We start from the raw sequence: 72,089 nt of genomic DNA on the forward strand, positions 1-72,089 counted from the left end.
AAATTATACTAAACGCACATCCGTTTGGATGAGTTCCGTCAAGTTTGCATGAATTATGTCTAAATTTGTTTGAATTTGTGGATGGACGTTTGGGGAAAGTGTTTGATGGCCGGCTCTTGTATCACTATGGCCGCAAACAAATATTGTGTCCATTTTGGTGGCCGGCGTTGGCTATGGCCTTAAAACTTAAACTTTAGAAAATATTGCTTTAGCCTTCATATCGATGAGAACTAGCTAGTGATTTGGACGGACAACTAGTGATCTTGATTTGTATAAACCTAGAAGAAGCACGTTCTGTTTGACACAAAAAGGAATATGTGAAGTGCCTGTCACGGGCAAGATGAGTATATAATAACAAAATTTATAATTGGTTCGCTACAAATATTTCGACTCTCTCGTATTTTTATTTTGGTCCATTTTCACTTTCCCTCCATTATCTCCCTCCAATAGCGACTAATCTGGTAAAAAAATTACATACGTGCGCTTCATTGCCATGGCCCCACCTGTCATACGAAGCCCGGAAGGAGACTAACATCAAATTAAGTGTTCTCGAAGAGCCTGAGAAATATGACAGGGACGTAGCCCTTGCTACAATTGTAAGTTGCAATCCTCAATTTCAATTTGCTAGTGCTGAAATTAAAAATGAATTTTTGGCAGTGCATGTCGATGTGGCACTTATGATAACTGAAGATTTGGTACATAATTGCAAAAAAGTGCAATACTCTCGGTAATGCAGAAAAAACAAAGATTGCATGGCCTTCAACCTTGGTACGTGACTAATATCCTGCCTCTGTCACTACTTCCATCATCTAAATGCATTGTGTGCTAACAGTTCATTTTGTTTTTTGTCTGCAGATTCAAAAGATGAATGGATGATTATATGAGTGTGTGGCAAGTATACTGCAATGATGATGCTCCATTTCATGATGATGACGATGATGCTCCATTTCATGATGATGACGATGGATGCTTTTAGTTTTAGTATGTAGGGATGATGTCCGGTTGGATGATGTTCCTTAGTTAAGTTTTGGTTAAGTTGTAGGGATGTAGATGAATATTTTCAGTTTATGATGTCAAGAAAATATTTAGATTATGCCTCACATTTGGATGATATTGCTCCTGTAATATCCACTATTGTAATTTAATAGTTTTATATAATATATATGACTTCTTCCTCATGAGTATATTCTCTTGTTTCTCTTCACTTGAAATACATAATTATCACCAATTCGTGGAGCATTAATTTAATTGTTGGACTTTTGAAGCGTTGCAACTTCTCCGTTGCTAAGCAATGGGATTTTGATTCCTATACATTACGCACCAACATATACATTTGAAGGAAATATGCCCTAGAGGCAATAATAAAGTTATTATTTATTTTCTTATATCATGATAAATGTTTATTATTCATGCTAGAATTGTATTTACCGGAAACATAATACTTGTGTGAATACATAGACAAACTAAACATCACTAGTATGCCTCTACTTGACTAGCTCGTTAATTGAGGATGGTTATGTTTCCTAACCATAGACATGTGTTGTCATTTGATTAACGGGATCACATCATTAGGAGAATAATGTGATTGACTTGACCCATTCAGTTAGCTTAGCAATCGATCGTTTAGCATGTTGCTATTGCTTTCTTCATGACTTATACATGTTCCTATGACTATGAGATTATGCAACTCCCGTTTTCCGGAGGAACACTTTGTGTGCTACCAAACGTCACAACGTAACTGGGTGATTATAAAGGAGCTCTACAGGTGTCTCCAAAGGTACATGTTGGGTTGGCATATTTCGAGATTAGGATTTGTCACTCCGATTGTCGGAGAGGTACCTCTGGGCCCTCTCGGTAATGCACATCACATAAGCCTTGCAAGCATTGCAACTAATGAGTTAGTTGCGAGATGATGTATTACGGAACGAGTAAAGAGACTTGCCGGTAACAAGATTGAACTAGGTATTGAGATACCGACGATGGAATCTCGGGCAAGTAACATACCAATGACAAAGGGAACAACGTATGTTGTTATGCGGTCTGACCGATAAAGATCTTCGTAGAATATGTGGGAGCCAATATGAGCATCCAGGTTCCGCTATTGGTTATTGACCGGAGACGTGTCTCGGTCATGTCTACATTGTTCTCGAACCCGTAGGGTCCGCACGCTTAAGGTTTCGATGACAGTTATATTATGAGTTTATGAGTTTTGATGTACCGAAGGAGTTCGGAGTCCCGGATGAGATCGGGGACATGACGAGGAGTCTCGAAATGGTCGAGACGTAATGATCGATATATTGGACAACTATATTCGGACATCGGAAAGGTTCCGAGTGGTTCGGGTATTTTCGGAGGTATCGGGGAGTTACGGGAATACGAGGAAGAAGCAATGGGCCTTAATGGGCCTTAGTGGGAAGGACCAGGAGGTGGCGCGCGCCCCTCCCAAGCCCAGTCCGAATTGGACAAGGGGTTTGGGGCGCGGCCCCTCTCTCCCTTCCTTCCCCTCTTCCCCCCTTTCCCCCCTTCTCCTAGTTGGACTAGGAAAGGAGGAAACCTACTCCAACTAGGAGTAGGAATCCTACTCCCTGGCGCGCCCCTCCTAGGGCCGGCCTCCTCCCCCCTTGCTCCTTTATATACGGGGGCAGGGGGGCACCCCATGGACACACAAGTTGATCTTCGTGATCGTTCTCTTAGCCGTGTGCGGTGCCCCCCTCCACCATAATCCTCGATAATATTGTAGCGGTGCTTAGGCGAAGCCCTGCGACGGTAGAACATCAAGATCGTCACCACGCTGTCGTGCTGACGGAACTCTTCCCCGACACTTTGCTGGATCGGAGTCCGGGGATCGTCATTGAGCTAAACGTGTGCTAGAACTCGGAGGTGTCGTAGTTTCGGTGCTTGATCAGTCAGGTCGTGAAGACGTATGACTACATCAACCGCGTTGTGCTAACGCTTCCGCTTCCGGTCTACGAGGGTACGTGGACAACACTCTCCCCTCTCGTTGCTATGCATCACCATGATCTTGCATGTGCGTAGGAATTTTTTTGAAATTACTACGTTCCCCAACAGTGGCATCAGAGCCTAGGTTTTATGTGTTGATGTTATATGCACGAGTAGAACACAAGTGAGTTGTGGGCGATATAAGTCATACTGCTTACCAGCATGTCATACTTTGGTTCGGCGGTATTATTGGATGAAGCGGCCCGGACCGACATTACGCGTACGCTTACGCGAGACTGGTTCTACCGACGTGCTTTGCACACAGGTGGCTGGCGGGTGTCAGTTTCTCCAACTTTAGTTGAACCAAGTGTGGCTACGCCCGGTCCTTGCGAAGGTTAAAACAGCACCAACTTGACAAACTATCATTGTGGTTTTGATGCGTAGGTAAGATTGGTTCTTGCTTAAGCCCGTAGCAGCCACGTAAAACTTGCAACAACAAAGTAGAGGACGTCTAACTTGTTTTTGCAGGGCATGTTGTGATGTGATATGGTCAAGACGTGATGAGATATAAGTTGTTGTATGAGATGATCATGTTTTGTTGAAGTTATCGGCAACTGGCAAAATCCTTATGGTTGTCTCTCTATTGCATAAGATGCAAGCGCCAAATAATTGCTTTACTTTATCGCTATGCGATAGCAATAGTTGCAAGAGCAATTGTTGGCGAGACGACCATGTAATGACACATTGATATAGATCAAGATGATGGAGATCATGGTGTCATGCCGGTGATGATAGAGATCAAGACAGTACTTTGGAGATGGAGATCAAAGGCGCAAGATGATCATGGCCTATATCATGTCACATATTTTGATTGCATATGATGTTTATTTTTATACATCTTATTTTGCTTAGTTTGACGATAGCATTTTAAGATGATCTCTCACTAATTATCAAGAAGTGTTCTCCCTGAGTATGCACCATTGTGAAAGTTCTTCATGCTGAGACACCACGTGATGATCGGGTGTGATAGGCTCTACGTTCAAATACAACGGGTGCAAAACAGTTGCACACGCGGAATACTCAGGTTATACTTGACAAGCCAAGCATATAGAGATATGGTCTCGGAACACGGAGACCGAAAGGTCGAGCGTGAATCATATAGTAGATATGATCAACATAGTGATGTTCACCAATGAAACTACTCCATCTCACGTGATGATCGGACATGGTTTAGTTGATTTGGATCACGTGATCACTTAGAGGATTAGAGGGATGTCTATCTAAGTGGAAGTTCTTAAGTAATATGATTAATTGAACTTTAATTTATCATGAACTTAGTCCTGGTAGTATTTTGCAAATCATGTTATAGATCAATAGCTCGCGTTGTTGCTTCCCTGTGTTTATTTTGATATGTTCCTAGAGAAAATTGTGTTGAAAGATGTTAGTAGCAATGATGCGGATTGGATCTGTGATCTGAGGTTTATCCTCATTGCTGCATAGGGGAATTATGTCCTTGATGCACCGCTAGGTGACAGACCTGTTGCAGGAGCAGATGCAGACGTTATGAACGTTTGGCTAGGTAAATATGATGACTACTTGATAGTTTAGTGCACCATGCTTAACAGCTTAGAATCGGGACTTCAAAGACATTTTGAACGTCATGGACCATATGAGATGTTCCAGGAGTTGAAGTTAATATTTCAAGCAAATACCCGAGTTGAGAGATATGAAGTCTCCAACAAGTTCTATAGCTAAAAGATGGAGGGGAATCGCTCAACTAGTGAGCATGTGCTCAGATTGTCTGGGTACTACAATCGCTTGAATCAAGTGGGAGTTAATCTTCCAGATAAAATAGTGATGGACAGAATTCTCTAGTCACCATCACCAAGTTAGTAGAACTTCATGATGAACTATAATATGCAAGGGATAACGGAAACGATTCCCAAGCTCTTCGTGATGCTAAAATCGACGAAGGTAGAAATCAAGAAAAACATCAAGTGTTAATGGTAGACAAGATCACTAGTTTCAAGAAAAGGGCAAAAGGAAGAAGGGGAACTTCAAGAAGAACGGCAAGCAAGTTGCTGCTCAAGTGAAGAAGCCCAAGTCTGGTCTTAAGCCTGACACTAAGTGCTTCTACTGCAAAGGGACTGGTCACTGGAAGCGAAACTACCCCAAGTGATCGGCGGATAAGAAGGATGGCAAAGTGAACATAAGTATATTTGATATACATGTTATTGATGTGTGCTTTACTAGTGTTTATAGAAACCCCTCAGTATTTGATACTAGTTCAGTTGCTAAGATTAGTGACTCGAAACGGGAGTTGCAGAATAAACAGAGACTAGTTAAGGGTGAAGTGACGATGTGTGTTGGAAGTGGTTCCAAGATTGATATGATCATCATCGCACACTCTCTATACTTTCGGGATTAGTGTTGAACCTAAATAAGTGTTATTTGGTGTTTGTGTTGAGCATTAATATGATTTGATCATGTTTATTGTAATATGGTTATTCATTTAAGTAAGAGAATAAATTGTGGTTCTGTTTACATGAATAAAACATTATATGGTTACACACCCAATGAAAATGGTTTGTTGGATCTCGATCGTAGTGATACACATATTCATAATATTGAAACCAAAAGATGCAAAGTTAATAATGATAGTGCAACTTATTTGTGGCACTGCCGTTTAGGTCATATTGGTGTAAAGCGCATGAAGAAACTCCATGCTGATGGATTTTTGGAATAACTTGATTATGAATCAGTTGATGCTTGCGAACCATGCCTCATAGGCAAGATGACTAAGATTCCGTTCTCCGGAACAATGGAGCGAGCAACAGATTTGTTGAAAAACCATACATACTGATGTATGTGGTCCGATGAATATTAAGGCTCGCGACAAGTATCATTATTTTCTGACCTTCACAGATGATTTGAGCAGATATGGGTATATCTACTTCATGAAACATAAGTCTGAAACATTTGAACAGTTCAAAGAATTTCAGAGTGAAGTGGAGAATCATCGTAACAAAAATAAAAGTTTCTACGATATGATCGCAGAAGTAAAATATTTAAGTTATGAGTTTGGCCTTCAGTTAAAACAATGTGAAATAGTTTCACTACTCACGCCACCTGGAACACCACAGTGTAATGGTGTGTCTGAACGTCATAACCGTACTTTATTAGATATGGTGCGATCTATGATGTCTCTTACCGATCTAACGCATCATTTTGGGGTTATGCATTAGAGACAGCTGCATTCACATTAAAAAGGGCACCATACAAATCCGTTGAGATGACAGCTTATGAACTGTGGTTTAGCAAGAAACCTAAGCTGTTGTTTCTTAAAGTTTGGGGCGTCGATGCTTATGTGAAAAAAGTTTCAAACTGATAAGCTCAAACCCAAATCGGAGAAGTGCATCTTCATAGGATACCCAAACGAAATTTTTTGGTACACCTTCTATCACAAATCCGAAGGCAAATTCGTTGCTGAGAATGGATCCTTTCTAGAGAAGGAGTTTCTCTCGAAAGAAGTGAGTGGGAGGAAAGTAGAACTTGATGAGGTAACTGTACCTGCTCCCTTATTGGAAAGTAGTTCATCACAGAAATCTGTTCCTGTGACTACTAGACCGATTAGTGAGGAAGCTAATGATGATGATCATGTAACTTTAGATCAAGTTACTACCGAACCTCGTAGGTCAACCAGAGTAAGGTCCGCACCAGAGTAGTACGGTAATCCTGTTCTGGAGGTCATGTTACTTGGCCATGACAAACCTACGAACTATAAGGAAGCAATGATGAGCCCAGATTCCGCAAAATGGCTTGAGGCCATGAAATCTGAGATGGGATCCATGTATGAGAACAAAGTGTGGACTTTGGTGGACTTGCTCGATGATCGGCAAGCCATTAAGAATAAATGGATCTTCAAGAGGGAGACGGACGCTGATAGTATTGTTACTATCTACAAAGCTAGAATTGTCGCAAAAGGTTTTCGACAAGTTCAAGATGTTGACTACGATGAGAGTTTATCACTCGTATCTATGCTTGAGTCTGTCTGAATCATGTTAGTAATTGCCAAATTTTATAAAATTTGGCAAATGGATAAACAAAACTGCATTCCTTAATGGATTTATTAAAGAAGAGTTGTATATGATGCAACCAGAAGGTTTTGTCAATCCTAAAGGTGCTAACAAAATATGCAAGCTCCAGCGATCCATCTATGGACTGGTGCAAGCATCTCGGAGTTGGAATATACGCTTTGATAAGTTGATCAAAGCATATAGTTTTATACAGACTTGCGGTGAAGCCTATATTTACAAGAAAGTGAGTGGGAGCACTACAGTATTTCTGATAAGTATATGTGAACGACATATTGTTGATCGGAAATAATGTATAATTTTCTGGAAAGCATAAAGCAATATTTGAAAGGAGTTTTTCAAAGAAAGACCTCGGTGAAGCTGCTTACATATTAAGCATCAAGATCTATAGAGATAGATCAAGATGCTTGATAAGTTTTTTCAATGAGTACATACCTTGACAAGTTTTTGAAGTAGTTCAAATGAAACAATCAAAGAAAGAAGTTCTTGGCTTTGTTACAAGGTGTAAAATTGAGTAAGATTCAAAGCCCGACCACGGCAGAAGATAGAAAGAGAATGAAAGCCATTCCCTATGCCTCAGCCATAGGTTCTATAAAGTATGCCATGTTATGTACCAGATCTATTGTATACCCTACACTGTGTTAAGCAAGGGAGTACAATAGTGATCTAAGAGTAGATCACTGGACAGCGGTCAAAATTATCCTTAGTGGAATAAGGAAATATTTCTCGATTATGGAGGTGACAAAACTTACGTCGTAAAAAGTTACGTCGATGCAAGTTTTGACACACATCTGGATGACTCTAAGTCTCGATCTAGATACATATTGAAAGTGGGAGTAATTAGCTAGAGTAGCTCCGTGCAGAGCATTGTAGACATACAATTCGCAAAATACTTACGGATCTGTATGTGACAGACCCGTTGACTAAAATTATCTCACAAGCAAAACATGATCACACCTTAGTACTCATTGGGTGTTAACCACATAAGCGATGTGAACTAGATTACTAACTCTAGTAAACCCTTTGGGTGTAGGTCACATGACGATGTGAACTATGGGTGTTAATCACATGGTGATGTGAACTATTAGTGTTGAATCACATGGCAATGTGAACTAGATTATTGACTCTAGTGCAAGTGGGAGACTGAAGAAATATGCCCTAGAGGCAATAATAAAGTTATTATTTATTTCCTTATATCACCCCATGGACACACAAGTTGATCTTCGTGATCGTTCTCTTAGCCGTGTGCGGTGCCCCCCTCCACCATAATCCTCGATAATATTGTAGCGGTGCTTAGGCGAAGCCCTGCGACGGTAGAACATCAAGATCGTCACCACGCTGTCGTGCTGACGGAACTCTTCCCCGACACTTTGCTAGATCGGAGTCCGGGGATCGTCATCGAGCTGAACGTGTGCTAGAACTCGGAGGTGCCGTAGTTTCGGTGCTTGATCGGTCGGGCCGTGAAGACGTACGACTATATCAACCGTGTTGTGCTAACGCTTCCGCTTCTGGTCTACGAGGGTACGTGGACAACACTCTCCCCTCTCGTTGCTATGCATCACCATGATCTTGCATGTGCATAATAATTTTTTTGAAATTACTACGTTCCCCAACAACATTTGCTATAAAAGTCTGTTTAATGTGTTGTAGTCTTGCAACAGTCCCTTTTACCAACGGTAGTCTAATCGTTGCATTATGTGCTAGCAACACTGGATAAGGCTACGCATCCCAAACCGTTAGTAAAGTCTCTTACAACGCATATATGGACTTTTAGATACGGAAGAAACCGTTGCTATAAGGGGGTCCTGTTGTAGTGTTCTTAAGAGCAGCGTCCTTGACTTTCTGCACATCTGCATCAGTGAAATAATCTGGTAGGGTGAAATGTTCCATCAGAGATTCCCAAAGATTGGCTTTTGCTCTGTCGTCGACCCAAGTAACATCTGGACGTTTAGTTTTTGGCTCTTTCCATTCTTGAATGGAGATCAGGAGTTGGTCCTTCACAAGAACTCCGCACTGACGAACAAACTTGTTTGCAATGTTCTTAGGCGTGTGGGGTTCGCCACCCGCTTTGATGGAATCGATGTTGTACTTTACACCCTCCTTCAACTTTTTGCCCGGGCCTCGCTTTGTCCTGCTGTCTGTAGAAGCAGATTTGCTCGATCCGAAGGGCTGAAAGAAGAAAGATCGATTCGCTAATATATCTTCAAATCAAAAAAAATGTGATGATCACTAGATGCCTGCTTATATAAATATACCTCGCCGGTAGTCTTTGTTATTTCAAGATCAACATTGTCTATGTCATCATAATCATAATCATAGTTCATGACTTCATCAGCTCGGTCGTCCTGATCGAATATCTTATCATCACCCTCCTCGGTATTGTTCAGATATTGGGAGCCGTCATCTGCTTCATTCAGATCATCTGGCCTGGTAGGGCTGCGTATGATCTTGAACATGACCTCTCCTCCCTCTCTGCCGGTATTGTCCGCCATAGCTTTTATTTAACACTAATCCAGAAGAAATATAAAACAAATTAGTATTCAAATTACAATGCATGGACGCAATCAATAAGGAAAAACTGAATCATATAGTACATAATATGCATCGTATCGAATAATATATAATCTCGATTACATCGTCTCGAATAATATATAATCTCGAATACATCGTCTCGAATAATATATAATCTCGAATACATCGTCTCGAATAATCACTGGCTAGGTATCTAATAAATATCGAATACTACAGAAGAATCACGTGGACACCCAAAGAGAAGGAACCATCACAGGATCATATCTCTGGTCATCTACCCAAAGAACCTGCCAGGTATTGGAGAACCTGACGTCCATAGCAGCCATGTATCGATGGACGTGCTCGTCCTCCTCCCTGACACGGCGACGCACCACCTCCGTCGGGGCCGGCTCCCTCTGCACCGAATGTGGCCCACGTGAACGCCACCAAAGGAGATCAGGGTCGATGATGGGACCCGGGTTCCTCACCAAGCGGCGATCCCCTGAAGGTAGCACCTCCCAGTGCCAGCCCGGCGGAGCCCAGTCCCAGACATGGGTCCTCTGAAGCAGGACATCGTCGCGAACGGGTCGACGGCGAGGATGCGGGTCGGGCATCGTCGAGAAAAAATACTATATGCCGCAAAAGTAACATTTTTTAAATTATTGGATTGTGATTTCTTATATACAAATTTAAAAAATGCTATCACTGCATATGTCAAAATTCTATATGCAATTTCATACTAATTAAGCATCTAACACTAAAAATAGAAAAAACAACTTCTATACATCCATTAAAAAACAGAAAAACAACATTATATAAAAAAATCCATACTAATTAAACACTAATTATATCCATCTAACATGCATTCATATATATATATATATACTAGTGAAAAAATAATAATCAAAAACATGTAAACTAATTAAACATACAAAAATACGTATATACTAATTAACTTAAGGAAATGTGTGTGTGTGTGTGTGTTCATCATGCTTGTGTGTGTGTATGGGCTCGGGGAGGGGTGGCACCCATGGTGGCCGCCGGGGGCGAGGGAGAGGGACAGAGGGGGGAGAGCTCACAGCGGGGCTACGACGACGGCGAGGCAACGGCGGCCGCGAGGCGACGGCCGGGAGCGGCGACGGGGGGCAGCGACGTGACGGGGGCGGCGACGCGGGGTCGGGCCGGGGGCAGCGACGGAGACGAGGGCGGCGATGGCAACGACGCGCGACGGGGGCGGCGACGGGGACGGCCCAGGACGGGAGCGGCGACGGCGTCGATCGATCGGGGCAGGCGGTGCTTCGATGGGGAAACAGAGGGAGAATGAATTTTTTTTTGAGTGCTACTTATATAGAAGGCACCTTTAGTACCGGTTGGAGCCACCAACCAGTACTAAAGGTCTGTTTTGGCCAGGCGAAGCGGCGGGAACCGCACCCCCTTTAGTATCAGGTCGTGGCGCCAACCGGTACTAAAGGCCCCCTCCCCCTTTAGTACCGGTTGGAGCCACGACCCGGTACTAAAGGGTGTGTGCTGCGAGGCGAGGGGCGTAGAAGTTTAGTCCCACCTCGCTAGCCGAGGGGCACTCGCACCTGCTTATAAGCCCCGCCGCCGCTGCTGTCTCGAGCTCCTCTCTAAAGCAAGCGTTCTGAGCCTACCTCTGTTGCGATGCCCTGTTGGGCCTACTGGGCTAGCGGGCCTGCATCCTGGCCCAACTAGAATTTGGGTTTCTAGTCGTATGCAGGCCGCTGTGGCCCAGTAGGTGGGCTTTTTTCATTTAGTTGTTTCTTTTTTCTTTTCTGCTTTATTTATTTTGTTTTATTTATTTTTAGTTGTTTTTTGCTGTATTTTGAGTTTCTTTGTGAATATTTTTGCTTTAGGTACAAAAAATTACAAACTTTCTGTTAGTGCCGGTAGTTTTCAAATTTGAATAGTAAATTTTGAATTATTTGAATTTTGTGTGAATCAGTAGTTTGTGAAAAACTTAACTTTGAAAATAGATTTTTCAGTGATTCTTTTTTCTTATGTTTAATATTAGTGTGTTTTATCATTATATTCAATTTGGTAATGCTAAGGTCATTTAAAAAATGAAATTTCTTTGTAACGGATGAGTTTTCGTCCGAAACCCTGATACTTCGAAAGAGATTGTCCATTTTGTACACGAAGTGCATCCAGTTTTTGCGGTAACTCTCTCTACTTTTTGCACATGCTATGTGGGTGAAATTATGATACCATGCCAACTTTCAACTTTTTCTGAGTTCATTTGAAATGCTTTTCAATTTCAGGGTCATTTAGTTGAAAAAATCAGTAAATGCATGAAAGAATTTGTTTGCACATAAAATTTCTTCGCGTTTCAAATGCCAAAACACATAACTACCCTAACTATTACAGAGATTCCCTCCTGGGTGTGAAACACAGAAGAAAGTGATGATAGTGAAGCCGATCACATCCCAGATCTTTGGATGTGAAACTTTTTCTTCGCGTGTGTCCCTTTGCGCCGTAGCCATGGAAAATTTTCATCATTTAACTAGATGCTCGGGTCAATATTCACTGTGAATGGAGCAATTTCATCAAACTTTTCATAATCTTCTGACATGTCTGTCTTGTCATCCACTCCCACGATGTTTCTCTTTCCAGAAAGAACTATGTGGCGCTTTGGCTCATCGTATGATGCATTCGCTTCCTTATCTTTTCTTTTTCTCGGCTTGGTAGACATATCCTTCACATAGAAAACATGTGCCACATCATTAGCTAGGATGAATGGTTCGTCTGCATACGCAAGATTGTTGAGATCCACTGTTGTCATTCCATACTGCGGGTCTTCCGTTACCCCGCCTCGTGTCATATTGATCCATTTGCACCGAAACAAAGGGACCTTCAAACCACGTCCATAGTCAAGTTCCCATATCTCCTCTATGTAACCATAATATGTTTCCTTTCCCGTCTTGGTTGTTGCATCAAAGAGGACACCACTGTTTTGGTTGGTGCTCTTCTTATCTTGGGCGATCGTGTAAAATGTATTACCATTTATCTCGTACCCTTTGAAAGTCATTATATTCGAAGATGGTAACTGGGACAGTGAGTACAGGTCATCTTCAATAGGGGCGTCATGCATGGTACGTGTCTGCAACTAGCCGGCGAAACTCCTGGTTTGTTCACGTGTAATCCAGTCATCAGACCGCTCCGAGTGTTTGGAGCGTAGAAAATTCTTGTGTTCGTCCATATACAGAGCCACCAAGGCGGAATTCTGTAGAACTGTGTGGTGTGCTTCAGTGAGAGAATGTTCGTCCATACATATTTTTTGATTCCCTCCTAGCGTGCCTTTTCCATCTAGTCTGCCCTTATGCCGCGATTCAGGAACACCAATCGGCTTAAGGTCAAGAATAAAGTCAATACAAAACTCAATGACCTCCTCATTTTCATGGCCCTTGGAGATGCTTCCTTCTGGCCTAGCACGGTTATGAACATATTTCTTCAAGACTCCCATGAACCTCTCAAAGGGAAACATATTGTGTAGAAATACAGGACCCAAAACGTTAATCTCTTTGCATAAGTGAACTAGGACGTGCGTCATGATGTTGAAGAAGGATGGTGGGAACACCAACTCAAAACTGACAAGATATTGCACCAAATCATTTTCTAACCGTGGTATGATTTCTGGATCGATTACCTTCTAATAGATTGCATTGAGGAACGCACATAGCTTCACAATGGCTAATTGAACGTTATCCGGTAGAAGCCCCCTCAATGCAACCGGAAGTAGTTGTGTCATAATCACGTGGCAGTCATGAGACTTTAGGTTCTGGAACTTTTTCTCTGCTATGTTTATTATTCCCTTTATATTCGACGAGAAGCCAGACGGTACCTTAATACTGAGCAGGCATTCAAAAAAGATTTCCTTCTCTTCTTTGGTAAGAGCGTAGCTGGCATGACCCTGATGTATGCTGTCTTTTCCATGCATACGTTGCTGGTCCTCCCGTGCCTCAGGTGTATCTTTTTTCTTCCCATACACGCCCAAGAAGCCAAGCAGGGTCACGCAAAGATTCTTTGTCACGTGCATCATGTCGATTGCAGAGCGGACCTCTAGGTCTTTCCAATAGGGCAGGTCCTAAAATATAGATTTCTTCTTCCACATGGGTGCGCGTCCGTCAGCGTCATTTGGAACAGGTTGTCCGCCAGGACCCTTTTCAAAGACTACCTTCAAATCCTTGACCATATCATGTACATCAGCACCAGTACGGTGGCGAGGCTTCGTCCGGTGATCCGCCTCACCTTTAAAATGCTTGCCTTTCTTTCTTACGGGATGCCTGCTCGGAAGAAATTGACGATGTCCTAGGTACACATTCTTCCTACAATTGTCCAAATATATACTGTCGGTATCATCCAAACAGTGCGTGCATGCGCGGTATCCCTTGTTTGTCTGTCCTGAAAGGTTACTGAGAGCAGGCCAATCATTGATGGTCACGAACAGCAAGGCCTTTAGGTCAAATTCTTCCCCATGTGCTCATCCCACGCACGTACACATGTTCCATTCCACAGCTGTAAGAGTTCTTCAACTAATGGCCTTAGGTACACATCAATGTCGTTGTCGGGTTGCTTAGGGCCTTGGATGAGCACTGGCATCATAATGAACTTCCGCTTCATGCACAACCAAGGAGGAAGGTTATACAAACATAGAGTCACAGGCCAGGTGCTATGGTTGCTGCTCTGCTCCCCAAAAGGATTAATGCCATCTGCGCTTAGACCAAACCATACGTTCCTTGCGTCATCTGCAAACTCCTTCCCGTACTTTCTCTCGATTTTTCTCCACTGCGACCCATCAGCGGGTACTCTCAACTTTCTGTCTTTCTTACGGTCTTCTCTGTGCCATCGCATCGCCTTGGCATGCTCTTTGTTTTGGAACAAACGTTTCAACCATAGTATTATAGGAGCATACCACATCACCTTGGCAGGAATCTTCTTCCTGGGCCGCTCGCCCTCGACATCACCAGGGTCATCGCGCCTGATCTTATAGCGCAATGCACCGCATACTGGGCAAGTGTTCAAATCCTCGTACTCACCGCGGTAGAGGATGCAGTCATTAGGGCATGCATGTATCTTCTGCACCTCTAACCCTAGAGGGCAGTGTAATGCCCTCGATGCGGCTATATCTCCCACGTGTCGAAGCACGACTTAGAGGCATAACCGCATTGAAAGCAATGTCGCAAGTGAGGTAATCTTCACACAACCCATGTAATACATAAGGGAAATAGATACATAGTTGGCTTACAATCGCCACTTCACACAATTACATGAATAAAGCATTACAACATCCAAATACAATCAAGGTCCGACTACGGAACCAAAATAAAATAAGAACCCCAAATGCGACAAGGGACTGGGGAGTAAAAAGAATTCGTAACTCTTCGATATATATAATCCTAAATGACTCGAAACATTTTTTTTCTAGACTCAACAACGCCAGCTATTCGATCAAGCAGGGGGCTCCTAAGGTCGGGAAAGGCTCTGATACCAACTTGTAACGCCCTCGATGCGGCTATATCTCCTATGTGTCGAAGCACGACTTAGAGGCATAACCGCATTGAAAGCAATGTCGCAAGTGTGGTAATCTAGGGTTTCATCTGCGGAAAAATTGGGGAAGACACAAATATATAGGTAGAGGGAGCTAGGAGAGTCCAAATGAGGTGCGGTTTTCGGCCACGCGATCGTGATCGAACGCTCTAGATGATGGAGGGGGTTTAGCTGGGCTTTTGGCCACTTTGGAAGCGTGTTGGGCTGCAACACACACGAGGCCTTCTCGGTCCCTCGGTTAACCGTTGGAGCATCAAACGAAGTCCAAATGGTACGAAACTTGACAGGCGGTCTACCGGTAGTAAACCAAGGCTGCTTGGCAAGTCTCGGTCCAATCCAGAAATGTTTAATCCCCACACACGAGAAGAAGGTAGAAATGACCACCGGAGTAGAACGGAGCGCCGGAATGCAAAACGGACAACGGGGAAAATGCTCGGATGCATGAGACGAACATGTATGCAAATGAAATGCACGTGATGACATGATATGCAATGCATGACACGCAAGCAATGAGAAGGCAACAACAGCGAATAACTGGATGACACCTGGCACATCGGTCTCGGTGCGTTACAGGCAGACAACCTTGTTTTCTTCGTACGTACTCTCGGGCAATTCGTTGTCCTTTGGAAGCATATTCTTTATCAGTACTGATAACCCACAAGTATAGGGGATCGCAACAGCTTTCCAGGGTAGAGTATTCAACCTAAATTTATTGATTCGACACAAGGGGAACCAAACAATATTCTCAAGTATTAGCAGCTGAGTTGTCAATTTAACCACACCTGGAAACTTAGTATCTGCAGCAAAGTGTTTAGTAGCAAAGTAATATGATAGTGATGGTAACGGTAACAAAAGAGTAACGAAAGAAAAGTAATGTTTTTGGTATTTTGTAGTGATTGTAACAATAGCAACGGGAAAGTAAATAAGCGTAAACCAGTATATGGAAAGCTCGTAGGCATCGGATCAATGATGGATAATTATTGCGGATGCGGTTCATCATGTAACAGTCATAACATAGGGTGACACAGAACTAGCTCTAATTCGTCAATGTAATGTAGGCATGTATTCCGAATATAGTCATACGTGCTTATGGAAAAGAACTTGCATGACATCTTTTGTCCTACCCTCCCGTGGCAGCGGGGTCCTAATGGAAACTAAGGGATATTAAGGCCTTCTTTTAATAGAGAACCGGAACAAAGCATTAACACATAGTGAATACATGAACTCCTCAAACTACGGTCATCACCGGTAAGTATCCCGATTATTGTCACTTTGGGGTTAACGGATCATAACACATAATAGGTGACTATAGACTTGCAAGATTGGATCAAGAACTCTCATATATTAATGAAAACATAATAGGTTCAGATCTGAAAACATGGCACTCGGGCCCTAGTGACAAGCATTAAGCATAGCAAAGTCATAGCAACATCAATCTCAGAACATAGTGGATACTAGGGATCAAACCCTAACAAAACTAACTCAATTACATGATAAATCTCATCCAACCCATCACTGTCCAGCAAGCCTACGATGGAATTACTCACGCACGGTGGTGAGCATCATGAAATTGGTGATGGAGGATGGTTGATGATGACTACGGCAACGAATCCCCCTCTTCGGAGCCCCGAACGGACTCCAGATCAGCCCTCCCGAGAGGTTTTAGGGCTTGGCGGCGGCTCCGTATCGTAAAACGTGATGATTTCTTCTCTCTTATTTTTTTCTCCCCGAAAGCAGTTATATAGAGTTGGAGTTGGAGTCGGGAGGTCTCCCGGGGGCCCACGAGGTAGGGGGCGCGCCCTAGGGGGGGCGCCCCCACCCTCGTGGCAAGGGTGTGGGCCCCCTGGTCTTCATATTTGGCGAGGATTTTTTATTATTTATTGTAAGATATTCCGTGGAGTTTCAGGTCATTCCGAGAACTTTTGTTTTCTGCACATAAAACAACATCATGGCAATTCTGCTGAATACAGCGTCAGTCCGGGTCAGTTCCATTCAAATCATACAAGTTAGAGTCCAAAACAAGGGCAAAAGTGTTTGGAAAAGTAGATACGACGGAGACGTATCAACTCCCCCAAGCTTAAACCCTTGCTTGTCCTCAAGCAATTCAGTTGACAAACTGAAAGAAATAAAGAAAACTTTTACAAACTATGTTTGCTCTTGTTGTTGTAAATATGTCAAGCTAGCATTCAAGTTTTCAGCAAAGATTATAACTAACCACATTCGCAATAACGCATAGGTCTCAAGTTTACTCATATCAATAGCATAATCAACTAGCGAGCCATAATAATAAAACTCGTATGACAACACTTTCTCAAAACAATCATAATATGATATAACAAGATGGTATCTCGCTAGCCCTTCCTGAGACCGCAAAACATAAATGCAGATCACCTTTAAAGATTAAGGACTGACTAGACATTGTAATTCCTGGTAAAAGAGATCCAATCATAGTCACACCCAATGTAAACTAACAATAATGAATGCAAATGACAGCGGTGCTCTCCAACTGGTGCTTTTTAATAAGAGGGTGATGACTCAACATAAAAGTAAATAGATAGGCCCTTCGCAGAGGGAAGCAGGGATTTGTAGAGGTGCCAGAGCTCGGTTTTGAAATGGAGGTGAATAATATTTTGAGCGGTATACTTTCATTGTCAACATAACAACCAAGAGATGGCGATATCTTCCATGCTACACACATTATAGGCGGTTCCCAAACAGAATGGTAAAGTTTATACTCCCCCTCCATCAACAAACATCAATCCATGGCTTGCTCGAAACAATGAGTGCCTCCAACATACATCAGGTCCCAGGGGGAGTTTTGTTTTGCAATTATTTTTGATTTAGTTTGCATAAAGCATGGGACTAGGCATCCCGGTGACCATCCATTTTCTCGTGAGTGAGGAGCGGAGTCCACTCCTCTTGAGAATAACCCGCCTAACATGGAAGATACAGACAACCCTAGTTGATACATGAGCTATTCGAGCATACAAAACAGGATGATTATTTGAATGTTTAGAGTTTGGCACATACAAATTTACTTGGAATGGCAGGTAGATACCGCATATAGGAAGGTATACTGGACTCATCTGGAATAACTTTGGGGTTTAAGGGGTTTGGATGCACAAGCAGTATTCCCACTTAGTACAGGTGAAGGCTAGCAAAAGACTGGGAAGCGGCCAACTAGAGAGTGACAACAGCCATGTACATGCATTAAAATTAATAAACATTGGATGCAAGCATGAGTAGGATATAATCCACCATGAACATAAATATCGTGAAGGCTATTTTGATTTGTTTCAACAACATGCGTGAACATGTGCCAAGTCAAGTCACTTAAATCATTCAGAGGAGGATACCACCCTATCATACCACATCATAACCATTTTAATAGCATGTTGGCACGCAAGGTAAACCATTATAGCTCATTGCTAATCAAGCATGGCACAAGCAACTATGATCTTTAATTGGCATTGCAAACATGTTTATTCATAACAAGATGAATCAAGAACGATGAACTCATCATATTTACAAAAACAAAAGAGGTCGAGTTCGTACCAGCTTTTCTCATCTCAGTCAGTCCATCATATATCATCATAATTGCCTTTCACTTGCACGACGAACGATGTGAATAATAATAAGAGTGCACGTGCAATGGACTAAGCTGGAATCTGCGAGCATTCAATAAACAGGAGAAGACAAAGCAATATGGGCTCTTGGTTAAATCAACAATAAAGCATATAAGAGCCACTTCAACAATTTAATCATGGTCTTCTCCTGACCCCCAAAGAAAAGAAAAGAATTAAAACTATTTACATGGGAAAGCTCCCAACAAGCAAAAGAAGAACGGGAAATATTTTTGGGTTTTCTTTTTAATTACTACTACAAGCATGGAAAGTAAATTAATTAAAAGCTACAACTAATTTTTTTGTTTTTTCTTAAGGTTTATTAAACACACAAGAAGAAAGCATAAAAGGAAATAAACTAGCATGGATGATACAATGAAAAAGTATGAGCACCGACATCTAGCAATGAGTGTGTGTGAACATAAATGTAATGGCGGTGAGAAATACGTACTCCCCCAAGTTTAGGCTTTTGGCCTAAGTTGATCTATGGCCACGACTGGCCTGGCTGATATCCATAATAATAGTTGTTGGGATCATACTGTGATGCAGCGGCTATCGCCTCCTGAGCTGCAGCGTGGCAACGAGCGGCCTCCTCTATCCTCTCGTACTCATCTGCCTCCTCCCTGGTAATAGTATATCCTCCTCTTGCCTGATAATCAAAGAAAGCAGGAGCAGGGAGAGTAATACAGACAGCACCGCGTCTGTCAAACATTAGTCGGTACTGGAGAGGTGATTCGTTCCTCTCGACAAAATGGTGAGAAACCATAGAATCAAAAACTAAATAAGCAGGAGGCAACTCCATGTCTCCTTCACGAACGTCTATCTCAAGAAATTTAGCTAAGCGGGTTGCATAAATTCCTCCAAAGAAATCTCTATTATATCTATTATGGTGCAACCTACGAGCTACAATGGCTCCCATATGATAAGATTGGTCTCCTGACACAGCACTCCTGAGAATGCTAAGGTCAGGGACACACATGTGACATGCTTCATCCTTAGCATTTATGCACCTACCTATGAAGAGAGCAAAATAATGTATAGCAGGAAAGTGAATGCTCCCTATGGTAGCTTGCGTTATATCTCTAGATTCCCCTACAGTTATACTAGTAAGAAAGTTTCTAAATTCAGATTTAGGGGGATCTCTAACACTACCCCCATTGTGGAAGTTTGCAAGCAAAAGTGAAATCCTCTAAGTCCATGGTATAAGATTTGTCATAAAGATCAAACATGACTGAAGGAGAATTGCGCGAAGATGAATACTCAAACCTCCTCACAAAAGAGCTTGTGAGATCATGATATTGGGGGCATTTGTCTGCCTCAAAGTCCTCAAGAACGGCATTACACAAATATGCGTTAAATTCTTCTTTAATTCCCGCTCGATCCATAAAATTTTCAGAAGGTCACTCACAAGGACGCACTGGAGCGTCTCTTGGTGGCTCTTCGTCAGCATCACGCATTGCAAGCCTGGGTCCTTGCTTCCTTGAAGAACCACCTTGGAACATTTTTCTAAGCATATTTCTTCCTTTGAAAAATTCTGAAAATTTTTAGTAACTTCAAAATAAAAGTAAACCAAACTCAATAATATTGATAGCAACCACTCCTACAAGTGCCTAGGGCCTATATCATGCATCAAAACTACTTTTGACCATATAAATTTGACATGCAAGCTCAAGAACAGGGTCACCTAAGCAGCAAAAATTTGCAATGAATAAAGCACTAGAACAAAAACTAATTAGACCAATGGAGGAGTCACATACCAAGGGACAATCTTGCCAAGCAGTTTTGTGAGAGGTGCTTTGAGCAAGGAGATCGAAAATGGCAGCAAAGTGGGCTGGAACTCGTGCTTGAGTTGGTTTTTCGTGTTTGTGGGAGGAAGAAGAAGAGGATGGGTGCAGGAATAAGTGGAGGAGGGCCACCGTGGGCCCACGAGGCAGGGGGTGTGCCCTAGGGGGGTGGGCGCGTCCTCCACCCTCGTGGCAAGGTGGTTGGCCCCCCTGATGTGTTCTTTGTTCCATAAATTCTCAAATATTCTAGAAAAAATCATATTTAATTTTCAAGGCATTTGGAGAACTTTTATTTTTGAGGTATTTTTATATTGCACGGATAATCAGATAACAGACAGAAAATTATTTATTTTTACTTTATTTCAACTAAATAACAGAAAGTATAGAGAGGGTACAGAAGGTTGTGATTCTAGTTTCATCCATCTCATGCTCGTCAAAAGGAATCCACTAACAAGGTTGATCAAGTCTTGTTAACAAACTCATTCCGATTAACATGAAACCAGAGAAATTTCGAATAACACTAGGTTACCTCAACGGGGATATGCACATCCCCAATAATAAGTATATCATATTTCTTCTTGACAGTAGGAAGAGGAAATTCAAAACCTCCAAATATAATCGATGGAATTTTTTCGATAGAATTGATACTATGAACTTGAGGTTGTTTCCTCGGAAAGTGTACCTTATGCTCATTACCATTAACATAAAAAGTGGCATTGCCTTTGTTGCAATCAATAACAGCCCCTGCAGTATTAAGAAAAGGTCTTCCAAGAATAATAGACATACTATCGTCCTCGGGAATATCAAGAATAACAAATTCCGTTAAAATAGTAACGTTTGCAACCACAACAGGCACATCCTCACGAATACCGACAGGTATAGCAGTTGATTTATCAGCCATTTGCAAAGATATTTCAGTAGGTGTCAACTTATTCAAGTTAAGTCTACGATATAAAGAGAGAGGCATAACACTAACACCGGCTCCAAGATCACATAAAGCAGTTTTAACATAGTTTCTTTTAATGGAGCATGGTATAGTGGGTACTCCTGGATCTCCAAGTTTCTTTGGTATTCCACCCTTAAAATTATAATTAGCAAGCATGGTGGAAATTTCATTTTCTGGTATCTTTCTTTTATTTGTAACAATATCTTTCATGTACTTAGCATAAGGATTCATTTTGAGCATATTAGTCAATTGCATACGCAAAAAGGTAGGTCTAATCATTTTAGCAAAGCGCTCAAAATCCTCATCATCCTTTTCTTGGATGGTTTGGGAGGAAAAGGCATGGGTTTCTGAACCCAAGGCTCTCTTTCTTTACCATGTTTCCTAGCAACAAAGTCTTTCTTATCATAACGTTGATTCTTTGATTGTGGGTTATCAAGATCAACAGCAGGTTCAATTTCTACATCATTATCATTACTAGGTTGAGCATCATTATGAACATCATCATTAACATTTTCATTAGGTTCATGTTCATTGCCAAATTGTGTTTCAGCATCAGACATAGAGATATCATTTGGATTATCAGGTGGTTCAGCAATAGGTTCACTAGAAGTTTGCACAATTCTATCCTTTTTCTTTTTCTTCTTTTTAGAAGAACTAGGTGCATCAATTTTATTTCTCTGAGAATCTTGCTCAATTCTCTTAGGGTGGCCTTCAGGATACAAAGGTTCCTGAGTCATTCTACCAGTTCTAGTAGCCACTTTAACAGCATAATCATTTTTCTTACTGTTCATCTCATTGAGCAATTCCTTTTGAGCTTTAAGTACTTGTTCTACTTGAGTGGTAACCATAGAAGCATGTTTGCTAACAAGATTAAGTTCACCTCTATTATTAGCCATATAATCACCCAAGTATTTAATCATATCAGCATCTTGTTTTAATTGTATCCCAAAATAAGCATTGAAGTCTTCTTGTTTAAACATAAAATTATCAAACTCATCCAAGCATTGACTAGCAGTTTTAGTAGGAGGGATTTCAGCTTTATCATATCTATAGAGAGAATTTATCTTTACTACCTGTGTCGGGTTATCGGGGTCTGGAGGTTCTTCAATAAATAAAGGATCAAGATCATATGTTTCTTCGGCAGGCGGTAAATTAAGACCATGTATTTCTTCAATAGGAGGTAAATTCTTAACATCTTCAGCTTTAATACCTTTTTCTTTCATAGATTTCTTTGCCTCTTGCATATATTCGGGACTGAGAAATAGAATACCTCTCTTCTTCGGAGTTGGTTTAGGAATAGGATCATTAATTGGTGCAGGAGCTGGCTCAGGAGGTGCCCAATTATTTTCATTTGTCAACATATTATTCAATAAGATTTCAGCTTCATTCGGTGTTCTTTCCCTAAAAAGAGAACCAGCACAACTATCCAGGTAATCTCTGGAAGCATCGGTTAGTCCATTATAAAAGATATCAAGTATTTCATTTTTCTTAAGAGGATGATCAGGCAAAGCATTAAGTAACTTGAGAAGCCTCGCCCTAGCTTGTGGGAGACTCTCTTCTTTAATTTGCATAAAGTTGTATATTTCCTTTAAAGCAGCTTGTTTCTTATGAGCAGGGAAATATTTAGCAGAGAAGTAGTAAATCATATCCTGGGGACTACGCACACAACCAGGATCAAGAGAATTAAACCATATCTTAGCATCACCCTTTAATGAGAACGGAAATATTTTAAGGATATAAAAGTAGCGAGATCTCTCGTCATTAGTGAACAGGGTGGCTATATCATTTAATTTAGTAAGATGTGCCACAACAGTTTCAGATTCATAGCCATGAAAAGGATCAGATTCAACCAAAGTAATTATATCAGGATCAACAGAGAATTCATAATCCTTATCAGCAACACAGATAGGTGAAGTAGCAAAAGTAGGGTCAGGTCTCATCCTAGCATTTAGAGATTGCTTATTCCATTTAGCTAATAACCTTTTGAGTTCATATCTATCTTTGCAAGCTAAAATAGCTAAAGAAGCTTCTTGATCAAATAAATAACCCTCAGGAATAGCAAGCGATTCTTCATCATCACTTTCATCTTCATAATCAGATTCAATATTTTCAATCTCTCTAGCCCTAGCAAGTTGTTCCTCGAGAAAATCACCAAGTGGCACAGTAGTATCAAGCATAGAAGTAGTTTCATCATAAGTATCATGTATAGCAAAGGTAGCATCATCAATAACATGCGACATATCAGAACGAATAGCAGAAGCAGGTTTAGGTGTCGCAAGCTTACTCATAACAGAAGGTGAATCAAGTGCAGAGCTAGATGGCAGTTCCTTACCTCCACTCGTAGTTGAGGGATAAATTGTTGTCTTAGAGTCTTTCAAATTCTTCATAGTGTCCAGCAGATATAAATCCCAAATGACTCAAAGAATAGAGTTATGCTCCCCAGCAACGGCGCCAGAAATTAGTCTTGGTAACCCACAAGTATAAGGGATCGCAACAGCTTTCGAGGGTAGAGTATTCAAGCCAAATTTATTGATTCGACACAAGGGGAGCCAAAGAATATTCTCAAGTATTAGCAGCTGAGTTGTCAATTCAACCACACCTGAAAACTTAGTATCTGCAGCAAAGTGTTTAGTAGCAAAGTAATATGATAGTGATGGTAACGGTAACAAAAGAGTAACGAAAGAAAAGTAATGTTTTTGGTATTTTGTAGTGATTGTAACAATAGCAACGGGAAAGTAAATAAGCGTAAACCAGTATATGGAAAGCTCGTAGGCATCGGACCAATCATGGATAATTATGCCGGATGCGGTTCATCATGTAACAGTCATAACATAGGGTGACACAGAACTAGCTCCAATTCGTCAATGTAATGTAGGCATGTATTCCGAATATAGTCATACGCGCTTATGGAAAAGAACTTGCATGACATCTTTTGTCCTACCCTCCCGTGGCAGCGGGGTCCTAATGGAAACTAAGGGATATTAAGGCCTCCTTTCAATAGAGAACCGGAACAAAGCATTAACACATAGTGAATACATGAACTCCTCAAACTACGGTCATCACCGGTAAGTATCCCGATTATTGTCACTTTGGGGTTAACGGATCATAACACATAATAGGTGACTATAGACTTGCAAGATAGGATCAAGAACTCTCATATATTAATGAAAACATAATAGGTTCAGATCTAAAATCATGGCACTCGGGCCCTAGTGACAAGCATTAAGCATAGCAAAGTCATAGCAACATCAATCTTAGAACATAGTGGATACTAGGGATCAAACCCTAACAAAACTAACTCAATTACATGATAAATCTCATCCAACCCATCACTGTCCAGCAAGCCTACGATGGAATTACTCACGCACGGCGGTGAGCATCATGAAATTGGTGATGGAGGATGGTTGATGATGACTACGGCGATGAATCCCCCTCTCCGGAGCCCCGAACGGACTCTAGATCAGCCCTCCCAAGAGGTTTTAGGGCTTGGCGGCGGCTCCATATCGTAAAACGCGATGATTTCTTCTCTCGTATTTTTTTCTCCCCGAAAGCAGTTATATAGAGTTGGAGTTGGAGTCGGGAGGTCTCCCGGGGGCCCTCGAGGTAGGGGGCGCGCCCTAGGGGGGCGTCCCCCACCCTTGTGGCAAGGGTGTGGGCCCCCTGGTCTTCATTTTTGGCGAGGATTTTTTATTATTTATTGTAAGATATTCCGTGGAGTTTCAGGTCATTCCGAGAACTTTTGTTTTCTGCACATAAAACAACATCATGGCAATTCTGCTGAAAACAGCGTCAGTCCGGGTTAGTTCCATTCAAATCATACAAGTTAGAGTCCAAAATAAGGGCAAAAGTGTTTGGAAAAGTAGATACGACGGAGACGTATCAATTACCAGCAACTTTCCAAATCCCTTGTCAGATACACCATTCTCTGCTTTCCATTGCAGCAATTCCAGTGTGGTGCCCAAATTTTTCTTGTCAGGTTCGCAATTTGGGTACAACAATTTCTTGTGATCCTCTAACATGCGCTGCAACTTCTTCTTCTCCAAATCACTTGCGCAGGTTCTCTTTGCATCGGCAATGGCCCGACCTAGATCATCAGCGGGCTCATCTGATGCCTCTTCTTCAGCTTCTTCCCGCATTGCCGGCTCAGCTTCTTCCCCCATTGTTGTATCATCGTATTCAGGGAACCCATCATGGCCAGGATAGCTGTCGTCCTCTTCTTCTTCATTGTCTTCCATCATAACCCCTCTTTCTCCGTGCTTGGTCTAAACATTATAGTGGGCCATGAAACCGGACTCAAACAGATGGACGTGAATGGTTCTTGACTTAGAGTAATTGTTATCATTCTTACAGCCAACACATGGACAAGGCATAAAACCATCCGCTCGCTTGTTTGCCTCAGCTGCAAGCAGAAAAGTTTGCACGCCATTAATGAACTTGGAAGAACATCGGTTATTGTACATCCATTGTCGGCTCATCTTTATTACACAACACCGAAAAGACCAAATTAATACAAGTTTATGCATAAAGTTCATACAACACTTAAATGCAACAAACAAATAACTCTCTAGCTAAAGAATTTAAATGCAACAACAAATGCGATCAAGATCGCAACTAAGGTAACAATTGATCCAACAGCATAATGATACCAAGCCTCACTATGAATGGCATATTTTCTAATCTTTCTAATCTTCAAGCGCATTTTCTCCATCTTAATCTTGTGATCATCGACGACATCGGCAACATGCAACTCCAATTCCATCTTCTCTCCCTCAATTCTTTTCAATTTTTCTTTCAAATCCTCGTTTTCTCTTTTAACTAAATTTAACCTCTCGACAATAGGGTCGGTTGGAATTTCCGGTTCACATACCTCCTACATACAAATATCTATGTCAGCTTGATGGGCATAATTTGTCAAAAACACGAAATGCAACAAATAGTTTTAAAAGAGAATATACCACATCCGAATCATAACCCGGACGAGGGCCGACGGGGACGGATATCAAAACCATGGCACTATGTATAACAAACAACGTACGGGTAAGATAATTATACGAGTAACTATATATCCAAATCACACAAACATCAATTTTTTTATATAAAACATTCATGAACAAGAGGCACACCACAAGGTGGTGTCGGCGACGGGACGGTGTGGGCGATCGACGGTGGTTACGACGGAGATTTAGAAGGCACTAAGTAAACCACAAATCAATCACTATAGCTAATCTAGCAATGAGAGATGAAAGGACAAAGTTGCTAACCTTTGTGATCATTTGAATGGACGGGGGCCTTCAAATCTTGACAAATTTTGGGCAAAATGTGTGATGAGCTTGAGAGGAAGAGGGGAAGAACAGAGAGGAGAGGGGAAAGGGGAAGAACAGAGCGAGCTCGGATGGACGAATGGTGTATGTAGGACGACCTTTAGTACCGGTTCGTGATACGACCCGGTACTAAAGGTGCTGGAGGGGCCCCGGACTGACAACATCTTGCCACCACTCACTTTAGTACCGGTTCGTGGTGCTAAAGGTTCGCCACGAACCGGTACTAATGAGAGCGGCCGGCTAGCCGTTGGAACCGATACTAATGCACACATTAGTGCCGGCTCACAACCAAACCGACACTAATGTGCTTCACATTTGACCCCTTTTTTACTAGTGCGAGTTCAGTTGACATAGCCACTGCCAGAAACCCTAATCAGTTCGGTCTCACCGATAAGATCTCGATCTCACCCAGATGGGCTTGAAAACTCTCTGTTACCTATTGCAATATTTTCGGTCCCACCGAGATATACAATCGGCCCCACAGAGTTTACTTGACCAACTCTCTGTTTCGCTTATTACCCAAATCGGTCCCACCAAGTTTGAGTAATCGGTCAAACCGAGTTTTGGATTTACCCTAACCCTTGACAGTGTCATTTTAAATCCACTCGTGCTGATCATTATGGTCTCTTTTTTGTTTGTGTTTTGCAAAGTTCAGTTGGTAAATAAACATTGCCCACATTTCTATAGAGAAAGAAAAGTACCAGTACAGCATTACATGAAATCTGCTTGTCAAAAATTGCAGCTGCCATTATAAAAATCAGACTTGAACAATTAAGGCCTGATAGATTCAGAAACAACTTTCACTTACTATAGATAGCTTGTTCACTTGGGTTTAAGTCAGATAGGAAGATTCCAAGATTCATAGTAACCTGAATTGTCATGGTTCCAGAATTCTGCAATTAAGCCTACTAGTTTAATGCCCGTGCGTTGCCACGGAACAATAAATTTTCATGTCATTCATCATTATTGTTGGTGTTCCCACCTTGCCAGTTTTATCGCCGTCATCAGCAAACACAGTCAACTCATTGCTCTCCGTCAACGTTGGTTGAGGAGAAGGTCCAGAACCGTCCTCTCATTGCCCTAACAAGCCCTCTGCTAAAAGCACTCGGCCATAAAATAGTTGACATACATACTTATCATCACGAGTAAGACAAAATGTATCTCCATGTTCTCAATCAAACCTCGTATAGCTTAAGGGATATTGGTCACAATGGCACCAAACAATAAATTTAGGCATAGAGATCATGAGTTGTAGACATGGTTATAAAAATATCTTGTACTTCAAGAGGATGTGTTCGGCAAAATAGAAGAATTTGTGTCGTATGTGGCTTATTACCACACTGACAAATATTGAATCACCAAACAAGCGTACATAGTGAACCATCGAAAGCTTGACATATTAGCCCATAGAATTCACACCACATCCAAAAGTCAAACAAGGTCCACGAGAAACAAAAAATTATCAACAATCAAAGAGCATACAGCGTCTCTGACACATGTATGTCGATGCATTTGCTCAGTGGCTACAGAATAACACATGACTATAGAAACATTTGTCAAAGTGTGATTTCCCGTTTCCCCTGCATAGCCATGTTTCTCTATGTCACATCTACTTCTCCACTCCGGCCTCCTTAAAAAATTGAATCCTTATAGAACCAAAATATATGAAACTCACAGTATATATCTTTCAACAAGCATCTGACTTATTTTTCACGGTTGTGCCATTCCTTCTCCATCTGATTTCTCGATTTTTTTCTATCTATGTAACAAAGCATCAATCATCATGAGAGAAATCAACACAGAACTGACCCACTATAAATTATCAACCAGGGGTTCCGAGCATTAAAGTGCCGGTAATAGTTAGCATTTGATGAATTATAAGAGTAGAAGAGTATAATAAAAAAGTAAGAGAAGAAAACATACTATATTTAGATTCTTTCATGATGGTGAAATTTGAAGGGTTGATTGTCTATAATAATTTTCTACAATTAGGACCATCCAAAGGGTGTAGCTAACAAGTCAAAATTATCCCAGTTAGTAATGCAATGGATGTCTTTGCCTTGCTGCTTCTAGATAGTCTTATTCGAAGACAAGTTTGTCTCTAAAATCGACCAACATAGCTTGATTGACAAGCAAGCAGCAAGCAAGCCTGGTCAATCAAAATCATACAAAAGCTTGGTAATTCAAAATTTGACCCTACCCACAACAAAGAAAATAAATGATTCATCGTCTCTTGTTATGATCTAATTTTCCTAGAAAATGATGTTGTAATAGGTAGTTCCTCAAATATTCTCATTGCTAAAAGCACAAAGATACTACTTCTTACTTGAGAAACATAACTTCAAATCTGAAAGTGCTACGACAACAGAGCAAAATCCGAGGAATGAGATTCACCTTCAAAGCAATACAACACAAAAGAACTCCTCAAGATCCTGCGAAGTATTAACTGAGGCATATAACTGAAATAACTTGAGCAGAAAAACCCACATGAAGTTAGTGCTAAGCCATACATTCAACCTTTGTGTTTGACACAGAAAGATATAGCTGAAATTACATGGTTGTCTAGTATCCCACCCTTCAGAACTTCTTTCCGGAAGGTATTTGGGTCCAACACAGTGGGGTATATAATTGTTGCTTTGCACATCTGTACCATCAATGATCAATCAACCAATGGCTACATTTCATTATTGATCAACACTGACTAATTTAACCTGAGATTGAACTGACCCATGGTATAAACCAGTAAACAAAATATTTTGTGTCTAGAAACACCAACTCTCCGTAACAGACAATAAGTGGCAAAAAATACCCCGGCTAAATATTTCTGGCTGGAGTTCACACAAAAAGAACAGGGAACACTGAATCGTCAGATGAATCAATTATGTCGCAGTATGTGTTTTCATCTGTACATATCACAAATTTGCAGCCTTAATAAAGTAATAGTGAAGAACAAAAGACCATATACACTCAAGTTTTTGTAGAGTGGGTGAGGCAATTGTAGTACCAAAGAGCATCCAATAGCACTGATATATTCTGTATCGAGCCGAAAGAAGATGCCTCTTTTTATTAGATGTCTATCCAGTAACTCACGCCCTACAAAAGATTATCTAGATCTGCTGCTTGCGCAAACTATAACATTTTACCCGCAAATGAGGCTAGGGGTGAAACTGTAATTTAGAAAATTGAAAAAAGCAAAGTATATGATCTGCTACCATACACATGGATTAAGCTAGATCCTCTTAATCCTTATTCACGTTGCACTGGTTAAGCTAGGCGATGAATTCTCTGCTTAACAGTTCTTCAACTTCTTCTACATGTTAATTTCCTTTCTTTTTAGCCACTTCACATTTAGTGGACAATTGACCAAGCGGATGAATTATCAAAGACATATGCAGCAGTATAGCTAATGTCTTCCGGAATGGCGAGCATGTTACATACCTCACATTCATCACCTGGTAAGGAGCAACGCTGACCGCCAGCATTGTTGACTGCGGAAGCTCTAGGTCACCTTAAACAGACAAGACACATGTGCATAAGTAACATATATCTGTTTCAGGTATTATCAAATATTGTACTTAATTTTAAGCAGGACGTATGGATCTTCGTTGTCACTCTACCTGGAAAGGGTAAGAACAAACGCACTGCAAGCGCAAGAAAAGCAGTCCACATCCCATATTCACTCCTAAAATTAGGAATAGACACCATAGGATAAGTACGCCAAAAGTAAGTGTTCTTGTCTCAAAAAGAATAAACATCCAGTAGCTATAGCAAGAAAAGAGGAAAAGGTAATGATTCTTTTGGGCCAAATGGCAGAACCTTACTTGATCCATGAGATTACAGTGCTAGGTGCTTGCAGAACAAACAATGGCACGATGAAAGATTTGTGTATGCCTGTGCCTTTAGCAAGCAAGAGCACTCTGCAGGAGGGAAAAGAGTAATAAATAAATGCTCAAAAAATAGTCCAATCATTTGATGACAAAACCAAATACCCCCGCCGTTCCTAAATATAAGTCATTTAAGAGATTCCAATAAGTGACTACATATGGAACAAAATGAGTAAATCTACACTCTAAAATATGTCTATATACATCCGTATGTTGTAGTCCATTTGAAATCTCTCAAAAGACTTATATTTAGGAACGGAGGGAGTATGTCGCAGAATGAAATAAACTACATGGAGAATAGCAAGAGCCGAGTTTTTGAAGAATTATCACTTTCAGTTACACAAGATTGCCCGTCCTCAAGATAGCAATTACAATTTGGAGTCATGGCCTGAACAGCCCCAGTAACTCATCCAAGATCTGAAGCAAGATTAACACCTTGGTGTTGACAAGTTAGTGTCGTAACATGAATGCGCTAATAACTTATGATGGATCAGAAGCATAAAGTAGATACACTACAGTTCCGCGGCAAGCTAAGCAAGTCACCAAGTGGACGGAACCTGAGCATCATGATACGAAAAGAGTACCATTCTGTAAGTTATGTTTAACAGACTGATGATGTAACATGACTTGAATTTATACCTTGAGTAAATTTCTGCATTCGAATTATACGACATTCAAATTTTTAATACAAAAACCATGCATTGCAGTTTCCTGTGATAAAGAGTGACGCCACTGAACACAAGGTGTCATGTTAATGTGTAAACAGACTGAATATCTGGCAGTATTCGTTATCGCAGCATATGGTACTACAAGTACACTGTCTATCTAGTTCTTGTGAAGTGTGTTAATGTTGCTCCTACCTCCTAAAGATATGAACATGATGCGTTAATTCTTTTACTTGCTGTGAAAATATCAGCTCGTGGTTACTGATCAAGAAACCAACTCCATCTAACAGTTGTTGCATGATGCCCTCTGAGTAACCATCGACAGGTTACAGAATGTATGACAGGATCGTGCATCTTACAATTTGACACCAGCAGTTGCGCAATTAACAGCCCTCGCAGGCAAAAGCACGAACATATTCGGAGCCCGAAAGGATTATGCGTTTCTGTATCATGAGCAAATCACATCGGAAAAGGTACCTTTGGGTATCGACGATGAGATGGGGGAGGCACTCACGCCGCGGCCGCGACGGAGACACACTGCTTCATGAGCGGGATGATGTACACCGACGCGTTGCACACGACGGCGCTCCACCGGCTCCGGCACGGCGGGACCAGCGGCAGAGTGGCGCATCCCCTGCTGGCCCTGCATAAACGGCGCACACAGAGATCACCCGACGACACGGTGGGTAGACGAAAGGCGGGCGCCGGGGTAACCCGGCGAGCAGCTTCACCTGAGCGCGCCGGTCCGCGCGGCGGGGGGAAAGCCCGCCTTCCCGGCGGGCTGAGCCGCCCGCGCCCGCGGGCGTCAGCACGGGGCAGGGCGCCGCAGTGGGGGGATCGCGAGGCGCAGCGAGATAACATGCTCTCGGTCCGGTCACGGGCGGGTCCATCGACGCAGGCGAGGGCAAGGGATTCCATGGTCGTTGTAAGGCCTCAAGGGACTCCCAACCTCGTGGGACTCCCAATCAAGAGCTTGGTAGAGGATGGACCACGACCATGGGAGGGCGGGCGCTTGGTGGAGGAGGACCGAGGGGAGCCCATCGACGCAGGCGCCGCAGCGGGGATCGTGAGCGGCGTGGATGGCGTGGCGATTTTTTCAGCAGGTAGATGGGATGGGGAGGAGCGAGGAGGTTGCTAGCAGATAGGGGCGTGAGACGTGTGTGCCTGGTCGTTGCTTTTCGCATGCCATGTTGTGCGGGTTACCGGATCGTGGGGTAGAGGTTCATTGAACCGGTTCGTTTGTTCTCTGGGTTTTTTCCGCGTGTATCGCACGAGATGGAGGAGTAGCTAGCGAACAAGGCGTGCGGGTGGATTGTTTTCCTAGCGATTTCCTCGGTGCGGGATCAAGGTCGAACCATCGAGAGGAGGTTGAACCATCACGACGTTCGATCCTCCTTTAATAGTATAGATTCTGCAATTCTGGAGGCAAACTTGTTCATTCTGTACATCCGTAGCAGAAAATGATGAATGTTCTTTCAGCATTGCTAAACCCGTCATAAGAGTGTTCTGTACATCAGTAGCAGAAAATGATGAATGTTCTTTCAGCATTGCTAGATGTGGTAGAGACACGGCATGCAAGAGATAGAAAATAAAAGAGCAATACCAATACAAAACAGCCACCCAGAAAAGAGAAGACTCCTGCCTCCATGGATGGCTGTGTGCATCGCTTGACGCAGAGGTCGGGGGTTATCCTCCTTATCAAAAAAAATGGATCACCTCAGACGCCATGAGCTTTGCGCCCTGTTGTGGCACCTCCGTTTTTTCCTCCGTTACCTCTGCATGCCATATGAGAGACCAGTGAGCTGGGATCGCAGCTCGAAACATGCCATATTTTCTGGCCTTCTGGATCCCCCAAAGTGTCCAACAGTCGCCATCTTCCTTTCCCAAGTAGGGAGAGATTTCTGAAACAACAATCAGCCGACATCAATTGGCAACAGAAGCCAATTGCACAACTTATATTGAGCTGGCAAACTGTCTACATGCCCTACAGTAAATGTCCACCTTTTCAGCTCAAACTTTGCTGGCCCTCCTTCAGAGTGAAGAGCCCCCAGCCGGTGCCATCCCAAGTTGCCTCTAATTATCTACTAGACAGGAAACGATTGTCTATTGATTTCTTGATATTGATGAGGAAAGCTACACCACTTTTCTCATTTGCTGGGGAACGAAAGAGGAACGAAAGAGCACTTTGATGTGGTTGTAGTTTGGGCTATCTTGTGCTGAATCCCCATACGTGGCACCATACCTGTCCATGTTCAAACCCAGCCACTGTTTATTTGGACTCATCAATTTATAGTCCTGTTCAATCCCCTAAATCTCTCATCATTAGGCTCTCCTCTTCGTGTAAAAGTTCAGTTGGTATACAACCTTGCTGAGTTTGATCTGGAAACAGAAGCAATACTACATCATCCTCCAGTTGGTGCTGCTCTCCTGGTCGTCCTCATGGCCGCGGTGGTCTTTCCGTCTCTGCTCCATAGAGATAATTGTAATGATCTTAGGGATTAATTCAGGAGCTGTATTTCATTATCAACTTTCAGCACATTGCCTTCATGCAGTAAGTTCACTAGTGAAGTTTATTTATCTACTCTAAATGGATATGCATAAATGTTGCAGAAATGAATTGCAGAAATAAGAATGATGCTAATCAACTAGCATCTCCACTTGGATTTCATCGCCGTGCCTTCAATACATTAGATACTAAATGTACGCTTTACACTTCAATGTAAAACAGTTTTATCCGCTGACACTGTAAAATGACATTTCCCTTTTGGTGAACCTGTATGAAAACATGCCTATTTTAATAGACTAAATTGGACATTGAAAACGACAGGAGAACCAAAATCCTCTAATCACTGATGTATAAGATAGAAAGTGATTTCTCATCATAATTAGTTAAGCCCAGTCCCAACGTTCTGAAAACATAAGACCTCTTGTCACACATATGCTGCTATGATAATGGAAAATGTTGATACTCTTCTCAGTATAATAGTTGTGGCTCTGAAGAGACTGGAGTGAAATTGTAAATAAAAGTTTAGCCTATTAGCTGCTGGCAACTTACTGCTCAGATTTGAGTTAACCTGGCTCCTGAAAGAATTCTAAATGCTTACTATAGCTTCACACTTGAATTGGGTATAATAAGTTTCAGAGTTCACACATGAAGTTTGAAAGATTCATGGCTAACGTTCAGCTCTGATTCGAATTCAGACTTCAGAGTACAAAATTTACATACCGCCTACTTTTTACATGCATGCGTGACTCGTTCAGATTGTTTACATCCAAGTGAAGATGCACCAAAATGTAGAAAATTGATTAAAGCACCAGATGCTACTAGTTTATTCAAAGCTATAGTACAATACTAGAAGGATTACTTAGCTTGCAAGATGCAAAAAAGAGAAAAGTAGGAGCTTCCCTGAATAAAACTCATGCATTGTCAGGCCATACTTGTTGCTGAAGCTTCAGGGTGTCATCAACTAACAGAACCTTCAGAATAATGTATAGTACAGCCAAGCCATTGCCGCCATGTTTCCTCTCGTTTCCTGGAAGAAGAAAAAAAAGCACCATCTACATCCAGTTTCAGCACATCTTCACCTGGAAGAAAGAAAGCACCATCCACATTCAGTAAATCAGCATGCTTCTATTGCCCAGCCCTTTTCAACATCTTCTCACCTGGTGGTAAGTCACTTCATCATCCGACCCGTTCCCCCCGCCTAGATTTCATTAATCTTGTTTCTACAATTTCAACAAGTACCAGAGAAGGGACACACAGTTGATCTTTAAATCACATCTCTTCACCGGTATTAGCATCGACCATCTCCTTTGCCCTCTGCTTTTCAGCACCATACCATACAAGCATCGATTTGCTTCTCTGGTACGATTACCAGGGCACTTGAAATATCTGTTACGTAGTGTATACAAATTGGCAATCAACAGAAACGCTACTATCCTACTACTCAACTAGCCAGTTTCGAGATCAGATGGCCCAAGAAAAGAATCGGCCATACACGAGACAAATAAATAAATAAATAAACTAATACAAACTACTCGTAAATAATGGCCGTCTTCAACAATAGTTAATATCTCATAAACAAAATTACTGCACGAAGGAAGAAGGTATTTAGCTTAGATGAACTAGAGCAAGCAACCAACAAACTAGATCAAAACTGCATCATTGGCAGTGATCAGCAAACTGTAGCCAACTGACCACCAACAGACCCAAAATTGTTTCCCACGGAAAAAGGGGTCCAAAAATTTCATGCAAAGGAAAGGTTGAGACTTCATATCATCTTCATGGCCAAAATGAGAACATTCTTTCATGGAAAGATAGATAGAGGGTTGCATTCAAAACTGAAATGGCCATTTCAGAACATACAAACAGAGAATGTGCAGAAATACTACTCATTGATACTTCAAAGCATTTGCAGAATGCCCTGATCTCATACTCTCCTAGTTCCAAGATGTGTGCAATACGACAACACGAGGAAGGACAAGTTCATAGAAGTGCAATGCTTTCTTCTCTACCGAATGACATAATGAACATACCAATTTTCTTATTAGTCTTGGTTCATCTAGCTGGAACCTCCCCTCTGCAAGCTGTTGCATAATCTTCAGCGAGATGCAGTGCAGCATCCTTATGAGGGCATATGAACTTCTCGACGAATACCTTCTCGCTGATCATGACTGCAGCATAGTAGTCCCGGTCGTGATCTAGCAATCCATTTTCCTTGAGAAATCTGACGACGTAGTACCGGGGCCTGAGCCGGCCCTCTAGACTGTAAGTGAGCATTATCGGTCGGTGAGCAATGTATGCTGGTTCCAGTCCCACCTCGGAGATAAGGAAATCCGATTTGCTCTGCAGCAAGTCCTCGGACCTCGTCAGCACCGTTGGAGCCTTAGAAACGGCAATGCCCACCTCGGCATCCGACCACCTGAACGCTTTCTTCAAGTGCTCCACTTTGGCGGTGATTTTCTCCTCGCTGAGGAATGCAACAGCTTGTAGTGCATGTCTGAACATCGGAGATCCACGGTGTACACCAAGACTATCGACGCATGCCACTGCTGTCCGGATGCGTTCCGTGCTGATGCTGAGCGGTGACGGAGTATATGCGTAGAGCTTGGCAATATCGCAAGCACCTAGCCCGCACTCGAGCAGGAAGGAGACATTGGGCTTGACCACCCGCTCCAGGTCGGACCCGAGAACGGAGCCACCCGCTAGAGGTAGGGCTCGAAGGAGGTTCTCGGAGGAGCCGAAGAGGGGCAAGCAGTACTGCAGCCCGGCGATGATGGATCTACAGCGGAAAGTGACACCGATGAGTGAGACGAGGCGCGCGATCTGAGAACGCGAGAGGCCGAGGCCGGTGAGCCCAGCGACGACGGGGGCCAGGGTTTTCTCCACGCTGGCACAGAGGAACTTGGGGTCCTTGGCGACGACGGCGGCGACGTCGGCGGGGGAGAGGCCGAGGCCGGCGAGGAAGGCAAGGACGGCGTCGGGCTTGGTGGGGGATTTGAGGTGGGAGAGCTTGGGGGAGGCCTTGAGGGCCTGGGGTCGGGTGAGGCCGCAGGTGGAGACGAGGTATTCCTCCACGGCGAATCTAGGGTTCCGGGAGACGGCGGGCGCGGCGGCGGAGATGAAGCGGCTGAGGTGGCAGATGGGAGAGGCAAAGGGAGAAGAGAGGATCTGGGAGAGGAGGCTGCGACGGAGCCGGAGCATGGCGCCGCGGTGGAGGGTGGAGATGGCAAGCGCGGCGGCGGCGATGGAATGGGGAAAGCTCGATGGGCGGTGGTGGACTGGAGTGAAAAGATGAAGTGCGCTGCGTGGGTGTTGAGGTCTGGTTCAACCCAACCCAAGTGGCCCCCACTCGCCAGTCTAAAAATGAACTACTCTTGGCGTGAAGAAAAAACCTTTTTGCAAGTTCCATGCAATTCCCAGGATGAAGAACTTTTATTAAAACATGTATTGTCCTCGACCGTGCAAAAATGCATGAAGATTAACATTTAGAATGAAAGGCAATCGCTCTTGCTTCATTTTTCTTTTCGACGGCATGCAAGAGAATTGTAACCAACCACTGATGCCCTACTTTTACAATATAGCTAGATGAATATTCGAATACCCCACGCATTCCTGCAGAAATCGTTAATAAATATTTAATGTTAAAAAACATGATCACAATATGTGAACTTCTCTTTTAATTCCTTACCTTAACAATTTATCATCAAGATGATTAGGGAAAAAAAGATCACTTAGTCATCCCTTTGCAAAACCTAAAACAACGATAGCAACTATTGTTGTGCAATCTATAAAAAAAAACATAGCTTGCACTGAAACTATAACATGTGAGTTCCCTCATAATCAAAATTTCTATTAAAAAAAGGTTACCTATAAATCATGAGACTCTCTCTTGAGTCTTCTCACCAAAATAATTTTGTGTGTTGTACGAATATTTCTATTAGGCCGTCATTCATGACAGTATACCTAGGCACCTCTGATTTATTTGTATTTAATTTTTGCCTTCTCTCATTTGCAACTATGCATGCTTCTGCATTATGTGAAGGTTAGTTCCATTCTGAAAAAATAAGACCCTGATCATGAGCTTACTGTCTGTGCAGTGGAATTTAATTATGATTAGAAGGCTAAAAATTGACAACAAGAGGGAGAAGCACAAGACTGAAGGAAATATGCCCTAGAGGCAATAATAAAGTTATTATTTATTTCCTTATTTCATGATAAATGTTTATTATTCATGCTAGAATTGTATTAACCGGAAACATAATACATGTGTGAATACATAGACAAACAGAGTGTCACTAGTATGCCTCTACTTGACTAGCTCGTTGATCAAAGATGGTTATGTTTCCTAACCATAGACATGAGTTGTCATTTGATTAACGGGATAAAATCATTAGGAGAATGATGTGATTGACTTGACCCATTCCGTTAGCTTAGCACTTGATCGTTTAGTATGTTGCTATTGCTTTCTTCATGACTTATACATGTTCCTATGACTGAGATTATGCAACTCCCGTTTACCGGAGGAACACTTTGTGTGCTACCAAACGTCATAACGTAACTAGGTGATTATAAAGGTGCTCTACAGGTGTCTCTGAAGGTACTTGTTGGGTTGGCGTATTTCGAGATTAGGATTTGTCACTCCGATTGTCGGAGAGGTATCTCTGGGCCCACTCGGTAATGCACATCACTATAAGCCTTGCAAGCATTGCAACTAATGAGTTAGTTGCGGGATGATGTATTACGGAATGAGTAAAGAGACTTGCCGGTAACGAGATTGAACTAGCTATTGAGATACCAACGATTGAATCTCGGGCAAGTAACATACCGATGACAAAGGGAACAACGTATGTTGTTATGCGTCTGACCGATAAAGATCTTCGTAGAATATGTGGGAGCCAATATGAGCATCCAGGTTCCGCTATTGGTTATTGACCGGAGACGTGTCTCCGTCATGTCTACATAGTTCTCGAACCCGTAGGGTCCGCACGCTCAACGTTTCGATGACAGTTATATTATGAGTTTATATGTTTTGATGTACCGAAGGTTGTTCGGAGTCCCGGATGTGATCACGGACATGACGAGGAGTCTCAAAATGGTCGAGACATGAAGATTGATATATTGGAAGCCTATGTTTGGATATCGGAAGTGTTCCGGGTGAAATCAGGATTTTACCGGAGTACCGGGAGGTTACCGGAACCCCCCGGGAGCTTAATGGGCCATAGTGGGCCTTGTGGAGAAGAGGAGAGGCGGCCAGAGCAGGGCCGCGCACCCCTCCCCCTAGTCCGAATAGGACAAGGAGAGCCCCCCCTTTCCTTCCTCTCTCCCTCCTCTTTCCCCCTCCTCTCCTAGTCCAACAAGGAAAAGGGAGGGAGTCCTACTCCCGGTAGGAGTAGGACTCCTCCTGGCGCTCCCCCTCTAGGCCGGCCGCACCTCCCCCCTTGCTCCTTTATATACGGGGCAGGGGGCACCCTAGACACAACAATTGATCATTTGATCTTTTTAGCCGTGTGCGGTGCCCCCCTCCACCATAGTCCACCTCGATAATACTGTAGCGGTGCTTAGGCGAAGCCCTGCATCGGTAGAACATCATCATCGTCACCACGCCGTCGTGCTGAAGAAACTCTCCCTCAACACTCGGCTGGATCGGAGTTCGAGGGACGTCATCGGGCTGAACGTGTGCTGAACTCGGAGGTGTCGTGTGTTCGGAACTTGATCGGTCGGATCGTGAAGACGTACGACTACATCAACCGCGTTGTGATAACGCTTCCGCTTTCGGTCTGCGAGGGTACGTGGATAACACTCTCCCCTCTCGTTGCTATGCATCACCATGATCTTGCATGTGTGTAGGAAAATTTTGAAATTACTACGTTCCCCAACATGGAGACGTATCATGCGGCCATTCGCACGGCCGTACTTCCCCAACCTCCGGGGGTGGAGATCACTATCAGACGACTCCCCAATAACTCCCTTGGAGTTCTTCTTAGAACCAAACTTCCTAAAGATATTCATGTTTTTCCTATGAACAAAAATAAATGACGCTAGACTACCCGCATACCTAGAGGCTTCGCGATTTCGATTCATCTAGCCCACACGATGTGCGCTGCTGTCCCCTGACAGTGTACCTTCTAACTGCGTGGTAAACATCTGGTCGTTCATTCTTTTGTACGCTATGTGCTCGGGTTAGAGCGGATGACGACTGGGCCACTCTTTCGCTCGGGCCCATCTCACAATCACAGTGCATGTTTGTGTTCGGGTGGAAAAAACAGGTTGGCAGTAAAAAGAGGGGTGGACTTGTGGTCCGCACCGCGTCGAGCCAATCCACTGCCAAAAACCTAGCGCACCAGAGCCCCACGCCCTCTTCTTCCCAGTTCCTCTCCGCGCCATCCTTCCTCCCTCTCGCACCGTCGCCTTCTCTCCACACACACCTCATCATCGGCCACCCTCCTGGCACGTTCTTCCGGCCCTCTTCTCCTGCGCTCGAGGTGCAGCAGCGGTGGCGGCGCTCCTCCTCACGGGCATGGCCGCATCTGCCTGTGCTCGGCAGAAGGAGTGGTTGATGTGATGGTAGATGCGTGAAGAGGAGGAGGCCGTGGTCATGGCGGCGCGACGGAGGTCGTGCCCGTCTGGTGTGCGACACTAGCACTACAAAAAAATACACTTCCGTGATGATACGTGTTTGTCACAGTAGGTCGCTTTTTTTGTCATGCATGTACATCCATGAAAAATTTATGACAGAATCAAGATAGTCATACATGTGCTGTCGTAGAAGTGTTCCATGACATTACCAAAATTATCATCACAGAAGTGTCCACTTCCATGATGATAAATCGTGCGTCACAGAAGTGCTTTTGTCAAGGGTGACCGACACGTGGCATCCACCGTAACGGAACGCCGTTAAGCTATCGGGTCGGGTTTTGGATCCGATAACCCGTTAACAGCCCCGACCAATGGGGATTTTCCACGTGTAAAATCATCATTGGCTAGAGGAAACACGTGTCGGCTCATCATCGGGACAGATGTCATCCACTCACTGGACAGAAGGCGCCTATGATACATCGACACGTGGCACAACCCAACAAGTTTAAATGGGCTGGCCCAACTAAAGGCCCACAAGATTCTGCGGACCATAATGGGCCGGCCCAACTAAAGGCCCACGAGATTTTGCGGACCATAATGGGCTGGCCCAGCTAAAGGCCCACAAGATTTCGCGGACCATAATGGGCCGGCCCAGGTACATGCCCATAAGATTTTTGTGTGCCATAATAGGCCGGCCCAGGTAAAAGCCCACAAAATTCTTGCGGATCATAATGGGCCGGCCCAGCTAAAGGCCCACAAGATTTCGCTGACATTAATGGGCCGGCCCAGCTGTAGGCCCACAAGATTTTGAGGACCCTAGTAGGCCGGCCCATTAACTGGCTGCCATGTTTTGGGCCAAATGCCGGCCCATATTTGATACGGTCTATTAATGGCCTTCCACGTTCCGGGCCTAATAGTGGCCCATATGAAATCCGGTCCGTTAAAAGCCTACCACGTCCTGGGCCAAATTACGGCCCAGATCAGGTCAGGCCCTTTAAGAGGTTTTGGGCCTAATTATGTCCCATATCAGATTCGGCCCGTCAACTGGATACTATGCTTTTGGGCCCACTTGCTAAAGGCCCACTTAGTAATTCGGCCTGATATTAGTTTTGGCCTGTTAAGGGCCCGTTTAACATTTCGGCCCTATATTAATTTTAGCCTGTTAAAAGCCCGTCATATAGTTGGGCCTAACTACGGCCCGGTTTGCATCCGGCCTGCTCGTAGCCGATATCTGATTGGGCCAAATAAGGACCGAGACAATTTTTCGGCCTGTTAAAAGCCCGTGATTTGATTCGCACAATCATGGGTCGGGGTTCATTTCGGGCTGCTGCCGGCCCATGAGCTGATCGGCACGTTTCAGGCCCAACCTACATCGTGATTGCATGACAGCCCGATTATGTACCGTAATTTTACGGTTTGGCCGGTTTACTGCGAAGACAAGATATATATACAGTAAAATAATTGCAGCATCGTGAATAAGAAAAAACCTATACTATACAATAAAGAAATTACGGCATATTACATCCACTGGGCATCAAAGTTCGCCACTATGATAATAAAGCACAAGCAGACAACAGATTACATACACTGGGCATCAAAGATCGCCACCAGTGCAAATAAACACGTTGACAAAATAATATACAAAACTGACAGCACTTCAATAGAGTTCAAGAAAGGTTAGCCCTGCTGGGGAGCTGCAGTGCAAGCAGCTGAGCAAGATGATGAGACTGCGCTTGTTCAACACTTATATCTTCCTCACTCTGAAAGATAAACAAGCAGACAGATGACAGGTTTTGCACATAAAAGTATCAGTGCTGACAATTCATCACATTTCCTACTAATGAATAAAGTGACACAGGTTAAATTTGCATTAACACAATACAGTATTGTTTAGGTCAAGACATGGCAGGAAATGACATTGTGAAGGAGTTGGCAGCTTCACGACACCACTGGATTACAGATCAAGAACTCATAAGTATCAATGGTTAGTGTGCTGTCAATTTATACCATTTCAGATTGGCAAATCAAGAGACGGTTTAAATAATAGTAGAATGATATGACATTTTTCATAGTTAAGACATTGCAGAATATGACATTGTGTTGTAGTCGGTAGGTTCACCACACCACTGGATTACAGATGAAGAACAGAAGCATACATGCAGTGCAAAAGAAGATCACTTGCTCTGTATAGTTTAATTTACATGGTATGAAGAAGGAACTTGGTTGTACAACTGAAAACTTAAATTGAGAAAGGACAAACTTTTGTTTATGAACTACATATAATAAACTTTAAACAAGCAATTTGATGCAAACACCAAAAATAAACAGCTGCTGCAGTCATGCCTAACCAAATATATACAATAAAGTTTGAAGGCTTGAGATGGACAAACCTACATTATTGGTGAAGACAAGCTCTATAAAGGCCTTGTCCATGCTGATGGGGGGGCCAATTCAAGAAGTTTACCACAGAATCTTCTTCAAAAGCATTGCCTTTATTCTACATTTTGTTAAGAGTAAATATAGATGTGATAATATACGAAAAAATGGAGAATATTTAAGATAAGATGAAGAGTGATGCTACATAACCAAGTAGCTATAAATGTAAGTGCAGCAATACAGGCAAAAGGTACAACCAAGAGCAATGCACAGCTAAACTTCTTCAGTACCAACCTTATGGTAAGAGTAAATATAGATTTGATGTGTAGAAAATGGAGGGCAAAGGAAAATAAGCTGCAGAGTGATGGTACATGAACAACTACCTGTCATTATAAGTACATTGATAAAGGATAACATGTACTTACAAGAATAATGCAGAGCTAAAAAACATTGGCATTGGATATATTCGACACTAATGTAACCATTCATACAGATCAGATAATTTGGAGCGAACAATTGATAAGCAAGCTATCATGCATACTGCTGTCACATAATGAACCAGGTATGTATGCAAGTACAGTGATACAGGACAACATGTACTAATAAGAGCAAAGCAGCGGGCAACATATTTGAGATATCCTGTCGTTCTTGTCAAACCGGAATTCTTCTTCGAGCAGATTTCTTGCAAAAAAGATCTGTAAGGCACATGCGGAAAAGTAGAAGTTCAAATTGTCATGTGATTTCATAGACAGTACCTCATCCTGGGAATGAGATCAGTGCATAACAAGGTTTTTCCATTCAATGTCTTCTAAATTTAGCACAGGAGACTTCACCAGGAATTCGTTTATAGACTTGTCATCAAAGTGCGATTTCCTCAGGTAACACCGATACTGCTGCAATGCTTCCTTGAAAAGCACAAGCAAGCTTTGCTTGTCATGACTATCCAGATTGACCCTCGCCTAGTTACAACAATGTAATGTAAATCATTGATGTGTTCAATCAGCAGAAAACAGGAAAATAATAGCCATGAATAATAGCACTTACACGTAAGTTGGACAGGAAGATATGAAAATGGTGTTTGTCTTCACAATAATATTCCCATGATGGGAATATATGCACGTAGTCCCTAAAAACATTGAAAACATTGTCTTTTAAACTGGGAATAATTGGAATGGATTTCCAATCTGCAGGAATTGGCCGTCTCTGCAGTTGGGATAGGTCTTCGGCCGGTGGACTTGATGTACTTTTTTGCTGGAGTGGGATTTTTCTATGGTACAGCTGGTGCTATGGCAAATGAAATCGGTATACCTTTTGCTGGAGTGCAGGTCCTATGTGGTGGGGCTAGTGGTGTGGCCAGTGAAGTATGGGTAAAGTCTGCTGGAGTCGGTCCTACGTTTTGTGTCACTGGTTGTACAACAAATATAAGTGGGGTGCTGTGTGATTTCTCCGGCACCACCATGTTTTTCAAGGACTTTGCTGGTGCTCCTTCAGGTTCGGCAATCACCCTCTTCCTTTTTGATGTCTGATGCACAAGAACAGCATTTGAGTGGAAAAAGATGGTATGATGACAGATGGAATATGTATTGATAATGGATGGGCATGGCATCTCCACATATATGATGAGTAAACTAAGCAGATGGCGGTGCAACAAAGTAGAAGAAATGCAAGACAACATATGCAAGATACCCGCAATCAATAAAACATTGCCAAATTAGAACAGGCACCTTGATGGGTGAACAGGACAGGCCATCTTCCTTTGACTCCTCGAGGTTAGAATAGTCATTAGGATGATATTCTGAACAAGAATCAACAGGTGGGGAGCGTATGAGTTTCATTGCATCCAGAATAGCACTCAATGCCTTGGTGCCAATTTTGTAAGTCATTGCAGTGTTTAGCTTCAAGAGTGGACTGCTGCTAGTGCGACACAAAGCAGCTACACAGATCATAGTGTAGATATAACGGGAAAACCTTAAGCATCAGAGTAAAATCAGCAAAGTGGAACTTGCTGGAATATATGTTCTAGTATTGCCGGTATGGCTAGAAAGGCTTCGGATACCAGCTCTCTTCAAGTGAAGGTGTGGTACTGTTAATATCAATGTAACTCTCAAAGGCGACACAGCTCCCCGCATTTCCTTGCTATTCTTATAGGATTCAAGTGGGCAGGCCACTACAAATCATATTCCTATATTTACAAGATCCTACGAATCAAAGAGGCTCAAAGTGTCCATCACAACCGACCGTATAGACCTCTACACTGCAAATGTCCCTGCTCATCTTCATTACAAGGAACATACTGTACTACTATCATACTCCCTCCGTTCCAAAATATAAGTCTTGGTAGAGATTTCCACTATGGATCACATACAGATGTATCCAGGTACATGTTAGAGTGTAGATTCACTCATTTTGCTCCATATGTAGTCCATGGTGAAATCTATACGAAGACTTGTATTTAAGAACGGAGAGAGTACATATTAAAGAAGAACGGAAGAGGAACATGGTAAAGAAGAGCAAGCAGATTTTGGATAATAAAATGTTGGTTGCGCAGTGCCCACACATGATGAACCAGAGCGCATTAAGAATGCAACTCCTAGCTGTCTCTCGACCATTTCAGGCGGTTGGATGAAGATCCTACGTCTCCTAACCCTTCTTCTTCCTAGTCTCTGATTCTTCCCATACAGAACACCGCACGGGCCGCCGGCTGGACCACCGGCCCCCACCGCCTGTGTTCCTCCGCCACTCCCACCCCAACCCCCACCCGCGTCGAGTTTTATTCATTCAATGAGGCCCCACAACCACCCGAGCCCCTTCGATCGCACCGGCGAACTCCGGCGAGCTCTGAAAAATCGACTGGCCCAATTTTGAAATTTAGTCTACTGTGATTTAACTAGTGTGGAATATAAAAGGGGAAAACCATAAGCATTGCGAGTATGGTGTTGAGCGTGCCATGGCGGATCTGAAGGTGCAAACTGGACAAAGGCAACTTCGCAACCAAGACAAGAAATCAGAGTAAAGTAGTGGCGATCTATTTTCTTGCTGCGATAAATAAGTTGAGCAGATACGAAAGAGTACCGCCTCTGGTGCGGCGCTGTGTAGGCATCTGCTGAGAATTTGACGGTGCTGCGGTAGCGATGGCTGTAGGCGGCATGGAAGCAGATCTAGGAGGGTAGACGCTGGCGGCGGGGCGCGGTGGACAAGACGGTCGTAGGAGCGGCGCCGGCAAGGTGGACGACGGCGGGGATGAAGCGAGAGGACGGAATGCAAGGATCCCAGTCCAAAGCCATGGATGAGAGAGGTCGATCTCTTGTAATGGACGGCGGCGTCGGGGTATCAGCTCCGGCATGGTGGAGGAGGATGGTGGTGGATGGGGTGGCGGACGGCGGCAGACGGAGGAGGGTGGGGTGGAGAGGGTGTTTTGGCGCCCACGGAGTACGAATGGGGAAAAGGGAGGTAGAGGGAAAGGGGGGAACCATGTATTCAGGGCGCGCTTGTCTCAAATGCGAGGAAATTTACAAACTTAGCCCCCGTTTCAAATTTCTACTACATCACAGCAACACTAGTCGGTCGGGGATAGAACGGTAATCTCACATACACCGAATATTTGCCGACAAGAGTTTGTTTTGGCACCCACCGTGTATGAATATGAATCGGGGAGGGAGTCGATTTCGGCCGAGGACACACTGTGTTTTGGCGCCCACCATGTATGAATCCAGGTGAGAGGCGGTTACGTCACGTTTGGGTGAAATTACAAACCTACCTCTATCAAAACCTATAGAAATCCAGCATATAGGCTTTGCGTGGCAGGGATAGGCAGTAGTGATTTCCATCTCGCAGATTTTGGTTTCGGGCGGTTATTGCAACTTTCCCCGCTTCATTCAATTTTTGTAGAGTGCATGTTTACCGTGCCAACTCAATTCGAATCCCGTTTGTATTCTATTTTTTCGGGCAGGATTCATTTTCAATTGGAATTACATTCTATATACATCATCTTTTTATATATATACGTTCAAAAGCACAACAAAGAACTCTGCTCCTTTATATGTATAATATGATCTACAAATACAACGATCTCGAAATCTTAAGGTTGAATTCGAAAAAAATTAACCAAATTATGTTCTACTAAAATGTATGGATCAGTAATATCTACATATTAAATAACATAGATGTGCGTGAATTCATACGAGTATGCATGTTTGATAGATCAATTTTGGTTTGAGTATGGATTACATGTATCATCATCTCGAATTCAAATATTTGAATCCCTTTTTTGTTCACTCCTTTCATGCCCATCTCTCTCGCATGCATGCTCCTTCAGTTAGCTATCACTCTCTTTTCTCCAGCTCACCCGCGCGCTCACTTCATGTTGCTCCTATCCTCGCAAACATGGTCTCTCGACGTCTCGCTTGAGAAGTGTCACACTCTCCCTATCATTATAAATTACACGGTTTTCATTATCTCTCATGTCTCTATTGTTCTCTGGTATCACTCGGTACCTAAGCTTTCTTTTTCACCGCCAAACACACAGTCTCCACTCGTCTTTCACTTTGTCTTTCTCTCAATGGGATTCTCTCACACACCCTATATGTCTCTACATATGACTCATACCAGTAAAATTACTCTCTCTATCTCTCCTGTAGACACAACATTTGTTGCGGTCTCCTTTTCGTCTCCATCCTGGACTGACATTATTCATTTGTTTACCGATCAGACAACCCCGACTACCGTCTCCTCTCTCTCTCACACAGACACACACGCACAACTCCTAGACACAACATTTGTTGCGGTCTCCTTTTCGTCTCCATCCTGGACTGACATTATTCATTTGTTTACCGATCAGACAACCCCGACTACCGTCTCCTCTCTCTCTCACACAGACACACACGCACAACTCCTACCACTAAAATGTGAATGAAAAACGAGATTTTGTTATACCCAAACAAAAAAGGACTGGAGGGAGTGATTGCTCTGACACGGACGCGACCTCTCATCGCGCAGGCATTGAACCGGTGCGCCGGCCAAGAGGGCCGCCCTCGCTGCAGGCCCGGCTGAGCACGCCTCCTCGCCGCGTGCAACCAGCTTAAGATTGCCCCGCCTACCTTCATTGAATCCGTGTGTGTGCCGGCAACACGTCCTTCCGCAAGCCGGCAGGCATTTTAGAACACAAAAAATGACTACAATATAATTAATTTATGCATGGTCTTGACTTGTTGTGCTCGCACTGGTAGCAGGAACTAGTAGAGGATTTTCTTTATTTATAACTCTCCTCACATTTTTTTGGCTTTGAAGTGAATCATGGTTGTGGACATTATGTATGAATGTGCAGATATCTGTGAACATGAGTTTGATGTGGAAGTTGAACTTGGAATGTCGGGCTTGCGCGTGAACTATACCATGTCCAATGCTTCGTCTGTTATTGTTTGGAAAGTAATTGCTCTTATTACATGACCCGAAAATAACATTTTGTGCCACATCAGTAGATGCACGGACATCACAACTGGCATGCTGGCTGGATAAACATTTGAACCTAGCTATTATGAAGGAAATTTTGTATTGACAACAGTTTTAGATAGCAGGAGACGCCTAGCCTGCTCTGCCTCTGCTAGCTTATTTCTAGCTTCTTCCATCTCTTCTTTGGCTTGGGTGAAGAGAACATCTCATTGCTCTTTTTGCTTCTTCAGGAACTCAACTACATTCTCAAGGGCTGCTGCATGCTTTCTTTCAGCCTTTACTAATGCCACGAGGACACGAACAGCTGACGACTCCACCTGGCTTGTGTGTAATCCAGCATCATCTGGGAATTTGCACTTTGTGTCTAATCCATCATCATTAGGGAACTGGCACCTTGTGTGTAATCCAGCCTCATTTTGGAAACATGATCTCGAGGTTGACCATACTTCCCTCCTCGCAGGAACTGCATCCTGACATGAAGTTACTTCTTTTTTAGATTAATACTCAGAGCAACCTAGATCCATTTAGTAGAAGCCAGATAAACAGAACTCGGAGAAGTGAATTCAAAAGGAATAAATAAATAAAAACAGACTACAAGGTGAGAACACCCACTTCCTACATCAAGCTAAAAACGAAAGCATTAGGGCGATTAAGACTCTTCTTATTACACATCGAAGAACACCACGCTTAAGAGAAACGGAAACTACAATATATACACATCGAAGAACACGAGGCTACACGGAAGTAATTGAAAGGGTGTTACTTACCAAAGCTCGTTTTACAGGTTCGGTGCAGCTCCTCTTTAACTTGCCACGCTCCTTGAAGATGTCCCAAATATCCCGTGTTTGATCTTCATTGCTCCTTTGCATGTTCGCACTCGTGGTTTTAAAATCTCAACATGACAAGAAAAATATACTACTAGTAATACTCGCGCATCTTGTGGGCAACATTAAAGCACTCGTCTGCCATGTTAGAGCATCTCCAACAAGATAAACTACTCATACAAATGCATCTTGATGCGTGCAACGCATGGGCATTTTGCTAGTTCTAAAAACATTTCCATCATTTGCCACACTACTGGTTGCAGATGAAAAACCTACCCAAGCACAGCGCGATACAGGAGCGATGCACAATTACAAGCTGATATTCTGTTGGATAATGGAGGCTATAACCAATTACTTTTACGGGAACAATAGCACCCAGGAAATTTGAAGGGTAGGTATGAACAAAACTGGAACTGCACATGTACTGCTAAGTGATTCAATACACACATTACCAATCGAGGAGGAGAACGATGGTCGCGGCGGCCTCTGTGAGTCATGGTCGGCAACAGGAGTCAGTTCATTGTCCACGACGATGGTACTTCTGCGCTTGGCGTCGGCTTCCGGCAAGCAGATACGAGACCGTGGAAGAAGATGCCGGGGAAGAGGCTCCGTGTACGACGATGACGGTGGACCGGCTCCAGTGCGGCGTACGAGGTCGTCGATTAGGCAGATGCGCTGTGGTGGATGAGTGCGCCGATGTAAAGGGGAGGAGCACGAAGGCTGCGGTGCCGTGGAGAAGTCTATTTTGCGGTGGGGATAGAAATTGAGGAGTATTCAGGTGTACTACTCTGGGTGCCGGGGTGGGGTTGGCTGGGTAGGGTGAACCTGAAGTTACGAAAACAGCCCCCTACCAAGCGTCATCCGTAGGCCTGTTCCGAAGGCTATGATGGTAACTTCCCACTGCTCGAATTAGGGTCGCGGGAGATTTTCCCGCCGACCTCAAAATTTTGTGACACTGGACTCCCCATGTGGCGTGTTGAGTGATTCGACTAAGCAACTAGCGAGTAGTAGTAGTAAACTCTGCATATTAGGTTTGACCGAAGTCAAACTTCCTAAAGTTTGACCAAGTTTATAGAAAAATATAAACATTTACCATAACAAATATGTATGATGTGAAAGTACATTCAATAATGAATCTAATGGTATTTATTTGTTATTGTATATGTTAATATTTTTTGTTATAAGCTTTCTGAGAGTTTACAAAACTTGACTTTGACCAATGCTAATACGCGAACTTAAATAAAAACGGAGGGAGTACACATTTGTTTTCTTAGTTTGTAGTGAACTAATCATTTGTTGAAATTGTGAAATAAATATATTAGGCTATTGACTTCGAATGTAATGGTCTATACAATTCAATAGTTACAATCATTGTCAAATCCCAGGATGTATACAAGGTCTATAGTACTTCACAACATGCTCAAACTCACATAATCCCAGTCAAATGAGAATCTAAATGCATTTCATAGTTATTACTTTGTAGGATGCAACAAGAACAACCATAACTCTACATCAGCCATTATAGAAGCAACATTTTGACATATCCCAATGTGTGAATGAAACGTGCAGAGAGAGCTTTTGAAGATGGAGCAGATAGGGAGGGAAAGATTGTATGTATGTGGACGAGAGAGTAGGAGACAAACCTAACGAGACAGAGAGAGAGAGAGATAGCAAGAGAAAGAGAGAGGAAGAAGTTAGGTTTGTGAGAAAGATGCATACATGTAATATACATGAGATGTGTGTGCATCTGGATTCTGTATACGTGGAAGGAGAAGAGACAACATGTTTGATGAGAGAGCAGGAAAAACATGGACGAGAGGGGAAGGATCTCGTGGGTTGAGGGATTGACAATTTTGTGCGGGGGAGAGAGGGATTGGTAATTCTGTGCAAGAGAGAGAGAGGGTGGGGGGAGGAGTCAGTCAACCGTCGTCACATCACCCTGCTTCCAAATGACCCCGCATTCTCTAGCGCGGTGTGGTCACCGTCTTTGATCTGCTCGTTGCCCTCTTTGAAGATTGAGGTGTTGTGCATGTTGGGGTGCAAAGAAGCACAAGCGAGAGTGGTCGCCATATAACCTTGGATGGGGATGAATTGTGTGCTCGGGGGAGTGTGTGTGTGTGTGTGTTGTGCTGCGTGTGTCTCTCTCTCTCTGTGTGTGTGCGTGTCTGTGTGTGTGTATGTGTGTGTGTGTCAGATATTGAGAGAAAACAAACCTAAGGAGAGAAATGGGTATTCACGAAGAGATTGTGCGGGCCTTGAGGTGGGCAGGCGTCGGGTGAGGGTGTCAAAATGTGCGCGTTGATGCATGTGTTGCATGCGACCGTGCGAGGGACGGACGAATCGAGAGAGATGGTTGTTGTGTTACGGATGCTCCTCTCTCTGTCTCTCTCTCTCCCTCTCTCTCTCACACACACACAAGTAAACTAGAAGACCGTTCTCTCATGTATACACAACATATCGACATCTGTCTATGTCTCACTCATGCACGATCATTTGCACATTCACACCTCTCTTTGTCTGTATCAACGCACCATCTCCACATTGCCCTTCCGCCACAACACACATATGGACACATACAAACGTTCTCTCTCAGTCACACACACAAAATCAGTATTAAAAAAAACTAGGGCGCACCTAAAACGTCCAAATCCAAATAAACACGAACTGGAGCTAAATTCAAATATATGGAAATATTGTAGCGTCAAGAACTTTCACAGGAAAAAAAGTTGAGTAATATTCGAGGATTGTTTTCACACACACAAAAAGGTTCGGTGGATGTCCTTCGAGCGCGACACGGTGACGCACCGTTCGATCGACCGCACGTTCGCGGTTCACGCGCTTGCACAGGATTCCGTATCGTTGCCGTGGTACTAAGGCTGGTCACAATGGGCAAGAACATAAGCTAGTAACTAATAAAAGCGCTGCCTAAGTCTAATGTTTACGTGTACTAGTACGGTTTTCTTTTAAGTTTAACCAACCTTATATATAAAACTAAAGTAAGCTCCCACACGCGCCCTCATCAATATGTCGCCGCCGCCGTTGCGCATGCCGGCGCCCGCCTGCTCCGGCCAACAATTTCTCGCCCATCACCGCCGTGTCGCTGCCATCCCTGTGCCATGAAGCCGAAGGCTCGCCCGCTCACGTCGTCTGCAGTCCCTCCTCGTGATGCCGCCACACTTCCAAGCACGCGAGCAGCTGGTGGAGCCACGTCTATGCACGCAGCGTACAAAGAGGAGGACGAGCGCGTGCTCCAGCACGCTTGCGAGGAGGAACTAGTGTGTCATTGTCGTCTCCGCCCGCGCGTAGGAGGCGCGCATGGTGGCTGTCGCGGCGGAAGCCGGTCGCGCGCGCGTCGAGCCCGCAAACCAGGTGCGAACGTGGAATCTACCTTCGAGACCTTGAATGCCACGTGGATCCTGCAATCTGAAGGAGCAATTTGGGTCAGTCGACTCATGTGAGCTGTTTGATGCAACATGGATGGCTAGAAGGGCTTCTTCCACCTCTTCTGCCGTCTTCTTCCTTCGCTCCGTCGAACTTCTTTCACAAATCGACTGACCCAAATTATACTACTAGTACGAACGTATTAAGTATAGTAGGAACACGAAGATACGAGCAGTAGTACCAACTGCAAGAAGAACAGTAGTAAGACATAGTACTAGTACTACTGTACGTACTAAAGAGTTCAAATAACGAGAAAGAACATAAACATAGGGGTTGTTTGGTTCCTAGCCACACTTTGCCACACTTTGCCACACCTAACCTTAGGCAAGTTTGACCAAGTTAGGTAGGTGTTTGGTTCTAGCCACACTTGAGACAAGGAATTTTTTATGAGCAGTGAACCCCACATGTCATAGACACAAAAAGTGTGGCAAGATTCCCTTAGGCAAGCCAAAGTATGGCTAACAATTTGAGCAACTCAAGTAAGGCAAGTGTGACAAATGTGGAAAAAATCATGTGGCAACATATGGCAAAGATAGTCACAATCCAAACAGCCCCATAGTTCTGTTGGGGCCTCAGCACAACACACCCTTGAAAATAAACTAATAAGCAACTAGTCCGCTTGACACTGCAGTACAACCAGCATGAGCGATGGCACTACCACCTACTTGGAGTCCGAGTCCACGTCCTCGACTTCGTCCTCATCCCTCTTCCTCTTCCTCTTCGCCGACGCTTCTTTGCTTGAACCGGACACTGGGCTCTGCTTTTTCATCCAACCCTTGTAGATATTTAAACAAAGGTAGGCATCCATTGCTGTGTACAGGATGTGATCTTCATCTAATGTCTTCGACTCCCATGCATGATGAAACTCGTGATGAGGTTTCTTCAGTTTAGCGTACGAAGGATCAATCATGGCTGCTGCCAGGGTCAGCATTGAAGGTTGAGAGGAGGACACCGGGCTTGCCTTCTGGAGATCGAAGGGCTGGCTTACAACGAGACCTATCCGACGCAGGACGTCACTGTCGTTCTTAAAGCGTACAATAACGGATTTCACTCTTTTGTCCTTGAGGAAGTTCTTAAAATCCTGGCACTCAACGTCGGCATGGCATATGTGGTAGACCAAGCAAACGTTATGTACGCAAACCTGGATCACGGCGGGCTTCTTCCTCTCTTCGTCCTTTAGATCCTTCTCTCGTCCCAGGACTGCGGTGTACTCAACATCTAGCCCAGCGACCCACTCATCCGTTCAACTGTTGAACATGCGTAGGAAGCGAGCAAGCCATGCTTTCACCATCTCGGATCCACGTGTGTAGATGACGATGAACTGATCGCCGGTGATGGCTCTAACCTGGTACTCAGCGGCAACCATGGAGATTTGGGAGGCCATGGATTTTGGAGGAGGGTTAGGAGAAGTTGAACTGTTGTACCTCGCAAAAAAAACTGGGAGCGAACTAATGTGAAAGGACGGACGACTGGGAGCAAACTGTTGTAAGGTAGAAGACGGGGACGAGTAGGGCGTGCGAACGGCATGGGGTTGCTGGCTTGCCCGGTGGATAAACGGCTGCAAGCCCCCAAAGAGTTCTTGAGAACTATGCGGGACCCACTAGATGTCATGTCTACTAGACCCATATCATAGGCCTGACGGTATAGCTTCTGCCTGTTCGCACACCATGTCAGCGCGTGGATGTAACTTCACTTAATTCCGTCAAACATCGCGCCTCCCACGACCTTCGCCTCCCTCGCGCGGTCACGCCCTTTGAGACTTCGACCGACTATAAATGAGCAATTTTTTTTGCCTTCTCTTAGACAAGCAATTTTTTTGCCTACTCCGAATGCATGATACTCCCTCTGGTCCTTTTTACTCCCGTCAACCGTTTGCAAAGTGTTTGACCAAATTTATACTTTTTTTAACACCACCTTATATTAATTAACCAACCACACCAGTACACCCATTCGATACAATATTCACCACACAGGGCGGTACGTTATTTACAAGAATACCATCTAATCTATTGTCAAAGCTATACTTAGCGATTAAGTGTGCCACCTTATTGGCCGAACGGCTAATCTTTGACAATTGAAGATTGTTGATCAACTTTGAGATGCTCAACGCTTTCATCTTCAGGTCACGCATAGCAGACCTATCAACGCTTTGACATGCATCAATGAAATCCCACGACCAAATTTATACTAAAAATATCAATATCTACAATACTCCCAAAACACTTAGACTAGCCATAGTGGGAGTAACTTCAGCTGTAACATCGAGTCCAACTCAGCAGATTTGCTTATGTGGCAATGAGTTAATGAAGAGAGAGGTAATTGTAGTAACTTAGCTAGTTACTGTAACATCACATGTCACAATGCAATATGAGTCTATAACCTAATAAATGAATCTTTGCATGTTACCACACTTAAGTTACTACCCACTATGAAGGTAGTAACATAGTCTAGGGATATGTGTATGTTACTATCCATTGTGGCTAGTCTTAGGCGCGGTGCATTAACTTCGTCGTTTCTTGTTTCTTGACATATCAACCAATAAGAGATGTGAGTGTGCATGCTTTTAATGACTTGAGACTACCAAACACAACATGCAGTGGTTAGTTCATTGCATGCAATGCTATTAATTAGCAAATAAACATTAAGATCTCTCGTTTTCCCCTCCTCCTTGGTCACAGTGCACAATCTAAGATGACGTGCTCACCTAGACGGAGGGAGTACTGATTATAAACATTAAGATCTCTCATTTTCCCCTCCTCCTTGGTCATAGTGCACAATCTAAGATGACTTGCTCACCTAGACGGAGGGAGTACTGATTATAATGAGTACTCAACTAGTACTAGTATAAGAACTACGTTTTATAATGAGTGTAAAAATATTGATTTGACATTGTGAATGTGGACACATTGTGGAATAGTTTTTGAAGTCTGCAAAAGTACTCAACTAGTGTTGTTGTTCTCCACAAAAAAATGTGTTTACCAATGCATGCATGAACTCTAGTTACTCTAACCCCGCTCTCTTCTTTAATTCTTTGCCACATCAGCATGTTTGCTATTCCCGTGTGCATGATACCAGCTAAGATACCACCATTATGGCCAGCCTTAATCATCGCATGCAATAATTTAGTCCACCTTGAGATATGAACATGTGTGGGGCGTGTTTGTTTTTAATGACTTGAGACTATACCTAGCCCGGCATGCAAGATGACTTATTATGCACCATTTCCCATACCTGCAGGAAGCCCGTTCGTCTCCAAATTTTTTCCTCTCCATTTGTGAAACAATATGGCTGCCAAACTCTCCTTCTCCCTTTGGTGGTCCCACCACTCCACCCCGTGTGAAAAAATCTGCATGCATGACTCTCCTCCCCCACGCTCGTCCAATCCGTTGTGACCAGCAATATTTCCACCCCTTCGTTCCTCCGTAATTTACTCCAACAAATATGCCCACGTAGCTGTTACTTAACTGCAGGTGCATTTGGTCACTGACATACGGGCCCAACAGGGGTCTGGCCCACATGTCAGTGACGCAACTGGACCGGCAGTTAAGTCAGTGCAGCTCAGTCCATATCTTACGTAGGTGTGCCATTGCTCGCTATAAATACTGCGCCTCCCACGACATCGCTATCTCCTCCCCCTCACGTTCACGTTCATCGCTATCTCCCCCCCTTCCTCTCACGTCGACCACCATGGCATCACCCCTCCCAAGCCCTAGGAGCCCCTCGCTGCACCGCGCGGACGGTCATGCGTCGCCGTTCCGTTCCTCGCCGCCACTAGTCAAGGAGGACGCGTCGGTGTTCCGCTCCTCGCCGCTACGCGTCGCGTCACCATTCCGTTCCTCGCCGCCACTAGTCGAGGAGGACGCGTCGGTGTTCCGCTCCTCACCGCGACGCGTCGAGGTGGACGCGTCAGCGTTCCCAATCTCGCCAGCATGCGCGCCGGAGGACGTGTCGGCTCCCCGCTACGAGGAGAACGCCGTGCCGCCCGCTGAGCCCCCCCAACCTTGAGGAGCTTTGGAAATAAATGGATGTCGCCTTGTGGGAGGCTTTGCCTCCAGCAGAGTGCGCCAAAATAGAGGCGTAGAAGAAGGCCGAGGAAGAGAAGCGCACCGCGGAACAAGCCGCCTAGGAGGCCTATGTCGCGTCCGAGAGAGTCACGCAATTGGCTCTTTGGCAGAAGGCTCGTGCGAGGGCCATGAGGGTGGCGGAGGACGCCCGTGCCGACGCCCTGAGTGCAGTCGGGCCCAAGCGCCTCATCTACGCTTGGTGGTATGTGGACCGGGTGCATGCTTCCAGCGAGGAGGAGTACCTGTTGGCGCCGGATCACCACACCGGTGAGATCGCGCTCGCCCGCTGGCAAGCCACCAATCAGCACCTCGCGAGTTGCGTGGCTGAGGAAGAGGTGTTGTGTCGGCGCGCTGGGAAACGGCTGCGCACCAGGGCACTCATGGCGTGCCGCAAGTGCTCCTGCGAGCGCCGTGGCTTTTAGGAGGAGTATAATTTTTGTTTCGTAAGGCGATCTCATTAGTTTTGGGACGCAAATGATAAATCCCGAATGTTCAGGAATTTTTAGCATCCTTAATTAAGTATGTAAAAGGGAAAGTTTGGAAACCTTGTGTATTCGTACGCATTTTGCAAGTACGTGCATATAGCACAAACTTTACTATATAGTATCGCAGGAAAAGAATTCTATGAGACCAGGTCTCACGCGAGACCCATCCTGATGGATGACACGTGGCATTCACAAATCACAAAGCATCCCCTGATGAAGCTATGTACCTAGGGTAGGGTCATGGACCTGTCCTACCTGCCCTACCCAAGGACATCTCTAGAAGAAATCACCTTTCAATCGACTTGGAGGTGTTCCACTCGACAGACTCGAAGACACTCGACCAAGATCCAACCACTCGACGGCCAGGAGACCTAAAGTCACTCCGCACGCTAACGGTCGGTCATTAAATAGCTTTTATGGTCATCATAGCACTTTATTACTAGCGTTACCAGTAACGCCCCGCCTTAATGTACATTGAACCCTTTATAACGTGGGCTGGCCGGGGTCCTGGCGCACTCTATATAAGCCACCCCCTCCTTCGAGACAGGGGTTGGGACCTCTGTAATTCATACTCACATAATCCAGTCGACCGCCTCCGGGCTCCGAGACGTAGGGCTATTACTTCCTCCGAGAAGGGCCTGAACTCGTAAACCTTGCGTGCTTACAACTTCTCCATAGCTAAGATCTTGCCTCTCCATACTTACCCCCCTACACTACTGTCAGACTTAGAACCACGACAGTTGGCGCCCACCGTGGGGCAAGTGTTTTAGCATTTGTTGGAAGAGTTGCGACCTTTTCCGACCCGAATCATCATGGTTTTCGGCGGAGTTTCGGTGGAGGGCCGCGAGATCTGTCTCGGCGCGCTCATGTTCATCGTTGACAACTCTGCTTGGCTCCAGGAGGCTCTGCTCGACGTGGACGCACTCCCTGCTCGCGGGGCAACGCACTTTAGCGCGTACGTCCGCGGCGTTCTCCTGCGGCAACCGTCGACCCCCTACCGGTCGACTCCTGTGTTGTCCTCCCTCCCCGTTTCCCACCGCGCAAGCGCTCGCGTCGGTCGAGACTTCAGCGGTGGGTGAGGCACGCGGTGGCACGTTAGTCAGCCACCCCTCAAGTCGCGGCGATCGAGCCCGACGAATCCCTCTACGGCATGTTCGACCTGTCGACTGGCTCTGCAGAGATCGCATCCGAGTGCGACAGCAGCGATCCGACGGTGGAGGTTCTGATGGTCGATGGACCACCCAGTCCTCCCGGTTTTCCCTGCACTGACGGAGGTGCGGATGGAGGCGACCCGTCGCGTCTCCATGAGGAGTATCTTCCCGAGCCTCTCACGTCGCTGCAGAGAGAAGAACTTCGCCGCCGGAACATGGATGCACTGCACACTCCTATCGTTGGAGAAACCCCCGAGGCTCGCGCCTTGGAGGACGTGCGCCTGGCAAACTTGGCCGAGCGCACTCGACTGGAGAACCTCCAGCGAGCACTCGATGAACGTGCGCGACAACGGGTTCCCGAATCCAGTCGACGTCAGCTCTTCCCGCCCCCGCGGGTATATCGAACTCCGATTCAGAATTTAGCAGCTGCGGCCCATATAGCGGAGTCGATTCAGCCTTCCCAGTCGGAGGCTGGCAAAGGCTTACTGCAGATCAGAGTATTACTCCGGGCAGCTGGAGATCAGAATTCCGTTGTTTCTCAGTCGCGGAACATGATTCACAGCAGATCCGTTGCCGCGGACACGGTCCAGTCGGCTCACAGCCCGAGATCGCCCCCGAGGCGTGAGGGACGTGGAGACCGGCGTGACCAGTATGGGAACCATGAGCGGTATGATCACCGAGTCGATCGTGACGGTCGACGTCGAGTGCCCACGCCTCCCCCAAGGAGCGGGTCGTATGTGCCTCGCCAGCAGGATGACAGGAGCCCTCATAGTGGTGGGCGAAGGATTCCAGTCGACTCTAGAGGGCCAGGCTTTGACGCGAGATCCATTCTCGTCCAGGGTTTGGTCGACAGGAACATGGCTCACCGAGAAGGTCATGACAGAGATGCACCTACCGGCAGCAGAGTACATGTTTCGGGGCCAGAGTGCTTTAGTAGAGCCATCAGGGCCGCTGTGATTCCTCCCAACTTCAGGTTGGCGACTGGAGTCAGTAAGTTCACTGGCGAGTCCAAGCCCGATACTTGGGTTGAGGACTACCGAGTGGCCGTCAAGATTGGCAGCGGCAATGATGAAGTGGCCATGAAGCACCTGCCTCTCATGTTGGAGGGCTCGGCCAGAGCGTGGCCGAACCAGTTAGCACCTAGCAGCATTTACACTTGGGAGGATCTCTCCCGAGTGTTCGTCACCACATTTGAAGGCACGTGCAAGCGACCGGCAGGGCTGACGGAACTGCGGTCTTGCGTACAGAAGCCGAATGAAACTTTGAGGGATTACATCCAGAGGTGGATCACGTTACATCACTCGGTGGAGAATGTGCCTGACCACCAAGCAGTTTGTGCCTTCAAGGAAGGCGTCAAGTACAGAGAACTGAATTTGAAATTCGGTCGAACCGAAGATATGTCCCTGAATCGGATGATGGAGATTGACACCAAGTACGCTAATGGTGAAGATGAGGATCGACTCAGGAGTGGCAAGCTCAAGTCAGTCGCCCAAGAAACCGGAGGAAATTCCAATCGGAAACAAAAGCGGAAAGCCGAGCCAGCGGCTCCCGGGGAAGCCTTGGCTTTAACCCAAGGAAAGTTTAAAGGGAAACCTAAAGGACCTTGGAACCCCAAAAAGGTTAAAGACCAGGACGGAAATGATGTGTTGGACTTACCATGTCTCGTCCACACAAAGAAAGATGAAGAGGGTAATTTCATTTACCTGAAACATACCACTCGACAGTGTAAACTCTTGATCCAACAGTTCCAGGGCAAGCAGCCCAAAGGTAAGGAAAAGGAGTCGGACAAGGTCGAGGACAAAGAAGACAGTGACGACGGATACCCTCAGGTCAATTCCACTCTGATGATTTTTGCTGATGTTGAAAGGAAAAGTCGACTGAAAGTTATTAACCGAGAGGTGAATATGGTTGCTCCGGCGACACCAAGTTATTTGAAATGGTCTCAGACTGCCATAACATTCGACCAGTCCGACCACCCAACGCACATCGCCACCCCTGGGAGGCAAGCCTTGGTGGTCGACCCAGTTGTTGAAGGCACTCGACTGACCAAAGTCCTGATGGATGGTGGCAGTGGTTTGAACATATTGTACGCTGAGACGTTGAAAGGGATGGGCATTCCGATGTCCAGACTCAGTGCCAGCAACATGAGTTTCCATGGGGTCATTCATGGGAAGAAGGCTGAATCACTCGGCCAGATTGCTCTTGATGTGGTTTTTGGTGATTCCAAGAATTACCGTAAAGAGAAGTTGATATTTGAATTTGTAGACTTCCAGAGTGCCTACCACGCTATTTTGGGCAGGCCGGCTTATGCATGCTTCATGGCCCGACCGTGTTATGTGTATCTCAAATTGAAGATGCCTGGCCCCAAAGGTGTGATCACTATTACTGGCAATCAGAAGAAAGCGGAAGAATGTTTTCAGAAAGGTTCAAAGATCACCGATGCTCAGATGGCAGTGGTGGAGTTGCAGGAATACCAGAAGACTGCAGACCCGAGTGATTTTTTGCGAGCCAAGGAAGCCCGCTACAGAGTCAGCTTTTCAGTCGACTGGCGATACGAAGACAGCTCACATCCACCCGACCGACCCCAGCACTGCTCCAACTCATATCTCGACAACACTCGACTCCAAATAGGAAGAAGCGCTCATCCAGTTCCTCCGTGAGAATTGGGACATTTTCGCATGGAAGCCCTCTGACATGCCGGGTGTTCCCAGGGAGCTGGCTGAGCACCGCCTAAGAGTCGACTCAAAAGTAAAACCTGTCAAGGAACAATCTCCGACGGTCCGCCGTCCAGAAGAGAAAGGCATTGGCGAGAGGTGGCTCGGCTCTTAGCGGCGGAGTTCATCCGAGAAATCTACCACTCCGAGTGGCTCGCCAATGTTGTCATGGTCCCCAAGAAGGACAAGTCACTTCGCATGTGCATTGACTTTAAACATATCAATCGGGCCTGCCCGAAAGATCATTTTCCTCTCCCCCGCATCGACCAGATAGTCGACTCGACTGCGGGATGTGAGCGACTGTCTTTTTTAGACGCCTATTCCGGGTACCATCAGATCCGTCTGTATGGCCTGACGAGATCAAAACAGCTTTCATCACTCCATTCGGGTGCTTCTGTTATGTTACCATGCCATTCGGCCTCAAGAATGCCGGAGCCACATTCATGAGGATGATTCAGAAGTGTTTGCTCACCCAAATCAGTCGGAATGTGGAGGCGTACATGGATGATATTGTGGTCAAGTCACGGAAGGGTTCCGACCTACTGACTGACCTTGCTGAAACCTTTGCCAACCTCAGAAGGTTTGATATCAAGCTTAATCCATCAAAATGCACATTCGGGGTTCCTGGCGGAAAGTTACTCGGTTTTCTCGTTTCCGAACGGGGAATCGACGCCAATCCAGAAAAAGTGGTACTATACTCCGAATGAAAAGTCCTGTGCGAGTGCACGATGTTCAGAAGCTTACTGGTTGCTTGGCCGCCCTAAGTCGATTCATATCTCGTCTCGGTGAAAAGGCATTGCCTCTTTACCGATTGATGAAGAAGTCTGACAAGTTCGAGTGGACTCCTGAAGCTGACGCAGCGTTCGCAGAGCTCAAAGCTCTGCTCTCCACCCAGCCGGTGCTTGCTGCCCCAATCAGCAAGGAGCCTTTGCTGCTTTACATTGCAGCCACAGGACAAGTCGTCAGTAGGTACTTACGGTCGAGCGGGAAGAAGAAGGGAAAACCTTCAAAGTTCAGCGCCCAGTGTATTATATTTCTGAAGTCTTGACCCCATCGAAGCAAAGATATCCTCATTATCAGAAGCTCGTATATGGGATTTATATGACCACAAAGAAAGTTGCCCACTACTTCTCTGATCATTCCATTACAGTCGTCAGCGACGCTCCGTTGTCAGAGATCTTGCATAACAGGGACGCAACTGGTCGAGTGGCAAAATGGGCGATTGAACTCCTTCCTCTAGATATCAAGTTTGAGGCAAAGAAAGCTATCAAGTCCCAGGCAATCGCGGATTTCGTCGCCGAGTGGATTGAACAGCAACTGCCGACTCAGGTTCACTCGGAGCATTGGACCATGTTCTTCGACGGTTCCAAGATGCTAAATGGTTCCGGCGCGGAGTGGTGTTGGTCTCCCCCAGAGGAGATAAACTCAGATATGTTCTTCAAATCCACTTTGATTCCTCTAACAACGAGGCAGAATACGAAGCACTTTTATATGGGTTGCGCATGGCCATTTCACTCGGCGTCCGTCGCCTCATGGTCTATGGCGACTCAGATTTGGTGGTCAATCAAGTGATGAAGGAATGGGACGTCAGAAGTCCAGCCATGACTGGTTATTGCAATGCAGTGAGAAAGCTGGAGAAGAAATTCGAGGGGTTAGAGCTTCATCACATACCCCGACTGAAAAATCAAGCAGCTGATGATCTGGCAAAAATAGGTTCCAAAAGAGAAGCCATTCCCAGCAATGTGTTTTTGGAACACATCCACACACCATCAGTCAGGAGGATCCCTTCACTGAAGAGGCCCCGCAGCCAAAAAGCGCCACGGATCCGACTGAAGTTGAAGTTCCAGCTGTGGTCGACCTGATCATGGAAGTCTTGGTTATCACTCCCGTCTGGACGAACCGTACATCGCGTACATCCTAGGAAAGAACTCCCGAGGACGAAGAAGAGGCTCGACAGATCGTCCGTCGATCCAAGGCCTTTACAGTCATAAAGGGACAGTTGTATAGAGAAAGCGCGACTGGAGTCGGTCAGAAGTGTATAACACCAGAAGAAGGTCAGATATCCTTAACGATATCCACTCGGGACCTGTGGTCATCATGCGTCCTCTCGGACCATTGTGGCTAAAGCATACCGAGCGGGGTTCTACTGGCCAAGAGCCAATGAGATGGCAAAAGAGATAGTCGACAAATGTGAAGGTGTCAGTATTACTCCAATATGTCGCACAAGCCCGCGTCAGCCCTGAAAACCATTCCACTCGTCTGGCCCTTCGCTGTTTGGGGGCTGGACATGGTTGGACCACTGAGAACAGGCAGGAGCGGCTTCACTCATGTGCTGGTAGCAGTCGACAAGTTCACCAAATGGATTGAAGCCAAGCCTATCAAGAATCTTGATGCTTGCACCGCTATCAGTTTCATCAGAGAGTTGATATTCAGATATGGAGTTCCGCACAGCATCATCACCGACAATGGGTCAAACTTCGATTCCGACAAATTCAGGGCCTTTTGCGCCTCTCAGGGCACTCGGGTCGACTATGCTTCGGTCGCTCACCCCAGTCGAATGGGCAAGCAGAAAGGGCAAACGGCCTAATTCTCAAAGGACTGAAACCCCGATTGATGCGCGATCTCAAGCACGCAGCAGGTGCATGGGTCGACGAGCTTCCATCAGTCCTTTGGGGATTGAGGACAACCCCGAATCGATCGACCGGAAGAACCCCATTCTTTCTGGTCTACGGAGCCGAGGCAGTCTTACCGAGTGACCTGCTTCACAACGCTCCCAGAGTCGAGCTCTACTCAGAAGATGAAGCAGAACAAGCCCGGCAGGACGCAGTCGACCTCCTAGAAGAAGAAAGAGAAATGGCCTTGATTCGATCGACCATCTATCAGCAAGACTTGCGTCGATTCCATGCCAGAAACGTGAAGAGCCGAGCCTTCCAAGAAGGAGACTTAGTCCTCCGAGTGGATCAGCAGAAACCACACAAGCTCGCTCCTACTTGGGAAGGCCCCTTCATAGTCACCAGAGTCCTCCACAATGGAGCATACCACCTCTACAATGTCGATCGCCAGATTGATGAGCCACGAGCCTGGAATGCGGAGCTACTCCGCCCCTTTTATACTTAAATTCTCACTCGGATGAGATGTAATAAGAAAAACTCCTGTAGTTTATTTATCAAAGACAAGAGCGTTATAATTTTCCCAGTGATTATTATTGTTTTTGTTTGCGTAAGAAATCCCCCAGTGGGTGGCTTAGCTGCGAATCCGCTTCGCCTAAGTTTGTAAAAACAGTTTCCTACCGAGTGGCGAGCCAGCCTCCCACTCGGGGGCTTAGCTGCGAATCCGTTTCGCCTAAGTTTGAAAAAATCCTACCGAGTGGAGAGCAATCCTCCCACTCGGGGGCTTAGCTGCAGTCCAGTACTCGCCTAAGTTCTCTCACTTAGAGACTTAGCTGCAGTCCGACACTCGCCTAAGTTTGAAAAAATCCTACCGAGTGGAGAGCAATCCTCCCACTCGGGGGCTTAGCTGCAGTCCAGTACTCGCCTAAGTTCTCTCACTTGGAGACTTAGCTGCAGTCCGGCACTCGCCTAAGTTTGAAAAAATCCTACCGAGTGGAGAGCAATCCTCCCACTCGGGGGCTTAGCTGCAGTCCAGTTCGCCTAAGTTTCTCACTGGAGACTTAGCTGCAGTCCGGCACTCGCCATTAAAAATCCCGAGGAGAGCAACCCACTGGGGCTTAGCTACAGTCCAGCACTCGCCTAAGTTCTCTCACTGGAGACTTAGCTGGTGGCTCCTAAGTTTGAAAAAATCCTACCCGAGTGGAGAGCAATCCTCCCACTCGGGGGCTTAGCTGTCAGTGTACTCGCCTAAGTTCTCCTCACTGGAGACTTAGCTGCAGTCCGGCACTCGCCTAAGTTTGAAAAAATCCTACCGAGTGGAGAGCAATCCTCCCACTCAGGGGCCTTAGCTACAGTCCAGCACTCGCCTAAGTTCTCTCACTGGAGACTTAGCTGCAGTCCGGCACTCGCCTAAGTTTGAAAAAATCCTACCGAGTGGAGAGCAATCCTCCCACTCGGGGGCTTAGCTGCAGTCCAGTACTCGCCTAAGTTCTCTCACTTAGAGACTTAGCTGCAGTCCGGCACTCGCCTTAGTTTGAAAAAATCCTACCGAGTGGAGAGCAATCCTCCCACTCGGGGGCTTAGTTGCAGTCCAGAACTCACCTAAGTACGAAACACATCTCAATCCTCAAGGACGACGAGGGGCAGGTCGACTGCCACCTTCTCCTGGGGAGCTTCACCACAAATACAATGCACGATTCATCCCGCTCTACAGTAACGAAGTGCGGGTCGACTGCCACCTTCTCCTGGAGAGCTTCACCACAAATACAATGTGCGCTCCGTCCCACTCTGCAGTAACAGGGTGTGGGTCGACCGCCGCCTTCCCCTGGGGAGCTTCGCCACAAATACAAGACATGAGTCGACTGCTTCCCTCTCCTTCGAAGCTGCGCTGCGAATACAAAAGTTGTTTCGAATGAAGAATGGGTTAACTCAGCAGGAGATTCATAAAGATATTCAATGGTAAACCAAGTTCAGGTAAATTCTAAAGGTTCCAGATCACAAATCGAAGTACTTGGGCATGCAGCCTGAAAAAGTTTAATGGTTACAAAAACCACTCGGCATTCTGAGGCAAATTTAAGGTGGGACATAAGAGTTTGTTCACTCCGCGGGAGGAGGGCTGGCAGGCTCGACGAACTCATCCAGGTCGACGCCATCGGCTATCCGAGTGGCTGCAGCGATGAAAGTCTCCATAAAGGTTCAGAAGTCATGCTTCTGGGTGTTGGCGACCTTGATTGCTGCCAGTTTGTCCTGTCGCACCTCCTTGCAGTGGACACGAACCAAAGACAGAGCCACGTCAGTGCCACACCGAGCAGCAGACTTCTTCCACTCCTGCACTCGGTCTGAGATTTCATTTAGTTGAGTCATCAGGGACTCAAGATCATTTTGGAGCACAGACTCTGGCCAAAGTGCTGGTCAATCCGCGACATGGCGACCTTCAGTCGAGCCAAGTAGTCCACGGCACCGTCGATGCGAGATTCCAGACAGATCAGATTCATGGCAGTTTCATCTTTCACAGGAGAGTTGATTGGATCCAAACCTGGTTCGATCCGCCCAGTCTCCTCTTCAAAGTTCTGGCAAAACTCTGCATTCACGATCCAAGGATAAGTCAATTTTCGTACACTGAGTCAACACAAAAAAAATCAGTCGGAACAGAATGTGCACCTTCAAGCTTGATGAACTACTTCTTGGCAAGACTTCTCAGATAGCTCTCCAGATCATCCCTCCTATGAGCAATGCCTTTCATTTTCTCGCCCTGGACGAGATTCGCCTTCTTCCAGCGCGAGCACTCCTTGTTGGAGTCATTCAGAACGGTCTTCAGCCTAGTATTCTCTTCTTCCAACTGGCTGACCGAAGCCAGCTTCTATTCGGCCAGAGCGATCTTGTCGTCAGCCTCCTTACGAGCAGCAGCCAAATCCTGATCCTTCTTTGCCAGAGCTTCTCTCAGTTTTTCTGCAAAGAAATGATGATTGATTCAGAATTAGCAGAAGGGTACTCAAGCCTAAAACTGACCAGTCGACAAACTCGTCTTACCAGCGGCGCCGTCTTTGACCTTTTACAGCTCTGTCCTGGCCATCTCCAAGTCAAGGTTCAGTTGAATCTGCTGCTTCTCCAAGTCAGCAAAGCGAGCTCCAGGATCACAAGATTTCTGAAATCAAAGGGGAGAAGTTATTTTTACAGCAAAAAACAACAAAGGCAATAAATACTAAGACTACGGTCGACTGCCCGCAGTCCACCATAGTCTCGGGGACTACACCCAGTGGGTGCACTTTGCGTGCCCCCAACGGTTCTGATCCCACTCGACCGGCCCGCCGAAGTCGAGTCCAAAAAAAGGCAAAAAGAGAGAAAGTAGAACTCAGACTACAGTCGACTGCCAGCAGTCCACCGTAGTCTCGGGGACTACACCCAGTGGGTGCACTTAGCGTGCCCCCATCGGTTCTGATCCCACTCAACCAGACCGAGTGGAAGAGACAAACTACCAGTTTGGTTTATACATTCGGCAAAATACAAAGACTACAGTCGACTGCCAGCAGTCCACCGTAGTCTCGGGGACTACACCCAGTGGGTGCACTCAGCGTGCCCCCACTAGTCCAAAAATTCAATCGACACACCCAGTGGGTGTACAGATGCAAAGATTTTCGGAAAGAATCTTCAGGTAGCATATCCTAACAGAACAAGCGGCGACCAACTAACCTGAATGTTGCTCTAGAGAGCTGAGCTAGCATCATAGGCGGCTTGGCTGGCGTCCCGCACCGTCTTCATCTTCTCCATCATAATGCCCGCCTGGCATATGGCTTCCCTAGCAGCATTCACCTCGTCCTCTGGGACATGATGGGTTGCAAAAACTGAAGGCGGGTCGACAGAGGCCTGAGCAATCGACGAAGAAGGCAAGGCACTCGACAGTGGCTCGGCGAAGGTAACAGAACCCCGATTGACATCGCCAGTGTCCTGAACGACTGGTTCCGCCCTCGGCGTCGATTGTAGCGCCTCACTTACAGGAGCTCGCCTATTCTTCCTCGTCAAAGGCCTCTCAGGCTCTTCATCATCATCAGGGAGGTCAATAATGTTGGGAGCTGTGCAAAGTTCAATTGCCAAAATCACGTCACCCAATGATGCACATTGCAGTTGAATCGACCGAATAAAGATAGTATGGCAGAAATCATACCCGGATTAGAAGTGACCGCATCCTCCATCACCTCATCATCATCCCTGTAAGCTGAGGTCCCGGAAGTGGCAGCGCTGACAATTCCAAAGTTCGTCTAGTTAAAACAAGAAAAACAAACAACGCGGAGCGTCGAGTGAATAGAAAGAGAGACACTCACGCGGAGGCGACGAGGATATCAATCTTGATCTTCGGCAACGCCTTCCGAGTCCTCGGCTCTACAACTTTGGGGTGCTTTGGCGCCTTCTCAGTCGGGGTTGGTGAAGAGATCCGGGGACGCTTCGAAGACTGACCAGCCTGAGCAGTTGCCTTGTCGCGGGCACTCGGCCGTTCTTGGTCAAGCTTGGGTCGCCTCTTCCTGCGAGGGGGCGACTCGACTTCTTCTCCATCACTTGAGTCGTCGCTTCCTCCATCCCCTTCACCATTGGAAGTCCACTCGCCACTGTCGCCACCACTCGCCTCGCCTTCCAGAACTTGCTCTTGCTCCCCGTTGGGCATTGAATACATTTCAATAATGGCCTGAAAGAAAGCAAGGAGAGCAAAGTCAGTCGACGCAATATAGGCAGCTACGCGAGTGAATTCAGATTACAAGCAAAAACTCAGAATCAGACCTGCTCTGGTGCATGAGACTGGTCGAATGGGGGAACTCTCCTGGCTCCCCTGGGATTGTCCTTGTTCCCGGTAATGCCCGACAGCCACTTCTCCAGTGTGTCGTCGTCGGCCTCCTCCGGATGGATCTGAGTGGAGTCTTCAAGACCCGAATACATCCACATCGGATGGTCTCGAGCTTGAAGAGGCTGGATGCGCCACTGAAGGAAGACCTCCAAGAGATCCATACCAGTGACCCCGTCACGAATAAGCTGGACCACTCGATCGACCAACACCTTCATGTGCACCTTCTCCTCCGGGAGCACCTTCAAAGGGGAGGGTTTCTCCACTCGGTCCATGGTAAAGGGAGGGAGGCCAGTCGATTGCCCTGGCGTCGACTGGTCTTTACAGAAAAACCAGGTCGACTGCCATCCGCGAACTAAGTCAGGAAGAATCATGGCCGGAAAGGAGATTTTCCCTCTCGTCTGGATGCCAAGGCCCCCACACATCTGGATCACTTGGGTCCTCTCGTCACTCGGATTAGCCTTTTTCACTGTCTGGGAGCGACAAGTGAAAATATGCTTGAAAAGACCCCAGTGAGGCCGGCAACCCAGGAAATTCTCACACAAAGAAATGAAAGCGGCGAGATAAACGATTGAGTTGGGGGTAAAATGGTGGATTTGTGCCCCAAAGAAGTTCAGGAACCCTCGAAAGAAAGGGTGAGGAGGCAAGGAAAATCCACGGTCGACGTGGGTGGCAAGAAGAACACGCTCACCCTCCCGAGGTTGCGGCTCAGATTCCTTCCCCAGAAGCCGCGCCGAGTCGTAGGGGATCAGCCCCGCTTCGGCCAGGTCGTCGAGGTCTTCTTGTCCTCGTGTGGATCCATTCGCCCTGGATCCAGCCCTTCGGCAGGCCAGTCCACAAGGAAGATCCGCCCCGGCTGGTCGCCTTCCCCTTCGACCTCGCCGTCGCCTTCTTTGCCCGCTCCAGAGCTGCCGTCTTCTCCTTCCCCATTGTTGCCGGCGAGACGCGTACAGAGCGGTGATGTTGGGGCGAGAACGAGCACAGCAGAGGGGCGTGAAGAGGAGAAGAGGAAATGGGAACGCACTGTTCGGGAGACTCCGGTCCAACGCCTTATATGAGGCCGCTTCCGAGTGGCTGACGGGTAGGCCCAGGTGGCTCTGTCAAATCCCGTAACGATCGCGCGCGTGATACGCGGCGAAAAAGGCGGCGCAGGGATCGAGGCGCCTCCGCTCTATCCCATCCGATTACTGTGGCCTCCCCCGTCCCGCGCGCTTCCCAAAATACGGATCCCACGAAATCTGCAGGCAGCAAACAACTTGTCAGACCAAAGATCTCCTTCGCACCGTCACTCGGAGCCTTACAAGTAAAGAAATTCACTCGATGAAGAATTAAGAATGGATCAAGGCGACTGAAAAGGAAGTTGCTGTCATCACTCAGGTCCGTTGATCCGAAACAAGATATGCTCACGGCATGAAAAACGAATCGGAGAAGTTCTCAACTCCTTCCCCACTCAAACCTCGATCCATTCGGGGGCTAATGATGAAGCTATGTACCTAGGGTAGGGTCATGGACCTGTCCTAACTGCCCTACCCAAGGACATCTCTAGAAGAAATCACCTTTCAATCGACTTGGAGGTGTTCCACTCGACAGACTCGAAGACACTCGACCAAGAAGCAATCACTCGACCAAGATCCAACCACTTGACGGCCAGGAGACCTAAAGTCACTCCGCACGCTAACGATCGGTCATTAAATAGCTTTTATGGTCATCATAGCACTTTATTACTAGCGTTACCAGTAATGCCCCGCCTTAATGTACATTGAACCCTTTGTAACGTGGGCTGGCCGGGGTCCTGGCAAACTCTATATAAGCCGCCCCCTCCTCCGAGACAGGGGTTGGGACCTCTGTAATTCATACTCACATAATCCAGTCGACCGCCTCCGGGCTCCGAGACATAGGGCTATTACTTCCTCCGAGAAGGGCCTGAACTCGTAAACCTTGCGTGCTTACAACTTCTCCATAGCTAAGATCTTGCCTCTCCATACTTACCCCCCTACACTACTGTCAGACTTAGAACCACGACATCCCCCACCCTCCACTTAAAAGCCACGTGTCATCCATCAGGCGGGTCTCACCTGCTAACTGTGAGACCTGGTGTCATATACGAGTAATTTTTTTCCACTATCGCACTACACGTCTCTCTCGATATATGCTTGCAGACTGTGCTACTCCCTCCGTCCAGGTCAATAAGTCATCTTCGGTTGTGCATCGTGACCAAGAAGGAGGGAAGACTTATACACCTAGATGGAGGGAGTACTACTATTACTTATGTACGTGCAAATGCACGTTTTAACATTACGATGCGGTTTTTGTAAAAGTAGAAAAACAACACTAGTCAAGCTTGTGAAACGATTCAATGCAAAACAAAAGCAAAAATACTTGTTTGATTGTTTACTTTTAGCTTCCTTCTCTGTGGTTATTTCTCTGTCGTACTTTGTACGGAGTATCTCACTGGTTGGAAAGGCATGCAAATTCCCAAACCGCTTCCTACACCCTGTATCTCACTGGTTGCCGGCGTTGACGTTGTCGCCCATGTCGTCGAGGATAAGGTTGCCGAGGTCGGGGAAGAAGTCGTCGTTCACAACTACTCATGTGGACTAGCATAGTAGTAGGGTACAGAGTAGAAACATGAATTTTACCACGATTTCGAACAGGAAGGACAGAAACACATAGGTGCAACGGGAGCTGCACCGTTGGCATTGAGGTTGTCGCCCATGTCCAAACACCACGTAGACACGATCTTTGAGCACGGTTCGTAGTCGTTCCACGCTCGGGCATTGAAGTTTGTAACTATTTTAGATTAGAATATACTACTCCTCCGGTGCTAGTAGTAGAGCAGAGTCCTACTCTACTACTCTACTCAAGCAAGTTAGGGCATAGCATTGTAGGGAGTACCAGTACTGTGATCACTCAAGCAAGTTGTCTAGCATCGACATGACCCTACGCTGCTGGTATGTGTCTTGTAAGTCAAGCGGCATGCTGTAGTCATCATCACCTGTCCACTTCCCGCAGCACATATTCGCTTCTCCATCTTTGTCCGCACATAATCTCGTCCAATCTTCCATCCCTGCTAAGGCACCTCCCCCCCTCGTCCGAAACCCAAGTACTAACAATGGCAGAACCGAGCAGCGTCCGCCGAAAGAGTGGCTGGAATCCGGTCCCCACAGAGGTAATCAAGCTCATTGTTTCGCGTGTGGACAATCTCAGTACCATGCCACTCGCCGCGTGCTCGTCGGGGCTGTACCGTTTACTCAAAGCCCTCAGGCCGGAGCTTTTTAAGCCAGCTCCTTGCTTGCTGATGCCGCCTGATCTTCAGAAACGGCGTGTCACGCAGCATAACGATCGTAGGGTGGCAAGCATCAACCCCCTTGACTGCGATCCGATCCCCGTCAGCCTCAACTACATTAACGGTATGTACTGGGTCGGCATGAACACGTCTTGGATGGTGCTCGTCAATGGTCGCGGCAGCTGGATGCTCGTGGAGGTCTACACCCGGCGATTGATCCCCCTTCCTTCGATTAACACTGCACTGCTTTGGCACCGCGGCCCAGAATACTCAGAATCTTACAGTAGCCAACATGATACCAAGTTTGATTTGCTCAAGGTTGTAATCTGCCAAGTGCCCACAAGATCTGCGAATTATAAAGACTTCAGGCTAATTGTGTTCTTCAACCGCGGTCTCGCCTATCTGACAGGTCACTGCGGTAAGTGGATAAATCTGCACGTCCATCACA

General features: G+C 45.3%; 1 protein-coding gene across 10 annotated transcripts; it reads right to left on the reverse strand.

Moving 5' to 3' along the window:
* Window positions 1–28,029: 28,029 nt before the first annotated feature.
* On the reverse strand, window positions 28,030–37,155 carry LOC125513735 (transcription termination factor MTERF8, chloroplastic-like). Of its 10 annotated transcripts, none has more exons than XM_048678923.1 (8): window positions 34,997–37,154; window positions 34,772–34,918; window positions 33,698–33,796; window positions 31,811–33,575; window positions 30,606–30,701; window positions 30,402–30,466; window positions 30,223–30,292; window positions 28,030–29,428 (listed from the first exon to the last, which is right to left on the reverse strand). In XM_048678923.1, the coding sequence occupies exon 1, from the start codon at window positions 37,035–37,037 to the stop codon at window positions 35,892–35,894; it is 1,146 nt and encodes a 381-aa protein (XP_048534880.1). In that variant the 5' UTR covers window positions 37,038–37,154; the 3' UTR covers window positions 28,030–29,428; window positions 30,223–30,292; window positions 30,402–30,466; window positions 30,606–30,701; window positions 31,811–33,575; window positions 33,698–33,796; window positions 34,772–34,918; window positions 34,997–35,891. The 10 variants fall into 10 exon arrangements, with proteins under 10 accessions (XP_048534880.1, XP_048534881.1, XP_048534874.1 ...); XM_048678924.1 differs by having other exon boundaries at window positions 28,030–28,364; window positions 28,460–28,543; window positions 29,179–29,428; window positions 31,811–34,918; XM_048678917.1 differs by having other exon boundaries at window positions 31,811–34,918; window positions 34,997–35,225; window positions 35,870–37,155.
* Between the last annotated feature and the right edge of the window lie 34,934 nt (window positions 37,156–72,089).

This window comes from Triticum urartu, chromosome 6, assembly GCF_003073215.2.
Source record: "Triticum urartu cultivar G1812 chromosome 6, Tu2.1, whole genome shotgun sequence".
NCBI classification, from domain to species: Eukaryota; Viridiplantae; Streptophyta; class Magnoliopsida; order Poales; family Poaceae; genus Triticum; species Triticum urartu.

Coding starts and splice junctions, on each gene's coding strand:
- LOC125513735 (XM_048678921.1), bottom strand. CDS start 37,037: ATGCTCCGGCTCCGTCGCAGCCTCCTCTCCCAGATCCTCTCTTCTCCC.